The 55,481-nt window shown below is 37.1% G+C and overlaps 7 protein-coding genes across 10 annotated transcripts; 4 read left to right on the top strand and 3 right to left on the bottom strand.

Moving 5' to 3' along the window:
* Positions 1 to 1,155: 1,155 nt before the first annotated feature.
* LOC110673962 (stigma-specific STIG1-like protein 4) lies at positions 1,156 to 2,335 on the top strand. The gene is made up of 2 exons (XM_021837215.2): positions 1,156 to 2,018; positions 2,126 to 2,335. The coding sequence occupies exons 1-2, from the start codon at positions 1,628 to 1,630 to the stop codon at positions 2,215 to 2,217; spliced, it is 483 nt and encodes a 160-aa protein (XP_021692907.2). The 5' UTR covers positions 1,156 to 1,627; the 3' UTR covers positions 2,218 to 2,335.
* Positions 2,336 to 4,594: 2,259 nt separating this feature from the next.
* Positions 4,595 to 5,091, top strand: LOC110673930 (uncharacterized). The gene has a single exon (XM_021837179.2). The coding sequence runs from the start codon at positions 4,608 to 4,610 to the stop codon at positions 5,028 to 5,030; it is 423 nt and encodes a 140-aa protein (XP_021692871.1). The 5' UTR covers positions 4,595 to 4,607; the 3' UTR covers positions 5,031 to 5,091.
* Positions 5,092 to 6,689: 1,598 nt separating this feature from the next.
* LOC110631457 (chaperone protein dnaJ 49) lies at positions 6,690 to 9,662 on the bottom strand. The gene is made up of 2 exons (XM_021779295.2): positions 8,184 to 9,662; positions 6,690 to 7,016 (listed from the first exon to the last, which is right to left on the bottom strand). The coding sequence occupies exon 1, from the start codon at positions 9,248 to 9,250 to the stop codon at positions 8,186 to 8,188; it is 1,065 nt and encodes a 354-aa protein (XP_021634987.2). The 5' UTR covers positions 9,251 to 9,662; the 3' UTR covers positions 6,690 to 7,016; positions 8,184 to 8,185.
* A 2,228-nt stretch (positions 9,663 to 11,890) lies between these two features.
* LOC110631458 (translationally-controlled tumor protein homolog) lies at positions 11,891 to 14,142 on the top strand. Its single transcript, XM_021779296.2, has 5 exons — positions 11,891 to 12,194; positions 13,032 to 13,105; positions 13,211 to 13,339; positions 13,425 to 13,582; positions 13,721 to 14,142. Exons 1-5 carry the CDS (start codon positions 12,167 to 12,169, stop codon positions 13,836 to 13,838), a joined length of 507 nt encoding a protein of 168 aa, XP_021634988.2. The 5' UTR covers positions 11,891 to 12,166; the 3' UTR covers positions 13,839 to 14,142.
* A 21,697-nt stretch (positions 14,143 to 35,839) lies between these two features.
* LOC110631465 (kinesin-like protein KIN-13A) lies at positions 35,840 to 43,784 on the top strand. 3 transcript variants are annotated; one of them, XM_021779301.2, is made up of 15 exons: positions 35,840 to 36,083; positions 36,188 to 36,265; positions 36,374 to 36,639; positions 37,218 to 37,439; positions 38,013 to 38,198; positions 38,933 to 39,034; positions 39,175 to 39,252; positions 39,692 to 39,773; positions 40,113 to 40,275; positions 40,541 to 40,870; positions 41,800 to 42,018; positions 42,111 to 42,711; positions 42,792 to 42,857; positions 43,101 to 43,326; positions 43,462 to 43,784. In XM_021779301.2, exons 3-14 carry the CDS (start codon positions 36,427 to 36,429, stop codon positions 43,281 to 43,283), a joined length of 2,445 nt encoding a protein of 814 aa, XP_021634993.2. In that variant the 5' UTR covers positions 35,840 to 36,083; positions 36,188 to 36,265; positions 36,374 to 36,426; the 3' UTR covers positions 43,284 to 43,326; positions 43,462 to 43,784. The 3 variants fall into 3 exon arrangements, with proteins under 3 accessions (XP_021634993.2, XP_021634994.2, XP_057992232.1); XM_058136249.1 differs by having other exon boundaries at positions 35,841 to 36,083; positions 36,153 to 36,265; XM_021779302.2 differs by lacking the exon at positions 36,188 to 36,265.
* Positions 43,785 to 43,958: 174 nt separating this feature from the next.
* On the bottom strand, positions 43,959 to 48,649 carry LOC110631466 (ubiquitin-like-specific protease ESD4). Of its 2 annotated transcripts, XM_021779303.2 has the most exons (9): positions 47,391 to 48,648; positions 47,056 to 47,135; positions 46,885 to 46,978; positions 46,649 to 46,747; positions 46,042 to 46,134; positions 45,827 to 45,946; positions 45,377 to 45,480; positions 44,803 to 44,875; positions 43,959 to 44,379 (listed from the first exon to the last, which is right to left on the bottom strand). In XM_021779303.2, the coding sequence occupies exons 1-9, from the start codon at positions 48,165 to 48,167 to the stop codon at positions 44,317 to 44,319; spliced, it is 1,503 nt and encodes a 500-aa protein (XP_021634995.2). In that variant the 5' UTR covers positions 48,168 to 48,648; the 3' UTR covers positions 43,959 to 44,316. The 2 variants fall into 2 exon arrangements, with proteins under 2 accessions (XP_021634995.2, XP_021634996.2); XM_021779304.2 differs by lacking the exon at positions 44,803 to 44,875 and having other exon boundaries at positions 47,391 to 48,649.
* A 523-nt stretch (positions 48,650 to 49,172) lies between these two features.
* On the bottom strand, positions 49,173 to 54,943 carry LOC110673968 (uncharacterized). Its single transcript, XM_058136248.1, has 12 exons — positions 54,474 to 54,943; positions 54,174 to 54,357; positions 53,995 to 54,063; positions 53,811 to 53,909; positions 52,954 to 53,033; positions 52,050 to 52,851; positions 50,985 to 51,676; positions 50,450 to 50,534; positions 50,279 to 50,330; positions 50,111 to 50,160; positions 49,850 to 49,897; positions 49,173 to 49,744 (listed from the first exon to the last, which is right to left on the bottom strand). The coding sequence occupies exons 1-12, from the start codon at positions 54,728 to 54,730 to the stop codon at positions 49,568 to 49,570; spliced, it is 2,595 nt and encodes an 864-aa protein (XP_057992231.1). The 5' UTR covers positions 54,731 to 54,943; the 3' UTR covers positions 49,173 to 49,567.
* Between the last annotated feature and the right edge of the window lie 538 nt (positions 54,944 to 55,481).

Genomic DNA, 55,481 nt, shown 5'->3' with positions numbered 1-55,481 from the left:
AGAAAAAGCTTCATCATATGAGTAGAGTCAGGAATAAGGACCATGCTCTGAGTGGCAATATCTTTATCTCTAATAATTCAACCATTCAATACTTCACTAGTAAAAAGAAAAAATATATCAACAACAATGCCGTTGAACTGAGTGTTATCTGGAAGAAATGTAATGCAAAATTTATTACTAATTTCAGGCCCTGATTATGTTTTAATTTTGTTTAGAACCCATGCAGGTCTGACAAGGGTCAAGATTTCTATTCTTGAGGCCCTGAAGAAATGCTAGCATTCTCGCGTTTGTCACTGTCATGAAAAGGACACCACCCAAAGTAGCAGCAGAACACAAAATACTTGTAAGCTCTCTAGCAAGGCAATGTAACCCAAAGAAGAGATGCCCATCACAAGACTAACAGTAGTAGACACTTTCAAATCAGCCTGTAGCTATCGGAATATTAATTATAGATATTGCTGTGGAGATTATTATAAGAAATCAAAGGTTTTAAGAAGATATAAGGGTAATATTGATGAGGGGTCAAGATTGGCATCTGTGTTGGGACCCTAGTACAGATGGATGGATTACAACCTTGTCTGTCACGAGCTAGCTAGGGCTCGGATCAAATTCACATGCAGCCATGTATGAGTTCCTCCCCACGGGTGTTGGATAACTGAGAATCATATTCATGTCAAAAATTTAATGAACATGGCCTATGTCCCTAGCCTTCCCTGGAAATTTTGTCTCCAGATGAGAGGATGGTTTGAATTATTATTTAATTATTGAGCAATCATTTCAATGGGCCAAAGTCTTGATCCACTAGGAAGACTCTAAAATAATATGAGCTACCGTTTAATTATCCACTGTTGTTGGATAACATCCTCACGAGCTATCATTTCAATAAAATCCTATCAGCAATTCATTTCCATGCTCACGTTTAAAACGTTAAAAACCTTTTCATTTAAGCCTTACAGGCTCATGGGCCAAGAATTCGGCCAATTAGGCCATCAATCAATTCCACTTCACCAGTCAGTATGGATTGTTCCTTGAAACGACTGCGTTTTTTGTATGGGCTCGTACTCTTCCAGGCAAACTCCCGAGTCCATCCGCTTTCTTTAGTTTATCTGCTTGCTTGATGAAATTTCAACTTTTCAGAATTCAGTGTAAGATGCACTCAGTGAGTTACTGCATACAAACTAGCAATGTTTGTTTGATCTGTATTAATTTCAATTATTTTCCTGAATTTTTTTTGGTTTATCAACAAATTAGACTTATTTTTATAAACAATTTTTCTGTTAGTTAAGGCAGACTAAGCTATTATTACGATAGAAAAATGATTAGCTAGGAGATTCTTATTGACCAGCATATTAGAAAAACAATAAATCAGGGAGCCTCTCAAGGTTTATGTGGGCAACTCATATTCATGTCTCCTTCACTCGTCTATCTACCCATTAATAGTTTGAAACATATTAGGTTGATCCTCTTACGTAACGAGAGCACCTTTGTGCTGCAAATTTGACAAAGTTCACTTGCTCGCATAATTAATTTAATTAAAAAAAATTTCATGTTTGGTCTGATTCCTTCTTATCTCAGAAGGGTCTCTCTGTTTCATATCACCTATGTCAACGATGCAAAGTAAATATCCATGCTATCTGTTACATATCACTTCTGGCCTCTCATCCTCGTTCTGTTGATTGGAACTTCTCATGGGGTTTTTGCTGTTCGTCGATTGGGTATGCAGGAATCCGATGCTCCAACACACCTGAATTTTTTCCTTTATAAATTACAGGGAAGGCAGAGAGTTCTGTCATGTGCCAATGATCCCAGTGTGTGTTTGGATCGCGAGAAGAACCCATGGGGTGGCACCACTTGTTGTTTCCAGCAATTGTGCAAAGATACCTTGAAGGATCCCAACAATTGTGGGTTATGTGGACAAACATGTGCCTATGGATTTGCATGCTGCAATGGAAGATGTGTGGATATTCAAAACGATCCTCACCACTGTGGTTCTTGTTTTGAGGAGTGTCCCGGACAAGGTAGGTGCTCCTTTGCAATGTGTGATTATGGTGGATGATTAATCAATCAATTTCTTTAAATAATTCCCTATTCCTTTACATCTGTTGCAATCTTTTCTCTTGTCCAGCACTTCTCACTGAAATAGTGAAACTGATTTCTGGCTTTGTTCATTACCACTTGTTGACTATTGTGGCTGTGATGCTTCCTTGTTATTTTTAAGCTCTAAACCTAAAAGTTGCAGTCTCATGGTAAGTGTGATAATGACAATTCAACCATCTTCATTTCAGTTTAATAAAGTACCAATTGATGGTGAGGTTGTATCTGTTAACAAGATGTGTCAACTAATTTTATTTTAGAAATCTGCATACATATACTGAGCATATCACTAGACTTGTTCTTGGAAACGTTGCATTTGCATATCGCCATCCCCATTTAAGATTCCCAGAGATTCGACTTGAAGGATCACTGGCTAATGACAAGCTGCCAGAGTTTTTATTTATTTTTCTCTCTCTCCATTTTTTCAGATATCATTGGTTGAAGGTTCAGAATTTAAAATTCAAGTAAATTTTGAAAATTTTTTTGAACTGCTGAAATGGTGAATTAAAGGATTTGCAACCTTTTAAATAGATTAATTTGTCAATTAAAGTAATTTAATTGATCTTTCTCCTCATAATTTATAGGAAAAAATATATTTTAATGTTGGTGATTTGCGCATTTTATTAATAAGAGTCTTGAAATTTTTTCTTATTTAAGAGTTTATATTATTATACTATTATTATTTAATGAAAAAATTACTAAATAGTATCGATATATATCGACTTCTTATACTTTTAAATTGGTGTGATAAGTGAGCTAACTGTATATATTATTACAAGACTAAATGTAAGCATATTTTATTTTCCTCATTTTTCATGATTTGCTATTGAATGAATAATATAATTATATACTCTAAAATATATGAGACTCACCTGCTATATTAGCTTAAAAATAAAGTAAGAGTTACTATGTCAATATATATTAACATTATTTAATAACTTTATCTCTAAATACTAATAATATAATACATAGATCCTTAAATTAAAAAAAAAAAAAATTCAGGCCCTATTAATAAAATATGCAAATTACAAAGTTGTAAAATGTACTTTTCCCTAATTGCTATTATTAATATGGCTTATAACACGTGATTGTGGGATCCAAATCCTAAATAACCATTTAATCAGCGAGTCTGTGTTCATATTCGCTATGTCTCCTCATTTCTTCTAATGTCCAAACATAAATATTAGAATGAAATATATAAATAATTAAAAAAATTAAAAAATAACTTTTAAACTGCTTTTAAAAATTATAGAAATGATTAAAACCACAAATCTAAATGTAAAATGAGTTAGATTAAGAATTAATAGCATAATATAATAATTTTTATTAATTGAATATGATCCAATTCATCACTCATTTCTTTATAAATTCTTTGTTGGCGTTCTCATAGCTTTTGTACGCAACGTATTGAGTTGTTTAATTATTTTTAATTAATTAATGTCGATTTCGTTCACAATTTGGGATTAGTGGTTAGTGTTTGATGGCCTATCCCTCTAACCTCAAGACTAATACTCCTTATATTATAATAATTGGAATCTCTATTTTAATCGTTAGATTTAGCTATCTCTATTTTAATCATTAGATTTTTGCTAAAAATATTTTTTAATATATTAATTATTAGATATTATAAATTAATTTAAATTTAAATTTATTTTATTTTGAATTATAAATCTTCAAAATAATAAATTTAATTTTTTAAAATTTATTTTTGTAATATTTGAAATAATATTTAAAAAAAAAACGTTTTTTTAGCTATAACCTTCTCAAACAGTTACTTGGAAAATATTAATATATAATATTTTTTTAATAATTTTCTTTGTGAGATTGTTTTCTTTCCTTCAAATGTGAACAGCAAGTAAAGACCTAGTTACTGATTGTAATTAAAAGGATCCAAAGAATAATTTTTTTAAACATTATTATAAATTCATTATTTAAAAATTTACAATTAAAATATATTAAATTTAGGTTCAGGAGCATTTCTCCTCAGCTTCCTTTCAAGTCCATTTGATAGGAATGAACAATAGATAAATTTTAATAGTCGAGTATGATAGAATTCAAATATGATTCATTATAATTAATAGTTCTAATATAATTATTGTATATATTATAATAATTATATTTTAAAATTTTACTAAATTTTACCACAAGAAATTATTAGTTAAAAGTATTAAATTTAATTTATTTTATTTATAAAAATTTTTAATTAGTAAAATAAAATTTTAAATTATATTTTTAAGTAAATATAATATAAATTTATTTTTTATAAGAATATATTAATAATTAATAAATTAAATATTTATATTTAAATTTATTAAAAGTAAATAAAAAATTGCTTAAAAAATATAAACTAAAATTAAATTTATATATGTTCTTTAATAACACCTTCTTTCAAGTTCAAACTGTACTCACTGTAAACTTTTTGAATTCTCCAAGGAGTTTAGAAAAAAAAAATAAATAAATAAAAATCCTTTTCATAGACAAACGCGTCCCAGCAGCTACTTTAAGACCAGTTCATGGTCCATTTCCCATTTGCTATTAGAAAACCACAACCACTCCAAGAAACCCACGCCAAAATGATAGAAGACAGACCTCGAGGCGGGGCACCTCATGGAATCATACTAGCAGTAGTAGTATGCACGGTGGTGCTGGCTCCATTCCTGCTCGGTGACCAAGGTGAGGCCATAACTGAGGCCATCACCGAGCTCTTAAGCCCTGTGGGTCTCCTCCTCCTCCCCATTATCCTTCTCTTGATCATCCAGTTCCTCTCCTCCGATCGCGGCTCTTTTGTCTCCACCATCTTCTCTACTGGCGAACCTGACACCATTCACCGAGTCAGTGGCTCACCTGTCGGCGTAGCGCTCTTTCTGGTTCTGATCTTGTTCTTGCTTTACAATCGCATGTCCATCTTCGGTGGCGACGATGATTCCGGCGATTAACTGCTGGCTTGCATGGATCTGGGCGGCTGGGCCTAGTCTTTTTATCTTCTTCCTTTTTTTTTTTTTTAAAAAAAAAAAAGTAAAATTCCCTTATTGTATACGGCATAGTGAGCGGTGTGTACGTAGATTTTCTTGTATGAAAGTGGGATGGTGTTTTTGTATTTAGTATTTTAGTTCGAGGGTATTATGGTAATCGAAATTAGTGGGAAGGAACGGCTGAGAACTGGGAAACTGAAATATCTTTATATTTTATGGAGTAACAAAATTGCACTTGATGTTAATGTTTGCTGATTCTCTCTAGATGTCACAATGTGAGGATATTATTGTCTTTTAATAGATGTGTGCTAACTTCAGATCCGGCGGCCGCGGAGTAGAGTCTATCCCACGGTGGCGAAGTGGCGGCGGAGGAGTAGGAGCGTCTCTTCATTTTGTCATTTGCTGAGGTAAATTTTGTGGATCGCGATTCGTGATATTTTATGACTTTGCACGTGAGCATGTGGGGCGCATGCGGATGCGTATGCATATGCATGTGTGTGTTTTATAGAGATTGGGCCAGCTGTAAGTAGAGAAGTGATCAGAAGCTAACAGGAACATGATAACAGTTTTTTAACACATTGAAGCGTCTCTCTCAACTGGTTGCTCTTGCTGTTGCTGACCCACAACCGCCTCATACTGACATCTAACACATGTGAGTTCTGAATCAAAATTAGATTTAAATTTATTAAAATTGATATTAAATTAAAACTAGTTGATGCGATTAATTCAGTTTCAAAATAAAATTTTATTTTGTAAAAATATAAAAAATGTCAAACGTTAATTCTAATTATAATCAAAATAAATTATAATTATATTTAAAAACGAAGAAAGTCATATAGTTTAATTTTAATCTTCCTGAATCTTGAAACACAATTATTACATATAAGTGTTTGAAATTTTGAGTGAGCATATTTAATTATTATTATTATTATTATTATTATTATTATTATTATTATTATTATTATTATTATTATTATTATTATTATTATTGAGGTTCATCGATTCTAATTACAAATTCTGATTATAAGTGAATTTTCATGAAGTTTATATTATAATATTTTATATTTTGCATTGATGTAGAAATTAAAAATGATTTTCAAACAAGAGGGTCAAAGTATATTTTCCTTATTATTATTTTCTTACTTTTAACGTTGGAAGAAAAGAAAGCATGTGTCAATCCTAAAGAGAAGACAAATAATGCTGTGAAGATAGGGAACCCAAAATCTGAAGGCACCTCTCTACGCAATCAAAATGCTGTATAATTCCCCACCCAAAGAATGATAAATGGATAGTATCTTCTACTTCTTTTTTTCTTTTTGGGGGGGCTGGGGGTGTTGTTGTGGGTGGCGCAGGCGTGTGGGGTGTAGGAGGTCATGAGTCAAATCCTAACAGATACATTCAACGTTGATGCTGAAAAGCAACCACATGAACCAGCAGAATTTCGTATTAAGGCAACAACTCTCAACTAATTAACAGGCCTTTGCAAGTAAAAGCTTTGGTGTTTTCAGATACATAAAATTGAATATAGAGAGCAGATTCTAGGACAGTTAATCCAAGGTTCCAAGACATTGATCTCAATTCAATGTACTCGATATGTGAAGATCTATAGAAAGGAAATAACTCTTTCAAACCAAGAAAAACTTCATTGATCACTTTGTTTCCCTTTAATTCATAAAATTCCCCAAGGCATACATTAAACAAGCCATATACAAATCGCATACCGAACCTATTTATTGGGTATCAAACGAGCTCGTGGCATGACGGGGGTGTTGAACTTGTTGCTGCAATCCTGGACTACCATTGCATATGCCTCTTGATGAAGGCGGCAAATGCACATCACACATATGGGACTTGAATGACACCATCTGGTTCATACACAAACTATGAACTCCTGCCTGGGCTCATCAACATACTTACATGTAGCTTTCCCATCTCCAGCACATTCCCCACCTAATCAAAATCACATTTACAAGCGTCAGCTAAGTGGATAGACCTGTAATGCCAAACATATAGCAAAGAAGTGTAACGGACACAAATGGTTAAAAATCCTATAGACCGCAATGTACTAACACAGAACATTGACCATGACATATCATGCAGCCAGTAAATCCGACCTAGATTCTTCATCAAATGATTGAGCTGAAGCACATGATAATGTATGTGCAAAGGAGAATCAAGGAGTTGATCAGTTGGAAGAATTAGAAAATAAAATTTAAAAGCTAAAATTGCATGGATAGATGCCAAAATTATGAGACTGCCAGACAAGTATGATATTTGAAACCAACAGTCAAAAAACAGATGGAGAAAACATGCCTGCCTGTCCACCTTATTGGCATACTTGCATGGACACATTCATATGCCCACAGAGAAGCTTGGCTTTTAAGAGCATGCACACAGTTGCAAGTAATGAGAGGCAACAAGCTATCATCAACAACTCATTATGGATGAAAGTGAGCAACTCCATGAGAATGTCAAGTTGTATTAATTTAAAGAACAAGATTCAGCATTAATACCAAGTTGAAACATTAGTGAGAAGTATTCAGAATGAAGAGACTTTTTGGAGAGGGGACATCAATTGATTGAAACAAGGGTGAAATTTTGGTGGTCTAGCATTCATATGCCATAATGGTGAGGCCAATGCTACAACTTCACCATGCCATTAAATCTTGACACCATTGTCTTGAAATCCCACAAATCATTTGCAATAACATAGGGCATATTTGAAGCCTTTGATAACTTAGCATAGCACATATCACGTGTAATCAAGTAAAACACCTTGCCAACCAGCACCACATAGAGAGAGAGAGAGAGAGAGAGAGAGATGGTGATGATGATGAAAGAGGCATTAACTTTAATAGCTTCATACAACATCCTACAAGCTGGTTATAAGCAAGCACTTTAAACAGGGAAGCAACTTGATAAAACTTGGTACAGCATAAAAATCTGAACCAGAAACCAACACCCAAAAAAGAGCTATCAAGCACAAAAAGCACATAAAACATTAGCAAGAATCTAAAATAAACAAGAATGGTTCATAATACTATGGATTGATATGGAATAAAACAAACACGGAATAGTATAATTTCAAGTTACAAGTAAATGGTGCAAACAACTCACCTTTATGTTAATCCCAGATTCCGTAGTTTATCACAGTTAGGAGTAGGTATATTCTTGTTCCACTGATGTCTCTGGAGTTCCATGTGACAATGACGCCAAAGCAAGTTTCTATAATCCCTAATTACGTTGTCCTCAATGTTGGCTCTTGCAGGACTTCCAATAGGAAAATTGTCATCAAAAGCTGCTGATTTGACGAAGAACTCCAACCCATGCTTCTCTGTTGCCTTGGTTATTTGATAGTAGTAATTCCTATGCAGTGAATAATCAGGCTCTGCAAACGGAAGGTAAGCAAGCACGAAAATCAACAAGAAAGGCAAAATCTGCAGGAGCAGTAGCTGTAGATTAGTCCCTCCTCCATTGAACTCCTCCCGGTGTCTACCACTATTTCCTCCGCTTCTATAAACATGATGAGCCCTAAACATGTCAGTCTGACCAAAAAATGACCTGAATATCTCATCTGGATCAAAATCATCATCATAAAACTCATGCACAGTTCTCCTCCTCCTCGTCCGCCTAAGGTTGCTCTGCTGGCTATACTCAAAGTCATCAACTAAACCAGTCTGATCATACTGCCTCCTTGAACTATCATCGCTCAAGCACTTGAACGCCTTGCACACTTTTTTGAATGCTTCCTCAGATCCTGGCGCCTTGTTCTTATCTGGGTGTACTTTCAATGACAATTTCCTGTAAGCCTTCCTAATTTCCTCAACAGAACAAGTCTTTTCCACCCCAAGAATTGCATAGTAATCCTTATTCCTCTTGATCTGGCTGATCAATTCCACATGTTCTTCAGTATAACTCCGCTCTCTATTTAAACCCTTATCAATTTTAACGGGAGTAGGCCTGTTCTTATCATAATCAACAACACGATTTTCATCAAGAGAAGATGGACTGGACCCAGAAGAATCAAGCTTCTCACAAGCAGCTAAAAGCTCATCAATAGACAAATTATGATTCAGACGTTGGGCGATTCTAATAAATTTCAATGCTCGGTCTTTGTTTCCTGAGGCAATTGCTTCTTCAGCAATTCGAACACATCTCAAAGCTTCATCTTTGTTACCATCCATAGTTTTTCTACCCCAACTTTTTTTCTGGGTAATACTCACTTTAAAATTAAAACCAATGAGCTCCAATGGAAAAATTAGCTCTAATTCAATACCTAAACTCGCCCAATACAATTCATAATCCGAGAGAAATTAAAGTTTGAATATCAGAAAGGAAGACTGAACAGATCACAGAAGAATTTCGATGAAAAGTGAAATGGATGGAAGTTGAGACTACCTGACAGAGAGATTCAAACGTTCTGGATACTGAAACATCTAAAAAGAGACGGAAATCAAATGAGATGAGTTAGGAACAGGAGAAGATGACCCGAAGCACACGCTTGTGTCTGGATTTGCTATTTATGAAAGGGTAGGCGAGCAGTCGTAGGCCTGGCCGCTCAGGCTACGGCTATCAAGTTTCGTCAGGTTATGAAATGGAAACTTGCCACGTCTTTGCCAAAAACTATATAAAAAAAAAGTAAAAACAAAATTTTCTTTTTTTTTTATTTATATAAATTTAACAAATTAAATAAATATTAATAAAAAGACACATAAAAAAATCCTTTTTTTTGTTATAAAATAAATTAATTTCAAATGGATCTCTTCCCACCAGGTACTGCCAAAATCCAAACCCAAATCAAGCCCAACGTTTACACAAGAATTTCATCAACATGACCACAGTTCTTGTTTTTGGAACAAAATTTCTGTCAATCAGCCTGTGATAGAACTGATCACAAGCACCCTCACTGTCATTTTACCTCAACAAGCTTAAGAAAATTGTATGATAGGTCACATTGTCATGACCAATAAGCTTCTCTTCAGTCTCATCCATCAAACTCATGGCAGACTTCAATTTTCTACATTTTTTGAATGAGCTGATCAAAGCATTATAAGCCCCAGTATCAGGCTGCAAGTTTCTCTTGCAAATTTCATCAAATAACTGGGGCCTTGATTGCATTTCAAGCAACCCCTGCTCCATGAATCAAGGTAGTGATCGTTTCCAATGTAGACAGAAAATTAACCCATTCCTTTTTCTTCAAAAATTCTCAAACCATCACCAAAATATCCTCTCTTATAGTAGGCAACAATCCGGCTTGAAGCCTCCCCGAACTATTTCATTCATGGTAAAACAGCTCCATTGCAGTAACATCCTCTGACTCCTTAAATCCCAAGAGCAAGTTATTCGTGATCTTGGTATTTGGATTAAACCGATCATGCATCCCTTTGAATGCAAAATGCTCGAAGGATACATTGAACTCTTCGATACATGTCTTCGCAACAACAACCTTCTTCTCCATCCTTCCAAATGCTTCGTTGGGAGATGCTTCAAGAGGATGGTGTGTAACGGTTAATCAGGGAAGCGATTATCATTGATGATTTTGGCAATCGTTTCGACTTCGGAAGTTGGGTAATTTACATATATGCTCTTGCGAGTGATTTGAAAAAAGCTGATTACATCTGCTCAACGTATACAAAGAAAGCATTATTCTCTTCCCCTTGTGAAATTTAATCAAATTAGAAATTTAAAATGGAAAAGGAAAAGGAGGGATGAGGAAAAGGAGGGATGAGAGCTTCACAGCGGGAGAAGAAGTCACCACTGGCACAGCGCTATCACTAACCATAGCCACACCGTAGTTGGTCGTCGAAGGAATATATTTTTTTTATAATTTTTAAAATTTATATTATTTAAAAGAAAATAAAAATTTTAAAAGTGTTTGTAGATTTCGAAATGACTTTTTATTTTTTTTATTTTTTTTAAATTCAATTTTTCATTTTTCATTAAAAATAAATAACACATAAAAAATGTGTCTATCTATAAATAATTAGAAAATAAACTTTTAATTCAAAAAAAAAATTATTCATATCTTTTATATTAAAAAATAAATTACTTTAAAATATATTTTAAATTTTATTTTACTTTTAAAATTTTAATATGCGTTTCATTTATTTTATAATAATATAATTATTTTTTTATCATTATAAATAAATATTTTTTAAATATAAATTCACAATTAAATAAAAATCTATTACTCCATATGGGCTTCGTCTTTGAATTCATTACATGTTTGAAAATCGCTTAAAGAGTAAATAATATTTATTGATTGGATCATATATTATTTAAATTTATTATATTAAAATTGAATTGAATAGCACAAAAAAGAATTATTTTATTTACTTTTTTTCATAATTAAATCTGTTTATTTGTCATTATCATTATTATGGTTGTCATAAATGGTAAAATATTAATAAAAATAATTATAATTAAATTTAATTATATTCTCAAAATCTAAATTTATTGTTAATTGACTAAAATATATTTTTAATTATTCAAATTTATTTAAATTTATATATTTTATTTAATAAATTATATAAAAATATTTTTATTCATAATTTATACATTAAAATTTTAATAATTTATATTTCAAATAATATATAAAATTTATAAATATTATTATAAAAATTTATTTTCTATTTAATTAATTATCTATATAAATAAATAACAAATACTCTATACATAAATTCAAACTTATCACCCAAAACTCAATTTTATCACCCGTCAAAAAATTATTTTTTAAATTTAAACTTATCCTAAATTTAATAACACACTAATCGTAAAGGTGTTATGACCATCCCCTCATAAAGAAAAGCAGAATATGTTATGACCATGAGAATTTATTCCTTGTCCGACAAATTCTCGTCCGGCTCAAACTAGGATGGCAGAATCCCACTAGAAGAGGGCTTCTTGGGTATAGTGGAAAACAGAAGTGCTTTTTCGTAATTAAGGAGTCTCGTGCAATTACCGGGATCTCTGCAAACCCTTGCTTATAAATATGCTTGGTCCGCATCTCCACGAGCTCTCTCTAGCTCTCGCCCTTGTTTGTTTCTGCTGCTTCTTCTTCTCTCCTCTGTGTGGCTCGATCCGAGAGAAACTCAGCTATCATGTTGGTCTACCAGGATTTGCTTACCGGTAATATATAAAATTATTGTTTTTATTTCGATTTATTCTTTGGGTTTTGTGATTTGATTCTCTTAGATCGTGATTTTATATTTATTGGGTTCTACATCGTGGAATTTTGTATTATATTTTCCTTGTATTAATCGTGTATATGGAGATCTGGAGCTTTCTGGGCTTCTTGCTTATTTGGTTGTGTTTAGTGTTTTCTCGTTTTATTGAGTGTTTCTGATCAACTGAGGTTTCCAATGAATTTGCTTTATTCAACCATTTATTTTTGGTAGTTGGGGATGGTAAAAGTGTGGAATACCTTGTTTTAGAGATGTAAAAAGTAGTAAATTTCGTGTTATATTTTTAAGATTCTGTCACCATATTGATGGGATTTACCATCTTTTGAGGATTTGTTACTAGCTGATGGGATTTATTATCTACTGAAGCTGTTGTTCATACTGGTGGAATTTGCCTATTATTATTTTATCTGGTTTTATCTATGCATCATGCACCCATCTAGTCTGCCCTCGTGTGCACTGTTCGTAGTCTTGCTTTGCATGCCCTAGTATTCTAGTTATTCCTTTTTACGTTCAAGCGTAGGTCTTCTTACACTGGATTGGATTTTGCCTTCTCTAAACTAACATGGCAATTAAAATGGACATTCAATTTTAAAATAAGTAAACCAATAATTGACAAGATACCACTAAGCCCGTGTCTGTGTTGAATTTCTTCTCTGTGGTCCCTGGATTGATAGGTTACCCAACATGCTTGAAAGATTATGTAGTTTACTTTGAAAGGAAAATGCTACTATATGACTGTCTTCGTATATTGACCGACATAAATTTTATTAATGGATTTCAGGTGATGAGCTTCTCTCGGACTCATTCCCATACAAGGAAATTCAGAATGGCATGCTGTGGGAAGTTGAGGGAAAGGTAAATATTGGTCGATTTTAAGTTTGCAGGTCATAATTGTTTGGTGAATGTTAGATGATTTTGTAATTGTTATTGATTCTGTGGCTTATGTGTTTTTGTTTGTAGTGGGTTGTTCAAGGAGCCATTGATGTAGACATTGGTGCAAATCCTTCTGCTGAGGGTGGAGAAGAAGATGAGGGTGTTGATGACCAAGCTGTTAAAGTGGTTGACATAGTTGACACATTTAGGCTCCAGGTGAGTCCTGTATGCCGCTGTTAAATGTTTTTTAGTGCCTAAACAAAATTTGAAATTTGACATGTATACATTTTATGCTTTGTAGGAGCAACCTGCTTTTGACAAGAAACAGTTTGTCACCTACATGAAGAGATATATCAAGTTGTTGACACCTAAGCTGGATGAGGAGAAGCAAGAGACTTTCAAGAAAAACATTGAGGGAGCAACTAAGTTCCTGCTCTCGAAGCTCAGTGACCTCCAATTGTAAGTTTCTTTCAATGGATGGGTTCATTTATTGACTCCATCTCTTTATGTGTTCAGCATGGTCTCATTTGGATTTATGGGTGTGCATATATATAGTTCACACATCAGTGATATTTACAATCCTTGCTTGTGTTGCAGTTTTGTGGGGGAGAGCATGCATGATGATGGCAGTCTTGTTTTTGCTTACTACAAGGAAGGTGCCACTGAACCAACATTTTTGTACTTTGCCTATGGTTTGAAGGAGATCAAGTGCTAAGGCTAGATAGCTTCTCGAAGTGGAAGTTCTTGCTGTAGTTCAATTTTTTATCTTTGTACCCTTTTTCATTTGGTGCTTCATGCCTCCTATTTTGGTTTGATTGCAGTTGATGATTAAACTATAAGATGTTTTTCTATCTCATTGGGTACTAATATTGTGGTTGACAAATAATTTGATCCTTTATTGAGGGTGTATTATAAATTTATCAGCAAGTTGGTAATTAGTTTGTATCGATGCCATTTTGGTCTCTTCCCTTCTGTGGAAGATATGTGAATTTATATCTATTTCACTGCTTCACTGACAACATGATCTATCCTGTGGAGCTTGATAGGTTGGTTATGACCATGGCCATGCGATTTTTACCTTTGATAGTTGCAAAATTCTTGTGTCAGAGTAGCAGCTGAAAGTATGTGATTAGGAGGGTGTCTTGTATCTTACATCTGTTAGTTTAGTAGATAAAATTTTCCTAGTCTACCGCTTGCTCTAATAGGCCTTGATTTATACGTTATAGCATTTGTTTGTGTTTAGCGTTAGAGCTTACTAGATTGAAAATTCCATTTGATGATGCCTTAAAAAGTGCAAGGCTTGTAATTGGGCCACGCAATCATCAGGAGGGAGGTGAAATAGCTTTATTAATGTTTGGGCTTCTTCACGATCAGCAGGTTATATAGTGAGCGTTGTTGTAGGCATGGTGGTCGCTGACGCTGCCCCAAAGCACCCTGCATTCAGATTTTTGTTTTTATTAGAAATTCAATTTCATTCAAAAGAATTATATATATATATATATATTCAAAGCGCTGAACAGATTCGTTCAGTGTTTACACAGCTTCGAGGAGAAAAGTAAATTCAGACTTGTGATCAGGGTATCACCTAAAAAATAGATTGAAGAAAGACGATAGAACCAAAATTTTCTTTTTAGTTGAAGAAAAAGTGGGTCCAATGGGCGTTAGAGTAAACAAAAACTTTGTTTCTAGAAATGTCGGATCAAAGTTTTGAGACCATATAGCTTAAAACACTTCAAAATATGCACAAGAGCGCCCCTAGAAGGATAAAGAGAGGACTTGTAGAGGAGGGCAAAAAATCCTCACTGAAATTGGGAAGAAAAACACAGATGAAACCTGAAGAGCTAAAGAAGGAAAGAAGGAAAGAAAAAGAGAGAGGTAGAGGAGAAGGAATGATGCCAGATGTAGAGATGAAAAAAAAATGAGATGAAAGGAGAGGATGGAGCGAGCGGTTATTGCGGGAATGGAAAGGAGAGGAGAGAGGGAGGGTTATTAGTGTAATTCTCACCTAAAATCATGGAGATCTCATATAGTAATACATGTAATTTACGTATTGTAGTGTAGATAATCAACTAATAACTCATTTTTAAACCTTAAAAAAGTTATGATTATGGGAATTTACCAAAAAAAAAAAACTATGATTATGTAAAATGTCAAGCTGTACTTTGTTTAGGAATTTAGGATGGTTTCAAGTAAAAGAAATCATGTACAAGTTACTCGTAAATTTTCCCTTTAGCTTTAAGAAATTAACAACAAATATCCAATGGTTTTTAGTTGTTATGGATAACCTACGTTAATTTTTAATTACGTATTATATTGATTATTTATCTTAATTTATCATTAAGGCCTAATACAAAGTTGTTTTAAAAATAAAACCGGATTATGAATAATCACATGATTATGAATTGGATAATTTCATATTTTCTGGTTATAATAAAAAATCATTAATGGGTTGCTTCCATTAAATTCACATGATATTTGTAATTGAACGCATCGCATAGTGATAAGGCAACCTACGGTTAGGTGGTGGATGCACCACTTGCCAGAGCTCATTTGGCTAACTGAGTCAAAGGAATTGTCATGACCCAACCTATGGGCCGGATCGGCACTAGGATATGGGCCAGCCTAAAGCCCCCGAGACCCGTAGTAAGCATAACTATTCACTAACCCAACTCTAAGGCCCATTTGGGCTCAATTTCAAGAAATAAACTAGACAGAGTCTGGCCATAAAATGGACCTTTCAACGGGGAGTTTTTGACTCACCCGACCTATAAACACAATAAATACTCAATTGGGGAGCTCAGCTCACCCTCCACATACTCATATCAACATAAAAATAAATGGGAGCTCAGCTCCCTCATCCAGTCCATCAAACATGCATGTGATAATAATTTTACAAGTCCAAAATAACAATTTATATTACAGACCCAAATCAATTAAATATTTCTAACACATGCGAAAATTCTAAAAGTTTATAGAATTACACAAACATGAATAGACGACCTGTGAGGAAGAAAAGCAGGTTAACCTCAAAAATATCCTCCTGTGGCCTGGAAAAATATTGAACAGGAGTGAGCGTTCGACTCAGAGAGTAAAATATCTGTAACACCCCTGATTTTTTATATATTATTATTGGGTTTCGTGTAGGTATCCTCAATTCGCGGAAATTCGACAGTTGTCCGGATCTGTGAATTTCTGGCCAGACAGACCAGCTACCGGAAAAGTCTCCGAATTGGATCGAGGTTTTGGCTACCCCACCATTGTCATGCATCCCGAGCGCGTTCCCGAAGTCGGAATCGGCAAAGATAAACCCGAACCTTGCTTTTTCGTAATTTTCTAGTGCTTAAATCCATAAAATATTCGTGGTAGCTTAGAAAATTACGATTCTTTTTGCAATAGCTTAGTAATATTTCTAAGGACCGCGGGGCAGAGTTTTATAATTTTTAGAGCTTATTTGAGCAGTTTTTGCAAAAATGATCAATTGTAAGGACTAAATTGAAATTTTACATATTGTGATGGATGATTGATTTAATGGGCCCAGGAGGGGCTGTGTGATGTGATTGAGTTGTGGATATATAGATTGTGGATATAGAAGTGTGTTTTGAACCCTTTTGCAGGTTGGGTAGGTCCTAGGTATAGGGGAGACTCTGCCGGATTTTCGGCACGACTTAGGATGTATTGGGTCTTTTCTTGATTTGTATTGAGTCATTTGTATTAAATAATTGTAATATAATTGTCGGTGGCAGGACATGACCTTCTTCCTCCGCCCAGCCGCCACAGTGATTGCCGTCAAGTCTGTGAGTAAAATATTAATTTTAATTGTAATTTCGATATTATTATATTTTCAAGCATGCCCATGCATCACTTATATGTAAATATTTATGTAGTTAAACTCTAGGCACGATTTATGTTGCATTCATAACTGTTAGCGTGCCATGGATGTTGTTGTGGTAATTTGGAGCAGTGTGCGTGCGTTGGCGTGCGTGTGACGTGGTGTGGACTATGGATAGGACGGGTAGACACAGCTTGAGATCTTCATTTGGGACCGGTCCTTGGGGTAGACACGGCTTGAGTTCTTCATTTGGGACCCGATTTGGTTATTAAGTGGAAGTCCGAAGTGAGTTCTTGGCGGCACGAGTTGGATTTAAGAGAGCTGTATAGGGGATCAGCTCCCATATATAATTATTGATGTTACAGGGTGCGTGAGTGCTCCAAATTACCTTTTTGTTGTTATGATGTGAAAATATGGTTGCTGTTGCATTTAACTCCTGAGTTGCATTAGTTCTAGATAGTTATAGAGATTATGGTTAAAATTGATATTTTACTCTCGAGTCGACGCTCACTCTGTTCAATATTTTTTTAGACTACAGGAGGATTTTATTGTGGTTAACCTGCTTTTCTCCTTCGCAGGTTGTTTATCAATAGTTTTGTAATTTTGTTTACTCCTAGAATTTCCGCATGTGTTAGAAATATTTAAATGATTCGGGTCTGTAATATAAATTGTCATGTGGACCTGTAAAATTATATGCATGTTTGATGGATTGGATGAGGGAGCTGAGCTCCCATTTATTTTATCTTTGATATGAGTATGTGGAGGGTGAGCTGAGCTCCCCAATTGATGATATATTTTGTTTACAGGTCGGGTGAGTCAAAAACTCCCCGTTGAAAGGTCTACTTTATGGTCGGGCTCTGTCCGGTTGGTTTCTTGAAATTGGGCCCAAATGGGCCTTAGAGTTGGGTTAATGAACAGTTAGGCTTACTACGGGCCTCGGGGGCTTTAAGGGTGGCCTGTGTCCTAGTGCCGGTCCGGCCCATAGGTTGGGTCGTGACAAATATGGTATCAGAGCTTAGGCTCCAGATTCATAGGGAAAAATTATCTAAGTGTTGGGAAGAGTCTACTAGGAGTCACATGCGGAGTATAGGATTCTGTTTCGTCTTTTCCTGTAATTCTTTGTTTCTAGATTCTACGTTATACCTCGGGAAATATAAGATTACCTCAGTTAGTGTCTTAATTTTTGTGGAGTACATAGAAACATGAAATAGATTTAGAAAACTTATTGAGGTCTACGTTGGAAACACGTACTCCAATAGATACTATATTTTCGTCAGTATGGGTTTAAATGGTGTGCCCATTTCGTGCAAGGCACGAGTACATAAAAGTGAGTCTTGAAAGTACAGTTGCCCTAGATAAGGATGAGGATACCATTGCTGGCAGTCATCAGTGGATGACCCAGACAGAATAAGTTTATGATAATAGAAGATTCAAGAGAGATAAGAGATTAAGAGACCTAGTCTGCCAGGACGTATCGTAGTAACTATACAATATTCTCGATATCTGTTCTGTAAGCTGCAGATTACAGTACCGACATGAGATTATTGTGTAGAGCTGCATACTTCCCTGTAGTGCTTATGATGAGGATCTTGCAGGCAGTCTCTGTTTTGGTACAGTAATGCCAGAACAGAGTTCTATATCTGCAAAGGAGTTGGGAACTCCTGGTTAGGGATCTAGAGCTAGAATATCGAAGGTCACAGTTGGGTGGTAACTAGAGTCAGTGACCCAGTTACCCTAGCATGAGCTAGAGTTACAGTAAGAGTTGCAAAGTAAAGGTGACACCTATAGAGTGAGACCATCTAGTCTTCGGTATGGAATTTTGGATGGTTTTGCGAAGATGACAAACATTTTGATTAGATCTTAGTGAAAATAGTATACCTTGTGTGTATCAGTATGGAATAAAGTACAACCCTACTACCTAGAGAAGGTCGAAACTATGAATATATGATTTACAGAGCTATGATATGATAAGAGAGACATTAGTTTGACATGGTTTTGGGCAAGGTGGTAAATGTAGTACCTTTGTTGCGACAAGTTAGGATATAGTCCTATCTTTTGAAGGGATCGAAAGTTATTACTAATAATGGTGACCCACAAAATAGTACCCCGGATGGGGTGTAGAGTGTGGTAGAGAGTAGTTGGCTCGGGTATCTGGAGAGGATACAAGTTCCATTATAGGAATCATATATAATCGAATCACGATGGATGTAAATCCTTTGAATTGGATGACGGGTTTGGGTGCGAAATCTTAAGTTTTGGAATTGAGTAAACATGGAAAATAATAATAATAATAATAAAAATAATAATAAATAAAATTACTGAGAATCGGTTCTCGAGGTAGTAAGGGTATTATGTAAGCTAAAGGATAAGAATAGAAATCATACGATAAAGGTATGATGCAATTTCTGAGTTCCTTTACGACTTCATATTGTTCAAACAGTAGTATAATCTAATTATAATAGTGTTAAGAGTAATAAATTAGCGAAGATAAATCACAGAAGGCCAGTAGATAGAGAAAGTGTATAATGAAAATTGGGATAATTGATTACAGATGCAATATAATCTAAGTGACATTGGGAGTACTAGCTAGAGTGGTCAAAGGACCAAATCTGAGTATACAGACATATGATAACGCGATAGAGACTCGAAAGATATAGTTAGCAAGTAAATGCAATTTGTTATGTTAGGAAGAAGAATGGAACCAAGGATAGAATAGTCAAGTTCTATTTTGGGTAAGACAAAGGAAATAAATGAAAGGACAACCTAAAGAGCGCATAATAAAAGGAACAAAGTTAAGATATAGGATAGGCTAAGTGTTATTCTTGGCAAGGAGAATGACAAGGATGGAAAATCCAAAATGGGACCACATTAGTGAGAAAAGTGATGGAGGTATGGAATACAATAATAATGAGTAAATGTTAGAAGGTGTGCGATGGTATTGCGGACTACCTAAATAGGTAGAGAAAGAGAAGTTAGTAAGCAGTAAGTTGAATAAAAGTCGGTCTAAGGGATCAAATAGGTATGATGAGAGGAAAAGAATGATAGATAATGACACATAGGTTTTAGGTTAGACTTTTGAGATAGTGAGAAGGTAGTTAGAGGTTCGTTATGAATGTCAGGCAAACATTTTTAGTGTGATCAACAGAATCACTTTGCAGTGAAGCAATAACGACAGAGCAACAGTAGGGGTAAAATAAAAAGTGACAAGTATGGATGGTAATAAATCACTAGAAAGTTTAAGGATCAAATTAATGACCATAGATAAGGGTGGAATTAGTGTTGGAAGAATCTATTAGCGAGAGAAATCTTTTAGGATTCAACAAGGGTTAAGGGCACAATATAAACGATGATAGATATGAATCATAGGTCGAGTATAAGTAAAGTTAATAAATTATAAAATATTATGTCAGGAAGGACGATGGTACAGTAAAGGGTTCATGCAGATGATACCTTATAGGTAGAGCACAATTGTGCTAGGAGATGATGAAATTTGAAGAGAAAGACTAAGAAACATAGGTTAAGCGTTATTATATGGACAATCGGGCGTAGTTGAATATAAAGGATATTTTTCTTTCTTTTCAAGTTTAGCTCGTGTTTTTGATTCAGGCGTTATATAAGGAGCAGAGGCGAGGCAAGGAGACCTAGTTATTTGAGATTTTGATAGGCACCAATTCATATACAATTTCCTGATATGAGAATGACAGTAAGTGCATACCTAGTGTTAAGTATGAAAGGACGATCAGAGTAATGACAGGAGTTAAATTGAGTTAGCTACTAAGGCTTGCGACTGTTTTAAACTATGAGCTAGATGAAGTACTATTTATGGATGAGTGTCAATAGATGAAATTGTTGCTGATGGGTAATTTGAGGTTGAAGTTTAGAAAGCTATGGGCAGTATATATGATTATATTAAGGAGAATGAACACGTGAAGTATCTTGTTTGGAATTAAGGCATGACATATATTTCCTACAGCCGTGTTAGTTCAGATGGAACTTATAGTTTATGGGGCTCATATTCATCCAGGATAAGCAATTTCCTACTAAGGCTGGTAGGAAATGATAATGTTCTGATAGTTAAGTTGGAAAAAAGGGGATACAAGAAAAATTTTCTATGGGTAATTATAAGTGTTACATAAGGTGAAGAATGTCTTTGGTAGGAGTAAATCATAGGGTTAGAATTCTCGAAGTAATGAAACTAGTAATCAAGATAAGACTAAGAAATAAAAAGAAAGTTAAAGTTGATGATGGGATAGACATCTTTGAAGGAAAAGGTGTAAGGATGAGATAGGACTAAAATTAAGGAATAAGTACAGCAGGTTGAAAAGATACCAACAATACCAAAAATAGGAAAAGGGAAGTGGATAAGATGCAAAGGACAGGAAGAGAGCTAGATAGAGTCAGTTATAATGATGAGGATAAGGAGTGTCTAACCACTTTGTGTTAACACTACCTATGAGCGGTGAAGGATACACGTGTCTTGTGGCACGCCGGAGTTGGCCTAAGGTGTGTTTTGATGCAGAATGGAAAAGTAGTGGCTTATGCTTCAAGGTAGTGAAGAGGCATGAGCGAACTATCCCACCCATGATTTGGAAATGGCGGTGTAGTCTTTGCACTAAAAATGGAGACACTACTTGTATGGTGAAGTGTGCGAGATATACACCGACCATAAGAGTTTGAAGTACATCTTCCAACAGAGGATTTAAACTTGAGGCAGAGGAGATGGATGGAGCTTACGGAAAACTATGATTGCACCATCCGGTACCACCACAGGAAGGCCAATGTAGTAGCAGATGCTTTAAGCGAGAAAATCTTACGCGGTTTGGCGCACATTTCAGCAGAGAAGAGACCGTTGATTCAGGAAGTACATGAGTTAACGGATCAAGGTTTAATCCTAGATCTTTCAGATGAGGGGGTCTTGTTGGCTCATTTTTCAGTGAGGCCGGACTTGCGAGATAGAGTTAGAGTTTCCCAATCTGAGACCAACAATTAATGAAGATCATAGAAAGAGTACAGCAAGGTGAAGGTGGTGAGTTTGGATTTGCCAATGATGGTGCCCTAGTGCAAGGTTCTAGGATGTATGTGCCCGATGTGGACAATCTCAGAGATGAAATCATGCGAGAGGCACACTATACACTGTACAATGTCCACCCAGGTTCCACCAAGATGTACCATGATGTGAAAGATAGCTATTGGTGGAATGGCATGAAGAGAGACATAGCAGACTTTGTGTCCAAGTGCTTGACTTGTCAGAAGGTGAAGTTTGAACACCAGAGACCGTCAGAGAAGTTGCAAGAGCTCCCTATCCCAGAATGAAAGTGGGAAATTATTTCTATGGATTTTGTGACTGGGTTGCCTCATACCACGCGAGGATATGATTCGATATGGGTAATTGTAGACCGCCTAACCAAATCAGCTCACTTCTTGCCTGTGAAGACTACATATTCTGTGGCACAGTACGCCCGGCTCTACATTCGAGAAATAGTCAGATTGCATGGAGTTAAGCTTCCATAATATCGGCGAGAGGGCCCGATTCACTTCTCGGTTTTGGAGAAAGTTGCAGGAGGCACTTGGCACCTGATTGAACTTGATGCGGCTTTCCACCCTCAGACAGACGGACAGTCCGAAAGGACAATCCAAACACTGGAAGACATGCTTCGCATGAGTGTTTTGGATTTTGGAGGTCAATGGGATGAGCAGCTAGCTTTGGTGGAGTTTGCCTACAACAACAGTTATCACTCCAGCATAGGGATGCCAACCTATGAGGCACTATATGGAAGAAAGTGTAGGTCTCCTCTGTGTTGGATGAAAATGGGGGAAGCGAAGGTGCATGATGTAGACCTAGTGCAGTACACTTCAGAGATAGTTCCTTTAATCGAGGAACGAGCTTGACTTTCGATGGCGTAAGAGTTATGCAGATCCCAGACGGAGGGATGTGGAGTTTGCAGTGGGCGACTATGTATTCCTGAAGGTTTCTCCAATGAAGGGAGTCATGAGATTTGGAAAGAAGGGCAAGTTCGCACCTCGGTATATTGGACCTTTTGAGGTTACTGATAGAGTTGGAGCAGTTGCCTAGCGGTTGGAGCTACCACCCAACCTTTCTCACGTTCATCCCGTGCTTCACATCTCCATGCTCAGGAAATACATTCTCGATCCTTCTCATGTACTACAGTCGGATGTAATAGAACTAAAGGAGAACTTGACATTTGAGGAGCAACCTGTAGCCATAGTGGACTACCAAGTGAGACAGCTAACATCAAAACAGATCCCTATAGTTAAGGTTTTGTGGAGGAGCCAGTCAGTGGAAGAGTGCACCTGGGAGTCAGAACGGGACATGCATAGCAAGTACCCTTATCTGTTCAATGTGTAATAATGTACTTTATTCTGCATTGTGTAAAATTTGAGGACAAATTTTCTGTAAGGGGGGAAGAATGTAACACCCCTGATTTTTTATATATTATTATTGGGCTTCGTGTAGGTATCCTCAATTCGGAAATTCGGCGGTTGTCGGATCTGTGAATTTCGGCGAACAGACCGACTATCGGAAAAGTCTCCGTATTGGATCGAGGTTTTGGCTACCCCACCATTGTCATGCATCCCGAGCGCGTTCCCGAAGTCGGAATCAGCAAAGATAAACCCGAACCTTGCTTTTTCGTAATTTTCTAGTGCTTAAATCCATAAAATATTCGTGGTAGCTTAGAAAATTACGATTCTTTTTGCAATAGCTTAGTAATATTTCTAAGGACCGCGGGCGAGTTTTATAATTTTTAGAGCTTATTTGAGCGGTTTTACAAAAATGATCAATTATAAGGACTAAATTGAAATTTTACATATTGTGATGGATGATTGATTTGATGGGCGGGAGGAGGCTGTGTGATGTGATTGAGTTGTGGATATATGGATTGTGGATATAGAAGTGTGTTTTGAACCCTTTTGCGAGTTGGGTAGGTCCTAGGTATAGGGAGACTCTGCGGATTTTCTACACGACTTAGGGCGTATTGGGTCTTTTTTTGATTTGTATTGAGTCATTTGTATTAAATAATTGTAATATAATTGTCAGGTGAGCCGGGACAGCCTTCTTCCTCCGCCCAGCCGCCACAGTGATTGCCGTCAAGTCTGTGAGTAAAATATTAATTTTAATTATAATTTCGATATTATTATATTTTCAAGCATGCCCATGCATCACTTATATGTAAATATTTATGTAGTTAAACTCTAGGCACGATTTATGTTGCATTCATAACTGTTAGCGTGCCATGGATGTTGTTGTGGTAATTTGGAGCAGTGTGCGTGCGTTGGCGTGCGTGTGACGTGGTGTGGACTATGGATAGGACGGGTAGACACGGCTTGAGATCTTCGCTGGGACCCGGTCCTTCGGGGTATACACGGCTTGAGTTCTTTGCTGGGACCCCGATTTGGTTATTAAGTGGAAGTCCGAGCTGAGTTCTTCGCTGGCACCAGGTTGGATTTAAGAGAGCTGTATAGGGGATCAGCTCCCATATATTATGATTGATGTTACAGGGTGCGTGAGTGCTCCAAATTACCTTTTTGTTGTTATGATGTGAAAATATGATTGATGTTGCATTTCACTCCACAGGTTGCATTAGTTCTAGATAGTTATAGAGATTATGGTTAAAATTGATATTTTACTCTCTGAGTCGAACGCTCACTCCTGTTCAATATTTTTTTCAGGCTACAGGAGGATTTTATTGTGGTTAACCTGCTTTTCTCCTTCGCAGGTTGTTTATCAATAGTTTTGTAATTTTGTTTACTCCTAGAATTTCCGCATGTGTTAGAAATATTTAAATGATTCGGGTCTATAATATAAATTGTCATGTGGACCTGTAAAATTATATGCATGTTTGATGGATTGGATGAGGGAGCTGAGCTCCCATTTATTTTTATGCTGATATGAGTATGTGGAGGGTGAGCTGAGCTCCCCAATTGATGATATATTTTGTTTACAGGTCGGGTGAGTCAAAAACTCCCCATTGAAAGGTCCACTTTATGGTCGGGCTCTGTCTGGTTGGTTTCTTGAAATTGGGCCCAAATGGGCGTTAGAGTTGGGTTAATGAACAGTTAGGCTAACTACGGGCCTCGGGGGCTTTAGGCTGGCCCAGGTCCTAGTGCCGGTCCGGCCCATAGGTTGGGTCGTGACAATATCAATTTCAACCATAATCTCTATAACTATCTAAAGCTAATGCATCCTGTAAAGTGAAATGCAACATCAGCAATAAATTCACATCATAACAGCAAAAAAGTAATTTGGAGCACTCACGCACCCAGTAATATCAATCATAATATATGGGAGCTGATCCTCTATACAGCTCTCTTAAATCCAACCTGTGCCAGCAAAGAACTCAGCTCGGACTTCCACTTAATAACCAAATCGGAGTCCTAGCGAAGAACTCAAGCCGTGTCTACCCCAATGGACTGGGTCCCAGCGAAGATCTCAAGCCGTGTCTACCCGTCCTATCCATAGTCCACACCACATCACACACACGCAAACGCACGCACATTGCTCTAAATTACCACAACAACATCCATGGCACTTTAATAGTTGTGAATGTAATATAAAACGTGCTTAGAGTTTAACTATATAATTATATATATATATATATATATATATAAGTGATGCATGGGCATGCTTGAACATATAATAATATCGAAATTATAATTAAAATTAATATTTTACTCACAAACTTGACAGCGATCACTGTGGCGGCTGGGCGGAGGAAGAAGGCTGTCCCGGCTCACCTGACAATTACATTACAATTATTTAACACAATTGACTCAATACAAATCATGAAAAGACCAAATACGTCCTAACTCGTGCCTAAAATCCAGCAGAGTCTCCATAGACCTAGGACCTACCCAACCTGCAAAAGGGCTCAAAACACACTTCTATTTTCACAATCCATATATCCACAACTCAATCACATCACACAGCCCCTCCTGGGCCCATCAAATCAGTCATCCATCATAATATATAAAATTTCAATTTAGTCCTTATAATTGATCATTTTTGCAAAAATTACCCAAATAAGTTCTAAAAATTCTAAACTTTGCCCCGCGGTCCTTAGCAATATTACTAGGCTATTGCAAAAAGAATTATAATTTTATGAGTTACCACGAATATTTTATGGATTTTAATCCTATTTAAGCACTAGAAAATTACGAAAAAGCAAGGTTCGGGTTTACCTTTGCCGATTCCGACTTCGGGAACGCGCTCGGGATGTCTGACAATGGTGGGGTATCCAAAACCTCGATCCAATTTTGAGACTTTTCTGGTAACGGGTCTATCTGACCGGAAATTCACAGACCCGGACAACTGTCGAATTTCCGCGAATTGAGGATACCTACATGAAGTTCACAACACGGCGGTTAGTATAAAATTTTTATGGAATTTTCTAAGCTCATTTAATGCTCGGAAAAATACTGCGAAGTTCCGTGGGACCCACCGAAAAACGGTGTCGGAAAATTTTGAAATTTATATCCCCGCGAAGCTCTCGACGAGTGGAGCGCTTTGGTACTCTCGATTTTCTCGTGGGGTTTACGGTTTGTGAGAAATCTAGCCCAAAAGTCAAAATGGGCTAAAACTTTCCGGGCAAAAATTGGATAAACCGCTCTATGGATTTTGGTGTTCTTGGTGTCTATGGAAAGCTATCGACGAATAGATGAGTTTAGACATAAGATCCGGTCCGATTGGTGGCCGGATCGGCCGGATTTCAATCGGGAAGACGAAGCGGCGCGCTTGCGCGTCGCGTCTCTTCGGGAGCCTTTTTTCAGCGTTCTAGGCGACGGCCGGTGGGCTGGGACGGCTGGGGTGGCAGGGGAGATGGAGGTGCAGTAAGGAGAGGAGGGAGGAGAGAGAAAATGGGAGAGAAAGAGAGGGAGAAGGAAACGCGCGCGGGAGAAAAAGAGAAGAAGAAGAAAGGGCCGGTCCAATTCGGCCGGTTCGATTCAGGATACAAAATTTTGAATTTTTACTCTGCCTTGGGACCGAAAATGAGGCCCAAAAATTCCGAAAAAATTCTAGAAAACTCAAAAAAATTCGTAGACTCCAAATATATTTTTAGTTTTGCCACGTGGTCTTTAAATTAATTTTTAAAATCATCAAAGTTTATATTTTCGAAAAATCGAACCCGATTTTTAAAATCCGAAAAATCTCAAATAATTTCTTTAAAATTTAAATAATTAAAATATCAATATTACTCATAAAATAATAAATTTAAAATTTTTGGGGTGTTACATTCTTCCCCCCTTACAGAAAATTCATCCTCGAATTTTACACAAGGCAGAATAAAGTACATGATTACACATTGAACAGATAAGGGTACTTGCTATGCATGTCCCGTTCTAACTCCCAGGTGCATTCTTCCACTGACTGGCTCCTCCACAGAACCTTAACCATAGGGATCTGTTTTGATCTTAGCTGTCTCACTTGGTAGTCCACTATGACTACAGGTTGCTCCTCAAACGTCAAGTTTTCTTTTAGCTCTATTACATCCGGCTGCAGTACATGAGAAGGATCAGGAATGTATTTCCTGAGCATGGAGATGTGAAACACAGGATGAACATGGGAAAGGTTGGGTGGTAGCTCCAACCGGTAGGCAACTGCTCCAACTCTATCAGTAACTTCAAAAGGTCCAATATATCGAGGCATCAACTTGCCCTTCTTTCCAAATCTCATGACTCCCTTCATTGGAGAAACCTTCAGGAATACGTAGTCGCCCACTGCAAACTCCACATCCCTCCGTCTGGGGTCTGCATAGCTCTTCTGTCTACTAAAAGCTGTTTTCAATCATTCCTTGATTAAAGGAACTATCTCTGAAGTGTACTGCACTAGGTCTACATCATGTACCTTTCCTTCTCCCATTTCCGTCCAACATAGAGGAGACCTATACTTTCTTCCATAGAGTGCCTCATAGGGTGCCATCCCTATGCTGGAATGGTAACTGTTGTTGTAGGCAAACTCTACCAAAGCTAGCTGATCATCCCATTGACCTCCAAAATCCAAAACACTCATGCGAAGCATGTCTTCCAGTGTTTGGATTGTCCTTTTGGACTATCCGTCTGTCTGAGGGTGGAAAGCCGTACTAAAGTTCAACTGTGTGCCAAGTGCCTCCTGCAACTTTCTCCAAAACCGAGAAGTGAACTGGGGTCCTTTGTCAGATATTATGGAAGCCGGAACTCCATGCAATCTGACTATTCCTCGAATGTAGAGTTGGGCGTACTGTGCCACAGAATATGTAGTCTTCACAGGCAAGAAGTGAGCTGATTTGGTTAGACGATCTACAATTACCCATATCGAATCATATTCTCGCGTGGTACAAGGCAACCCAGTCACAAAATCCATAGTAATTATTTCCCACTTCCATTCTGGGATAGGGAGCTCTTGCAGCTTCCCTAACGATCTCTGGTGTTCAAATTTCACCTTCTGACAAGTCAAGCACTTGGACACAAAGTCTGCTATGTCTCTCTTCATGCCATTCCACCAATAACTATCTCTCACATCATGGTACATCTTGGTGGAGCCTGGGTGGATATTATACAGTGTATAGTATGCCTCTCGTATGATTTCATTCCTGAGATTGTCCACATCGAGCACACATATCCTAGAACCTTGCACTAAGGCGCCATCATTGGCAAATCCAAACTCACCACCTTCACCTTGCTGTACTCTTTCTATGATCTTCATTAATTGTTGGTCTCTGTGCTGGGAAACTCTGACCCTATCTCGCAAGTCTGGCCTCACTGAAAAATGAGCCAACAATACCCCCTCATCTGAAAGATCTAGGATTAAACCTTGATCCATCAACTCATGTATTTCCTGAATCAACGGTCTTTTCTCTGCTGAAATGTGCGCCAAACTGCCAGAAGATTTTTTGCTCAAAGCATCTGCTACTACATTGGCCTTCCCAGGTTGGTATTGGATAGTGCAATCATAGTCTTTCAAAAGCTCCATCCATCTCCTCTGTCTCAAGTTTAAATCCCTCTGTTGGAAGATGTACTTCAAACTCTTGTGGTCGGTGTATATCTCGCACACTTCACCATACAAGTAGTGTCTCCAGATTTTTAGTACAAAGATTACAACCGCCATTTCCAAATCATGGGTGGGGTAGTTCTGCTCATGCCTCTTTAGCCGTCTTGAAGCATAAGCCACTACTTTTCCATTATGCATCAAAACATGCCCTAGGCCAACTCTGGAGGCGTCACAGTACACGGTGTATCCTTCACCGCTCATAGGTAGTGTCAACACAGGGGCGGTGGTTAGACACTCCTTAAGCTTCTGAAAACTCTTCTCATAGTCATCTGTCCAAATGAATGGAACATTTTTCCGAGTCAACTTAGTTAGAGGAGCTGCTATCCTGGAAAAATCCTGCACAAAATGCCTATAGTAGCCAGCTAGGCCCAGAAAACTTCGCACCTAAGTGACTGTTGTAGGCTAAGCCAATCCGTTACAGCTTTAATTTTCTTGGGATCCACTTGAATACCTTCACTAGAAACCACGTGTCCCAAGAATGAGATGCTTTCTAGCCAAAATTCACACTTTGAAAATTTGGCATATAGCTGGTGCTCCCTTAAAGTCTGCAACACCATTCTCAAGTGCCATACATGTTATTCCTCGGTCCGAGAGTATACCAAAATGTCATATATGAATACGATGACAAAACAGTCCAAAAATGGCTTGAACACCTTGTTCATCAAGACCATGAAGGCTGTTGGTGCATTAGTGAGTCCAAAAGACATCACCAAGAACTCATAATGACCATATCTTGTCCTGAATGCTGTTTTGGACACGTCCTCATTCCTGATTCTCAACTGATGGTAGCCTGATCGCAGGTCTACCTTGGAAAAGAATCTAGCCCCTTGGAGCTGATCAAACAGATTATCGATCCGAGGAAGTGGATACTTGCTCTTCACAGTCACCTTGTTCAGCTGTCTATAGTCAATACACAACCTCAATGACCCATCCTTCTTTCTCACAAATAGAATAGGAGCACCCCAAGGTGAAGTGCTCGGACGTATAAAACCCTTGTCCAAAAGCTCTTGTAGTTGCTCCTTTAACTCTTTCAATTCTGCTGGCGCCATCCTGTAAGGCAGCATTGATATGGGGTTCGTACCCGGCACAACATCAATGCAAAACTCTATTTCCCTTCCTGGTGGTAACCCTGGAAGCTCCTTAGGGAAGAAATCCATGAATTCTCTGATAACAAAAACATTTTCCATGCTGACACCTTCTACAGATGTATCTCTCACCAATGTCAAATACCCTTGACATCCACGCCTCAACATTTTTCTAGCACTAATTGCTGACACCAAATTATATGGAGCCACGCTCCTGTCACCATCAAAGCTAAACTCTTCCACACCAGGTATGTGGAAATACACCTTTTTGTTCCTGCAGTCTAAAGTTGCATAATGAGTTGCCAACCAATCCATCCCCAAGATTACATCAAAATCTATCACTGGTAGAGGAACCAAGTCTGCTGGGAGGATCTTTCCATCCACTACTACTGGGCTACCCGAAAAAACCGTATCTACATCTATGTTGTCACTAAGTGGGGTAGCTACCGACAAAGGGCATTCTAAAGTTGTAGGGTTTCTACCCAATCTCATGGCAAACACAGGGGAGACAAATGAGTGCGTAGCACCCGGATCTATCAAAACATGAGCCTCATAGGAACATACTAGAAGAATACCTGCCACAACTGCATTGGAAGCCTGAGCATCCTGGTGGGTCAAGGTGAAAACCCGAGCTTGACCCCTATCCTGAGTGGCAGAACCCTGATACTGACTTCTACCTCCTGATCTGCCTCCAAATCCACGTCCCCCTTATCCTCGGCCCTGTTGGCCACTGAACTGACTGCCTGCCATGCTGGAAGCACCAGGATACAATTGTCGAGGAACATTTGCAACAGAACCCTGTGACCCCATCTGTGACTCACTGAACACTGGGCATTCCCTAGCAAAGTGACCTAGTTGGCCACACCTGAAGCATACTCCTGAACCCATCATACAAGGTCCTGAATGTCCTCTTCCACACTGTGCACAAGGTGCCATGGAGGATCCGCACTGCACCTAGAAGCTGCATTACCGAATCGTGACCACCGCCGATCCGCACTCAGTCTGAACCCTCGGGATTTATGTCTAAAACCACTCCTCTTATTTCTGCTTCTTCCTCTGTAATTAGTTTGGCCACCACTATCTATAGCAGCCATGTGGGGAACACCTGAAGAACCCTCTGCTCTGTTTTTCTTTGCCCTTCCGCTGTCATCCACAGCATAGCTAATCTCTATCTGTTTGGCTCGATCAACTGCCACGTCAAAAGACTGATCAGACATCATGGCCAGGTTTGCATACCTCCTGTCAAGCCCCTTTAGGAATCTCTTCACCTTCATAGTTTCTGTAGCTACTGCTGTAGGGGCATACCTACTCAGTTCCAGAAATTCTGTAGCATATTCATCTACAGACCTGCCATTATGTCTTAAGGCCTCAAAGGCCCATTGCTTTTGATCTCTGAAACTTTTTAGTACAAACCGGTTGTGAACAGTTCCACAAACTGAGTCCACGACAAACCCTCCATCCGAGGTAATATGTAGTCATTCATCCATTGTCTAGGCATAGGCCCCATGACATGCTGTATACACTCTATAAGTCTTCTATCAGTCAACTGCAATTCTGTTCCTACCTGTCTGTAGGAATCAAAAAACCGATATGCATCGTCTGACACATCATAAGTACTAGGCACCAACTTCTTGAAATTGATTATCTGTTTGTAAGGTTCCCCTCTTGGTGCGGTGGACTGCTGCTGCTGTGGAGGGTGGACCATATACTGCGCCATCATGTCGATGGTTCTCTGCAACCCAGCTAGAGTAGCTGCCATGGGGTCTATGGGACCCTGTGCCATAAAAGATTGATCCTGAACTGTTGGCAGCTGCTCTTCTACTTGAGCAGCTCTAGGCCTCCTACCCTGCCTCCTTGGGGCAGGCGCCTCATCTTGTGCTGACACCTCGTCAGGCACATCTGGTTCTGGTGCAGTGGCAGCTCTCTTGCTTCTACGCATTTTCCTAAAATTCAGCAGCATTAGCCCACAAAATTCAAAACAGCATGTTACACAGCTCTATAGACTTATATTTACACACAATATATGAAGCAGAAACTAGAAGCAAAGATGACAATGCAAGACGAATGTGGACCCTATTTTCCGCATGTGACTCCTAGTAGACTCTTCCCAACACTTAGACAATTTTTCCCTATGAATCTGGAGCCTAAGCTCTGATACCACATTTGTCACGACCCAACCTATTGGCCGGACCGGCACTAGGACCTGGGCCAGCCTAAAGCCCCCGAGGCCCGTAGTAAGCCTAACTATTCACTAACCCAACTCTAAGGCCCATTTGGGCCCAATTTCAAGAAATCAACCGGACAGAGTCCGGCCATAAAATGGACCTTTCAACGGGGAGTTTTTGACTCACCCGACCTGTAAACACAATAAATACTCAATTGGGGAGCTCAGCTCACCCTCCACATACTCATATCAACATAAAAATAAATGGGAGCTCAGCTCCCTCATCCAGTCCATCAAACATGCATGTGATAATAATTTTACAGGTCCAAATTAACAATTTATATTACAGACCCAAATCAATTAAATATTTCTAATACATGCGGAAATTCTAGAAGTTTATAGAATTACACAAACATGAATAGACGACCTGCGAGGAAGAAAAGCAGGTTAACCTCATAAATATCCTCCTGTGGCCTGGAAAAATATTGAACAGGAGTGAGCGTTCGACTCAGAGAGTAAAATATCAATTTCAACCATAATCTCTATAACTATCTAAAGCTAATGCATCCTGTAAAGTGAAATGTAACATCAGCAATAAATTCACATCATAACAGCAAAAAGGTAATTTGGAGCACTCACGCACCCAGTAATATCAATCATAATATATGGGAGCTGATCCCCTATCTGACTCTCTTAAATCCAACTCGTGCGATGAAGAACTCAGCTCGGACTTCCACTTAATAACCAAATCAGGGTCCCAGCGAAGAACTCAAGCCGTGTCTACCCCGAAGGACCGGGTCCCAGCGAAGATCTCAAGCCGTGTCTACCCGTCCTATCCATAGTCCACACCACATCACACGCACGCCAACGCACGCACACTGCTCCAAATTACCACAACAACATCCATGGCACTTTAACAGTTGTGAATGCAACATAAAACGTGCCTAGAGTTTAACTACATAATTATATACATATAAGTGATGCATGGGCATGCTTGAACATATAATAATATCGAAATTACAATTAAAATTAATATTTTACTCACTAACTTGACAGCGATCACTGTGGCGGCTGGGCGGAGGAAGAAGGCTGTCCCGACTCATCTGACAATTACATTATAATTATTTAACACAATTGACTCAATACAAATCATGAAAAGACCAAATACGTCCTAAGTCGTGCCGAAAATCTGGTAGAGTCTCCCCTATACCTAGGACCTACCCAACCTGCAAAAGGGCTCAAAACACACTTCTATTTTCACAATCCATATATCCACAACTCAATCACATCACACAGCCCCTCCTGGGCCCATCAAATTAGTCATCCATCACAATATGTAAAATTTCAATTTAGTCCTTATAATTGATCATTTTTGCAAAAATTGCCCAAATAAGCTCTAAAAATTCTAAAACTTTGCCCCGCGGTCCTTAGCAATATTACTAGGCTATTGCAAAAAGAATCATAATTTTCTGAGCTACCACGAATATTTTATGAATTTTTAATCCTATTTAAGCACTAGAAAATTATGAAAAAGTAAGGTTCGGGTTTACCTTTGCCGATTCCGACTTCGGAACACGCTCGGGATGTCTGACAATGGTGGGGTAGCCAAAACCTCGATCCAATTCGGAGACTTTTCCGGTAGCGGGTCTGTCTGGCCGGAAATTCACAGACCCGGACAATTGTCGAATTTCCGTGAATTGAGGATACCTACACGAAGCCCACAATACGGGAGTTAGTATAAAATTTTTACGGAATTTTCTAAGCTCATTTAATGCTCGAAGAAACACTGCGAAGTTCCGTGGGACCCACTGAAAAACGATGTCGGAAAATTTTGAAATTTATATCCCCGCGAAGCTCTCGACGAGTGGAGCGCTCTGGTACTCTCGGTTTTCTCGTGGGGTTTACGGTTTGTGAGAAATCTAGCCCAAAAATCAAAATGGGCTAAAACTTCCCGGGCAAAAATTGGACAAACCGCTCGATGGATTTCGGTATTCTTGGTGTCTATGGAAAGCTCTCGACGAATAGATGAGTTTAGACACAAGACCTGGTCCGATTGGTGGCCGGTTCGGCTGGGAAGACGAAGCGGCGAGCTTGCGCGTCGCGTCTCTTCGGGAGCCTTTTTCCAGCGTTCTAGGAGGCGGCCGATGGGCTGGGACGGCTGGGGATGGGCGCCTGCGGGCTGGGGTGGCAAGGGAGGTGGCGGCGCGGCAAGGGGAGGAGGGAGGAGAGAGAAAACGGGAGAGAAAGAGAGGGAAGAGGAAACGCGCGCGGGAGAAAAAGAGAAGAAGAAGAAGGGGCCGGTCCGATTCGACCGGTCCGATCCGGTCCGGTTCGATTCGGCTGATTCGATTCAGGATACAAAATTTTAAATTTTTACTTTGCATTGGGACCGAAAACGATGCCCAAAAATTTCTAAAAAATTCTAGAAAACTCAGAAAAATTCGTAAACTCCAAATATATTTTTAGTTTTGCCACATGGTCTTTAAATTAATTTTTAAAATCATCAAAGTTTATATTTTCAAAAAATCGAACCCGATTTTTAAAATTCGAAAAATCTTAAATAATTTTCTTAAAATTTAAATAATTAAAATATCAATATTACTCATAAAATAATAAATTTAAAATTTTTGGGGTGTTACAGGAATCACGAGCCATTTAACTCAACTTTGCACTTGTAATTAAATTGCTACATCTAAGCCTCACATACTTTAAGTTAAAGGAAGGCTTTATTAATTAATCAATAAATAAAAGGAGTGAACTGCAAGGTATGACAGTTTATAGACCATATGGAATGGAGGGTTAGAGATCCACCAGCCATCATTCTCCCCTTCATTTGGTCCCACTATGACCACTACAACACACCCTTAAACACCATGTTTCAAGCCATAACTATACAACATGTCATGCAAATCCGAGCCTACATGCATCTATGTCAAGGGTATGGGGCGGAGAGGAAACTGATAAATGTCCAAAGTCAGTACAGGAGTTAGCCCACACCACGAATCCATCTAACAAACCTATCACACGGAATTTGGTCCTCTCCACTGAAACATTTTCTTCAACTTATATATATATGAAAAAAGATAGAACAAACTGATACTGCTTTTGAATTATAATCATAATCGAGCTGCAATCATAAGAAGACTACAATTTTAGGAAACTGAAATCGTGGATTCCAATCCAAAACCATAGTCGACTTGGTTGGTGGGTACCTCTATCTCCAAGGGCTCTAACTCAGATATTTTATTTTTTTCCATCTTATTGAATCGAATTTAATTGTTAGGTAATTTGGGACTTGGCGTAGAAAAGAGACATTTGTCTCCACCTAAACGCATAATTAGCTCCACTGCTCCAGCCAATATATTTCCAATTGATAAGTTTTTAATCTTTTTCTAAAATAAAATAAATGTACGCGCACGAATCAATGACAATAATAAATTAATATAATATCAAATTTAACTAATAATATATTTTTATTTAACTAATAATATATTTTTATTTTTTTTAAATATAATTTGAAATTAATATTAAAGAAAAATAACTGAATTAAGCATGACGCAATTTATGAACGAACGGACGGTCTCCTTCGCAAAGTACGTTGCGGTCTCTCTCTCTCTCTCTCTCTCTCTCGCTGTCTGCTATTAACATTTTCTCATTTGTGGAGGACGCAGAAAAATTCAAACACAGACTTCCTCCCCTCTTCCTCCCTTCTCATTTACAGCCAAAAAATTTTAGGGTTTTTGTGTTATTTCTACAGTTTCAGATCTGCTCGTCAATTTTTAGTTTCATTCCTTTTTACACCCCACGGATCTCTTTATTTCTCTTCGATAACATCTCTGGTAACTCTCTCTATTTCTTCTTGTGTTATTGCGCAAAATGTGGTTGCTGATTTTTGGGAATGAATTTAGGGTTTGAATTGAGATTGGATTTGTTCGGATTGCAGAATTTTGGTGGATTGGAGTCGATATTTACAGGATTCATTTTTCATGTTCTGCTTTGGGTTCGACTTTTCTCCATACTTGTGGGTTCTGCATTTTTGAATCGCTTCATTTATTTGCATTTATGTTTATTTTGTTTATGGATTTGTATTAAAAAAATAATAAATTTGTTTCTATTTTTGTGTGTGAAGCCGTGTTAAATAGATCTTGAAAATTGGCTCCGCAAAAGCGCTCGCAGCGCCACATGGGTGGCCAGATGCAGCAGAGCAATGCTGCTGCGGCGACCGCTCTATATGATCATGCCGGCGGTGGGCCTATGCACAATGCAGGCCCCGTAAGCGATGCCGGCGATGCGGTCATGGCACGGTGGCTCCAGTCTGCGGGCTTACAGCATCTGGCCTCTCCCTTGGCTTCAACAGGCATCGATCAGCGCCTCCTCCCTAATCTCCTAATGCAGGTAAAGTTTTGGTTGTTTTATAATGATTTTTGTTATCATTGTCTTCTCTTATGTTTCTGGTTATAGAGTGATCCGTGATACCGGGTATCTTGTATGGTTTGGACGCTGGTTATGATTTGGAGTACTCCCACATTTGATTTGATGATTTTGCTCTGGGAAAGCAGTTTGGAGAATTGTACTGGTTCATTTCCGAGTTTTCTTTGTGGACTCATTTGTTTCGTACCAGCTGTTTATCTTTGGGCTGACTAGTTGATACACGATTAATCTTTTAGTGCTTTAGTGAAAAACAAATGCTCCTTTGTTTTGGTTGGCATGTATCCAAGTTTTGCAATTAGCATTTTCAAATTAAGTTTCTGTAAAATGGATTGCTAGCGTGGATAATCAATTTTGATCCCATTTCGATGACCCATAGAGCAAGGCTTGTCTCTTTGATAATTTTATGGTTGGTTATCTATAGTGTCATTATATTTTCTAATACTATCAATGATTTCCCTACTGTATAATATGGATTTTGCTATTTTCATGAGTTTATATTTTTAGTAATCTCTGAGTAGCATATTTTTATGTCTTTGTTATAGGGTTACGGAGCACAATCTGCTGAAGAGAAGCAGAGGCTTTTCAAGCTAATGAGAAACCTCAACTTCAATGGAGAATCAGGTTCTGAGTCTTATACACCAACTGCCCAAACTTCAGCTGGTATGGCTGTATCAGATGGTTTTTATTCTCCTGACTTTAGGGGTGATTTTGGAGCTGGCCTTTTAGATCTTCATGCTATGGATGATACAGAGCTTCTATCTGAGGTATGGCTCTTTATGAAGTACTTAGTCTAAGGGGTACTTCTACCTTTTTCTTTTGATAAGTAAAGACATGATTATAGGACTTCTAGGGCCTTGTACCGAAGGAGTGGTATGTACAGGAACAATTATAAAACCACTTATCCGTAAAGTATTGCCCGCTAAAGCATACAGGATAATTCAACAATTGTTGATTCTGTGACCTTAAAATGGTGCAGCTGATAAAAGCAGTTTCTTCTTTCTTCCTTACATCTGTTTTATGCAGCTCTTATTATTTGCCTCCTCCTCTGCTCCATGTTAGGTAGTAATAGTGTGTTAATTTTTACTAACTACAAAATGAATTCAGGAGTTTACAATGGGCCCCAACGAGCTTAAGTAGTTCTGTTCTTGTCTTTCTTTCTTGTTCATGCTATTGCCCCTTTTGCTTTTCTTAATGAATTCGCCAATGAGGTCTTTTGAATGTTTAGTAATAATCAGCTTTATACATATAACTTTTCTTTTATTTCTTTCTTAATATTGTGAAGGCCTTTAATGATTTTCCCCCCTATGTTAGTTATTGTTGTTTTGATATCTTGGCAGCATGTCATCTCAGAAACATTCGAGCCATCACCATTTATGCATGGTGGCTCAAAAGGATTTGACGACGATGCAACTAGTGTTAAACAGCAAAGAGAGCAAAATGATCCAGATCAATCTGTTCCATCTGCTATTATTGAAAAAGAGAACAGTAATAGGGAAAATAATGTGGCAAAAATTAAAGTTGTGGTAAGTTGGTTATATACGTAGCATATCTTCTCTTCTTCCTCTCCTGTCTGTTGCATGTGCCTGTGTGGTGCATAGGTGGTGGTTAAGTTGTGAATGCTCCATTGTGCATGTGAATGCTATTTTTTTCATAGAGGAAGAACAATTTATTTACTCAGGTTTCAGTTATAATTTGCTTGCTGTACTTATTTTTACTGCTAGAGCCTAGAGGTACCTACTGCAACTATCAGATTATCTCATTCATTTAATTCCAACTTATTGATTGTTTCTTTGGCTAGCTCTACTCATTAAAAAAAGGTACAATCAGTATGTTGTTTTCTATGGGATCTTTTGCCGGAATACCCAAAAAAACCCAGATTTTTCAAAAGACACTCAATGTGAAGAAATGAATTTATACTTATTATTAGCAGAAATGCTATGTGTGGATGAGGGGATTTGGACATGATTTTAGTTTGAGTTGTTTGAATGAAAGTCAGCGTATTCTTTAGTTTAATATAGATTCTTGAAAGCGGATGAGAGCTGATTTCAGGTGGATAGTTTATAGGTATTACAAATCTACCCTCATAAATTTTTTCTCACATTTTGATGTACTTTCTTTACATACATACGACTTATTCATCCTTGTATGTATATGACAACATTGCTCCTGTCTTTTTTCTGTTCCCTATTTGATGCTTATTTCCTGATTCACAACATATGGTGAAAAGTTTTTATTTTATTTTTTTATTTTGTTGCAGGTACGCAAAAGACCACTTAACAAGAAGGAAATTGCTCGGAAGGAAGATGATATTGTAACTGTATCCGACAATGCTTTAACTGTTCATGAACCTAAGCTAAAGGTTTGTTCCCTTGCATCACATATAGCATTATTTTGGATTTTATGCTGAAGATAGGAAATGTTGATTAATTCTATCCTTGTAGTCTGTTATCTTCCTTTTTTTCCTTTGAAAGTACTAACATTTCATGCTGTTATGGAAAGGTGGACTTGACTGCATATGTTGAGAAGCATGAGTTTTGTTTTGATGCTGTTCTGGATCAGCATGTCACCAATGATGAGGTAACATTTACTATGTTATAGTCTCATAGACGGATGCCAATATTGTTGGTGCATTAGTGTGCATATTAAATGTGAGAATGTATGAAAAGTTTAATGCCTAATTGGAAAAAAAATCATACTTTTTTGTGTTTTTCCAATTAGTACTTTTAATTTTGGCAATTTTATCCCAATCTGAAAACTTAGTTTCGGTTGTATCCAACCAGTTAAAATTAGAATAAAAAATAATATTTCTTATTAAATGAAATAGAGAAACATTTTCATTATCTCTCTCTCTCTCTCTCTCTCTCTCTCTCTCCATTGATTGCCCCTTCCCCTCTTTTTTACTCTCATTTGCGCTCATCAATTTGATTGAGTAGTTTAAGTAGTTCCTCTTTGATTTATTGGTTGTTATTTTTTTGATCCAAGAAGGAAAAAATGATTGCTTCACATGCTCAATCAGGTGTATCGTGTCACTGTGGAGCCAATTATTCCCACCATTTTCCAGCGAACAAAAGCTACATGTTTTGCATATGGTCAGACAGGTAAAAATTTAGTTCATCTTTCCTGTGTCGTATATTAAGCTTGCATGATTAGGAGTGAAGAAAATTTATAGTAGAACTTAGTATATATACAGACTTTGGAAGTTGATAAATGTTTCAAAAACCCAGAAATAGTCATCGGTATTTTCAAAAAAGATGGAAGAATCAAGTTTGCAGTGAAGGAGCTTTTACTTAGTCGTCTCAGCTGCTTTTTCTGTTAGGACTTGAGCAGGGAAAGAGATGGAAAAAGTGGTTGTCTGTGTGTGTGGGCGCACAGATTTTCCTATGTGTGATCTAAACTGTGTTGTGGATAACTAAAACACTTCAAGCTTTTAATTTCAGGTAGTGGTAAGACATTCACCATGCAACCATTGCCTCTAAGAGCTGCTGACGACCTTGTTAGGTTGTTGCACCAGCCAGTTTATCGAAATCAGAGGTTCAGACTGTGGCTCAGCTTTTTTGAAATATATGGTGGAAAACTCTTTGATCTTCTCAGTGAAAGAAAGTAAGTATTTCTCATTAGTGTTATTCACCTTTCTTTCTAATTAATATATTTGTCTTGGAATGAATTGATTTATTAATCAAGAAAATTATTTAGAAACGTTCCCCCTTGGCCATCCTGTGTTCCTTGTAAAACATGCATTATCATTTTAGAAATGTCTTATATCATGTAGTCATGCATGTCTATCTTTGCCGCTACATTCATGAATGGTTAATGACTTATCAATTGTACATATAGGTTGCTGAATGACTTTGTTGTTCTCTTGTAGGAAACTTTGCATGCGAGAAGATGGACGACAACAAGTTTGTATTGTTGGACTGCAAGAATTTGAAGTTTCTGATGTACAGATTGTTAAGGAATATATTGAGAAGGGAAATGCAGCAAGAAGTACGGGATCTACTGGTGCCAATGAGGAATCTTCAAGGTCACATGCTATCTTACAGCTTGCTGTTAAGAAGCACAGCGAGGCAAAAGACTCCCGGAGGAATAATGATGGGAATGAGTCTAAAAGTGGAAAAGTGATTGGGAAAATTTCTTTTATTGATCTTGCTGGTAGTGAACGAGGTGCTGACACCACAGATAATGACCGACAAACAAGGTACCTCCTTTGTACTAAAATATTCTATTTTGATTTTGGACTAACTGTAACTTTTTCTGTGGGATTTGTATTTCTTCTACTGTTTAGGTGTTTGAATCTTAATAATCTGTCTACAAAAGTTTTTCTTGAGCAAATCTGATCTAGTTTTTCATTTACAAATTTGGGACCTGTGTTTTACATATGTAGTGTGTGAATAGTGTAAGATTCCTTATACAGGCATTATTCACTTGTTTAGCATGAAGCTTTTGTGAGCAGTGTGCATACAAGGTTTTATGATAGTGGTGTTTATTAACTTGTTCATTATGTCATATGCAGTATGCGTGTCGCATCTTCAAAATTTATAATTAAAAGTATGTAAAATGGAAACTATGTTAATGAAAATCTAGAAGTGTTAACATTGATCGGAAAATTGTGGATGCACCATGCAAACAAGGATAGAATTGTCTTTAATGTTAGAATATTGTGAAAAAGGTTGGGTGAAATCACTATCTGTGCAACTTTCTTTTGATGTTGCTGTTTTAAGTGCAATGACTACATTGAGTGCATATCCATACTATCTCAGTGCTCAGAACTAATTTAGCTGGTGGTGACGAGGCTAATTTTTGCTATTTGGTGCGCCAGATTTTGGTTTGGTTCTGACAGAGCCTTTTTTTTTTTTTTTTTCTCTTTACCTGTTTATCAATTTTAGCGTTGATGGTAAACTGCTATATATTATAGGGCAATTTTCTAAACTAGATCAACTTAAAAATTTTAACATCTTAAAATTTATGGTAGATTTATTTCTTGTTTTGTGCATTTGAAACTAGCCTTCAAGGCTCTAGCACTTCATTTGAGCACCTATGAGTTATTATGATTTGGCTTTCTATTGCCAGTGTTTTCTGGCTGTCCATATACTTGTGAAGGTAATGCTACTCTTTGGTTCATTGCAGGATTGAAGGTGCTGAAATTAATAAGAGCCTTTTGGCCCTTAAGGAATGCATTCGTGCTCTGGACAATGACCAAATTCATATACCGTTTCGTGGGAGCAAACTGACAGAAGTACTCCGTGACTCTTTTGTTGGAAACTCTAGAACGGTTATGATCTCTTGTATTTCTCCAAATGCAGGCTCATGTGAACATACACTAAATACTTTGAGATATGCAGATCGGTATGTATGTTGCTGTTCTGAGTATCAGCTACCTTTGGTTATAGCAGTTCGTTGTTTTTACGCTTCATTGACACATTTATTTGAATGGACAGAGTTAAAAGTCTTTCAAAAAGTGGAAATCCAAGAAAGGATCAGAATGCAAATTCATTACCTCCAACTAACAAGGATGTATCATCAGCATCATCTTTGCCCATTTTTTCTGATGTAGATGATGTTTATGAACAACAACAAGAGGTGAAGGCAGTGGACACAGGTAGAAGAGTGGTAGAAAAAGAAACATTTTCTTACAACCCTACTACTGATTTTGACAAACATTCCCCAAGTTTTACTTCAAGTTATCCCTTGAATGGACTAGATGAAAGTGGATCTTCTGGCTTAGTGGATAAGGAGTGGATTGAAATTAATAATTCTTATGGTGGTTCTACAAGCCAAAAAGTCCATTCGTCATATTTTCAAAACTCAGTGGATACAGAAGAGAAAATGCAAAAGGTGTCACCGCCCCCTAGAAAAGGATCTAGGGAGGAAAAGTTGGAAAATTTGGGTAACTGGTTGAAAAAAGACAACGGTGGTTCTGATCTCCCCTCCACAAACAGCAGGCATCAGAGCACTGGAAACTATACTGCTAATAATACTGGATCGCGACATTATGATCCTGATCCTCCTTCAGATGGGAATATCAATGCAATACTTGAGGTTTGCTATCTTATGCTTGTTTAGTCTATTTAGAAGTGTGTTATGGCTTCTATTAATCTTTTTTATTGGGTTGTTTCTAGGAGGAAGAGGCCTTAATCAAGGCTCATAGAAAAGAAATAGAGGATACAATGGAGATTGTTCGTGAGGCAAGTGAAGATGCATCTCATTTTTGTTTAAGGGTTAAATTTTTTTATTTATTTTTTAACGATCACTTGGGGGTTTTGAATCATGGACTGCATGTAGAAATTCTTGAATTGTGTGGGCTATGAAGATTAAGTATGCCTTTGGGCAACTCAAATGCAATCTTTATTTTTTTGATTGCGATTGAAAAGCACATGGTCTTTCTGGTTTGAATTATTGACTGATCATTTATTGTTTTTGGGCTCCAGGAAATGAAACTGCTGGCAGAAGTTGAACAACCAGGCAGTCTCATAGATAGCTATGTGACCCAGTTAAGCTTTGTGCTCTCACGCAAGGCAGCAGGTCTGGTTAGTCTTCAAGCTCGGCTGGCTAGGTTCCAGCATCGACTTAAAGAACAAGAGATACTTAGTCGGAAGAGAGTTCCTCGTTAATGCAGGCACTGTCTTCTTCAGCAATGGGATCTTATCCTGTCTTGTAATTTCTCCGCTCATGCATATGTAGTTGCAATATGATTTTGTCATGGTTGAACAGTTATGTTGATTTGATGTAATTGATTCCTCTAATGGGGATTTACTTTCAATACTTGATTTTCTTTTTCATTTCTCGCAGTTGCAAGGTAGGGAACCGTTTTTAGGTTTAACAAGGATCCGATGCACTACATATCAATAGTATCAAGGGCAAATGTTGCTGTTCACATCCAGGCTTTCTTGCTTTTAGAGCGGTGGTGGGGCGCATTACTGGTGGTTGGTTTGTTAAATGTATCATTCAGATGCATCTGATGCGTTGTAACTGATTCGTTGGTTTGTGGCCTCGGAAAGTTGTCAAAGATGATTGGGAAACAATTCTCTTTTAGGAAAGAAAGGGAAAAATAAAAATGTGAAATATATATATATATATGGCGTTGTGAAATCATTTTTCTTGTTACTTGTCAAGTTTGATTCACCTGTGCATACGATACAGTTTTGCGCTTGTCAGAAAATGCTTGGCATAAAAAAATTTCCCCATTTTATAGTCAATCTTTGATTGCGGTCCAAAATAAACAGAACAACTGTGTTCTAGTTAGTGTTAAACAATTAATTTATTAGTTTTTATGAGAAAAAAAGATCTCTCCTAAAAAGCTTGAAATCTAATGAATACATTCGTAAAAGCACACTGAAACATGATAGAAGAAAGAACATGTTTTATATGTGAGTTGCAAACAAAGCAATGCCTCCACTATCAAAAAATTAAAAAAAAAAAAAAAAAAAAGAACTCAGCTTGCTCTGAATTCTGCATCAGTCATCAATCGCTAGAACAATCTTTGATCAATTAATCCAACTAGACAACCAAAACTGCTTTGCTACCATGCAGATTTGGAAAAAGGTCGAAAGATCCTCTATTCAAAGGATCCAGATCTGCTATTTGCAGAATCACCGGCAAAAAAATGCGTACTAATCCACATTAGTGGCCTGTTCACTTCTCCAATCAGTTAGCCCTCAATTTTAGAATCTCCTTGGCTGTCCTCACCCGAAAGTAGGGCATGTGATCCTTGAAAGGGGGAAAAAAGGAAGAGAGATTGAGATCAAAATAGGTATAATCAGAAACATAGATTTGGTTGCAATTAGTGATTATTCTAGAATCATCAGGAATGAGGTTTATTGTCCAAAACAAAAAAAAATCCTCAGCTTTCTGGACAGAACCATGACACAGATGCATTAGAACCAAGAGCATAAAATATGGTTATTAGAACGTGACATCAAATTTAAAATTCAAGGGAATATGAAATCTATTCATTGCATGCCCATTGACATGAATAAAAAGACAAGAAAAATTCAGAGAATGGTCTAATAAAAGAAATGGCAGCCAATACTACTTATAAATCAAGACTCCCTGTTTCAGCATAAAAGAAAAAGAACCACAGCATTTTCACCATAATCATTATGCATGAGCACCCCTTCATATATTGCTTACCTGGCCAAAACAGAGCCCTATACCTCTGCTATAAAAATCAGCATATTTGATCATGAACACACCACAATCATACCTGTTAATGAAACAAAGTTGATACAGAATTCAAAGCAGAGTTGAATTAGAGTGAGCAAAGAAAATCAGACAGAATGGAGTTTAGAAACATTAAATGCAAATTCCTCGAGGAAACTCTTTAGAAACAGAATAGATAGACAACAGAATAAGATGGAAAGGACAATATAAGGGAATTTGGGCACCTTTGCAGAGGAGGCAGTGCATTCTGAACTTTAAAATTAGAACTACATTCGATATGGCCACATGTAATGGACAGAGAAAGAGAGAAACACACTCTAGTGACACACATGGATGTTATAATGGCTTTTTCAGGCAGACAACTACAGTTAAGAAACCATAAACCTAAAAGCCAAGGAATAAAAATCCCACAATTCTAATTATCCGTATACATATTTCTTTTATGCTTTTTGTTGAAAAAATATGCATCAACCAATGGAATCCTCAAAGACCTCTTATGAAATAAAGTGCCTTATTACTTGCAGAAATATAAGAAGATACACACCCATTCTGCTGTTCAGGAAGGTCTTCAAGAAATTCCCGTTCCCAATTACTAACATCAATGTCTTTTTTACTCTTGTCCTTCACTTCTTCAACATAGTATTTAGCCTGACACATGACAATTATCAATATTAGCCAAGTTTTGAAGCAGCAGACTAGCAAATCTTTTCACAGAATTTTTATTTGTGTTTTTGACCTTTTATAAGTAAGACAATAAGACATCTTGCATATTAACTAATATCTTTACATTAAAACCCCCACTCCGACAACAAGACAATTCTGCATATAATTGGATCAGGCTAGTAAAGTCATGCCAGCATTTCAATAAAAGTAGTCTCCCTTAACCTAACACAAATGAACTAGATCAGAACTGCAGTCCACACAGTGTTATTTGAACTGGTTAGTTGCAAGCCTCTCAACATACAGCATTTGAAGGCAATAACAGAAAGCATACCAGATTTTCCAGCACCCTCAAGTCCCTTCCTTTGAGTGAATCAAGATATTGGAACTTCTGATCCTTTTTATTAATAATTGCCAAACACCAATGTATCTCTCTATGAACAGGAACAAATATCTGAGCACAATATCAAAATTAATTCAAGTAAGAAATCCACCCAAGGAAAATATGTGATGAGACAGAAAAAAAAAAAAGCATGTGATTCACTTTACTTTATCACATTCAAGCAGGAAGTATCCCAACTTCCTTTCTGTAGTCCATCTTCTGACAGCTCTATAATCATAGATGTTCTCCGCGCTTGTTAACTAAGCATTAAAATAAATTCAAGTTATATACCAAAATAAATAAATACATGAGTACCAAAACTGAATTTTGAAGAAGGAACACAACCAACAAAAAGAGCATGGCTATATAGGAAAATCAAAATATAAAGGTAGGGAAAAATGTATAAAACAAACAAAACAAAGTTCCAGAATTCCAATGACGTATATCTATCTATCTATCTTTCTATATCAGCAAGATTCCACACATATTGCCAGTAGGCCCAGTACATAAACTAGGAACTGAGAATGGTGTGCCATAAATAATAAGGAACTTAGTTATTTGCTTTATGTGAGTGATAACAACCAAAAAGGACAATATAAATGGAAAACAAAGTAAGAGGAAATTTGATGACACCTCAAACTCTTGTGATAATTATGAATAGAGGAATGTACAGAGACAAAAGTTGCCAAAGGACATTTTTAACATTACAGGAAATAACCATCAATGCTTTGCATAAGTACAAGAATGGTTAAAGAAGAAAAGCAACCAAACCACCTTTTTGTAGAAAAAAGTGTTGAAGAAATGGCATGTCAAAAACTTATGTGGCTCTCTCTTTTCTCTTTCTTTTAGCAACTCAAGGTACACATTTATGACCTGCAAAACAGAGCAAAAAAGAGCAAACATATTATGAGCCCGCCAAAATCAATTAACTTCTGAACACCACAATTTGAATAAATAAATAAAACTCTATACCACACAAAAATGGGAATAGCTATAACTCAAAAATATACCTCATCATTCAACCATGCACCTGGTCTAAGGCACAGCAAAATTTCTCCAGTGATATCAATATTTGAATTCTTGTGAGTAACCAGGACCTTCCTCCTTTAGAAAAATAAACACCGACAGCATTATAACACCCAACCACTAAACTATCAAAAATCATATTGATCAAGCCATACCTGCTGTTGGGTGAAAAAGCATGTTTGACCAAAGCCTCCTCCTCCTCCGTAAGAGCAATAAAGGGTTCACGAGGTATCTCCTGTAAATCAATTAAAACCCATTTAAACAAATATTGAAAAAACCAAATCCTTTTCCTTCCTAGTACAACAACAATCACCATGCTCTTAACAACTTTGTTAGCATTTGGCACTACTTCTCGAACTATTAGAACAATAAAACTTCTAGAAGGGAGTGTAAGGAATATATATTCAGTAAAAAAAAAAAAAAAAAAAAAAACAATGCCGAACTACCTCAATTTTTGTTCATCAGAACATAAGGGGGAAAAAACCCTTACCTCCACAGCTTTCTTAACAGGCCGGATTGACTGGTAAAAGCTCAGCTTCTTTTGATTAAATTCAATATCAGAATCCAGTGCTTTTAATCGCCCGTTCCTCCTCTCCGCTCTCTCCAACAACTTCTTGTACACTTCAACACTGGATACATTCACTTCGCCATTCAATACCAATGAATTCAACATTTTTTCCGCATTTTGTACCCCTAAATTCCCGTCCACAGTAACCACGGATCTCTCCTCCACAATCTTAACATCATTATCATCCTTATTACCCACAAGGTCATCTCGTGACCTCTGGCCCAAAACCATAGACCTCCCTTCTCTTCCATCTTCTTCAATAGCCTCAACTTCTTCAATACTGGAATCGTCAGATACTGCCTGCTTTTCAGGATTCTCAAGTTCGTTATCAGCATCAATTATTTGCTTATCTTTAAGCAAATACCTAAAAGTACCAATTGCGTTTCTCTTGGCAAAGTCCAGTTGTTTACTCAAGCAATTCCCCATATCATCAGCACTACATTTATTTTTGTCACCGTAATCAGCGTCTTTGGACCTGGATAAGCCAAATTTGAGTATTCGGCAAGGTGCATGAACTTCCCGGCGAATCTTTGAGGTCGTTTCTGGGTACCGGGATATTCTAGATGCCGTACTATTGGAGGATCCTAGGGTTTGGTTCGGAGTTTGATGCATGAACGACAATCTTGGCTTTTTTGAAATGTGAAAATCGGGAGAATTTAAATATGGGTTTCGCTTGCTGTTGCTGGTTAAGCCAACCATTGTTGGAATCTCGAGCTTAACAGCCGTAAAAATTTAAAAACCATATAAAGGAAAGCATTGCTAGTATGATCTGATAACTAATTTTGATAATAAGGGAATTTTTCTGGTGAGAGATAAAACCCTAGTAGAGCAATTTAGCTGCAAAATTAGGGTTTTTGCGTGGTAAATAAAGGAAGAATTTGAATGTGAATAGTGTAGCAAACGCTGAGAAAGTGGCGTGATCTCGATTTAGAGACGGTAAAGAATCGGAAATTAAAGAAGCAGAATTGAAACGACAGCGAAAATGTGAAGAAGAAAATGGAGAAATTAACGACGAAAAGACAACGAAAGGAAAGGTTTTGTTTGTAAGATCTAAAAGGAAGTAAGGGGAGCAGGGATGGGAGAGCTATCACCGAGATGCTGACCTGAGAGCTAGGAGGGTTTTTTTATTTTTCTTTGGTTTTCTGCTTTGGCGGCACAAAAATTATTCAACAGTGGTCTGATTATAGAGTAATTCAGGTTCACTAAAATTTTATTTGGCACTGAATTTGGGAGCTAGAAACCTTTTTTTTTTTTAATAAAAATATTATTTTAAATATTATTAAAAATTTTAATTTAAAAAAAATTATTTTAATATTTTTATAATTAAAATTAATTTAATTTAATTTTTAATTATTTTTATATACTCTTTAATTAATATATTTAAAAAAATTATTCTATCAACAATAATTTTAACAAGACAGATTCTAATTATAGAATACTTCTTAAAATTTTAATTACTTTTTAAAATATGAAGTTATATGAGTGTATAAATAAATCTTTCCTTTAGCTTTTAGTATAAGATTAATAAGGTAAATTCTCCTTAAATTCTCATTGATATTATTTAAATATTTATATTTCATTCATATTTAAATTTTTTATAAAAATTAAATATTAATATTTAATTTTAAATTAATAATTAATCTCTTTAAAAATTAAAATTTATAAAAATAAATTTTTTAATTTCCATTCAAACACATCAAAGAATATTTTAAGAAGAGAGTGGGCTGCGCCCAACAATATACTTCTTGTTTTGAAGGAATTAAAGTAATATAAGATCCAAGTAAGCATCTATTGCACTCCACTCGATTATTCACATCTACTTTACTATTGTTTTAATATACATAAACAGAAACTAAAAATGTGAATAAGTTTTTTTTTTTTTTTATAAAAAAAGAGATTCTTCAAGAAATTTAACAGGCAAGTTTCTCAATAAGCATTGGCTCAGATCAGCTTCAGCATAGCAGCTTCTATGGCCTCCAGATATCATGCCTGCACGACAAAGCAACCAGAATGGGGCAAAGGTAGAGTACTCTGCTTTACACTTGAAACAGTAGAATGCCAGGTCAACAATTTGATCTTTGCTTAGACAATCTTTTGAATTACACAAGCTGCACGACAGCAGCCACTCGCAAGGTCCCATTTTGGAGTAGTTCTGCAAGTTCATCAAAAAGTAAAGCAGTACGCCAGCCCCATCCCTTGGGAGCTTTTGGTAAAAGAGTACCACGTTGTTTAAAGCTTCCGAATACCATAACTTCTCTCTTTGAAGGACAAATCAGCTGAAAAATTATTTGATGACAGATCTCAAGTTATTAAAATATATCATTAGATTAAGTATGTGCATATAGTTGTGTTGACAGCAGTTTTTTCAGCTGCAACTTCACCTGATAGCGGGCAGTAACCTTCTCACGAGAGTCCACATAGATATGAACCTGAAAAAAGGTAGGCTTGATCTTGAGTGCTTATTGAAAACTTCAATTATAGCAAGTAGCAATGATCACTATAGTCAGCTGTTCCTTTAAGTGGCATTTGGTGAACAAAAGTACCGAGCATCAAAGGTGTTAACAGAAAATGCAAGGAAAATCCTCTGATGTTGGATACAAATAGAACATGTCACACTTTAATTTGTCATTGGTAATGCTAACCTTTCTAAGGGAGTCGGTAATCTCTGCCTTGCGTCGGTGAAGAAATAATCCTGAAATGTTACAAAGCATTTAATACAATTGAATTACAGCAAAATAATTTCTTTTCATCCTGATTAACATAGAATATCATGTTTTCAAAATGTGAGTCTATAGCCAATAGAATATTACCAAGAGTTCGGCGTCCTTGAGGATCTTCATCATTAAAGGCCTGAACGCTAACCTATAAAATCAAATGGATCATATTCAATTCAACCTATATAGAATATCAAACCTTGAAAGACAAAGCCTCATAGCCAATTAGAAACTGATATATGCTGAATTTAGTTGATATTCAGATACCTTCCACAAAGAACCAGCATAAAAATATTCTGGGGAATGCTTGACTTGGCCATCACTGAGCCTATGCACATCCTCGAATTCAACCCTGTGGCACCCATAGCCAATTCAGACAACAAGAAGTAAGCCTCAATCCCATTTCAGACAATAATAAGGCAAAATTAGTTGAATAGCAGTCATTGATTAAGAGTACGAAATTAATAAGGTGTGTGTAGAAGTCGAATTGTCATCCAAATTAAGAGAATAGACCAAGATGAGGTTGAGCATAACATTGGGATTTCCCACATATCAGGTCAAAGGGTACTGTGAAAAAAAGGATGCCAATAACAAATTTTGTGTACAACCAATAGAATTAAATGAACTGGCAATTGAAAGAAATAAATGAGTGATAGAGAAAATTTTTCAATACTGGGTGGTGGCTGAAAGGAGTCAATAAATCTCCTTGCGGTCTGAAGCTTCCAAGTTTCGCATCTTTTAAAAGATAAATAACTAGTAGTAAGAAATATGTGTGGCTAGACATGCAAAGAAATCAACTCACCCAAAACGAAATGGAGGGAAATGGCTTAAAGGCGTTTTCATATCTAAAGATATAGAGGAACTGTTTGCATTCTCCCAATCAATTCCAATAGCATGTTCTGGTGAGTCAAGCATCTGGACAGCAACACCACTGGTACTTGCTGAAATAGATGTTCCTGACAACCTACCTTGCAGTTCTGTCTCATACCCTCTCTCCATATGCTCCCCATGACCATTAGTGGTGTTGCTCCCTCCTTGACTTAACCCAACAAGAGCCGTCAACCCATCTCCTGATAGGTCTCCATTGTGATCAGTTCTACTCTCTGAATCTTCATTAGCAATAGATTGCTGGCAATTTCTATTGCCCATGCCAAATGGCACACGGGAGAAGACAAAACGTGTTGGGGGCCATGCTGCTGTTGGCACAAATGTAGTTCCACGCCCAATACCTGCAAGCCCATCAATAGGTCCCCTAACATGCACTCGCACTGGCCTAAAATGGCCATTACCTTCACCTTGAGCAGAATCAGCAACGTATATATTCCCCATGCTACCAGGAGAATTATTATGATCATGGTCTTGCATGTAGTAACCTGTTGTATTAACCCCTTGAGAAAACCCAAATGGTTGCCTGCAAGTGCATGCCATACTTGTGAAGCAGCAAACTTTACATGTGTCAGCACCAATTTCTTGCACCCTTTGGCTTAAAAGCATCTACATAATTGACAACAAATGAAAAACTTAACATCCTTCTAAATGAAATAACATGAGCATCCTTATAAATGCCCTGAGTAAAGACAGTAGCTTGTGAGAAAGTGAATGCTTGTAGAGGAATAGAAAAGATGTAAGAAAATGGACAGCTTTAGCTGCACTATCGCACAGTTCCTAGATTGAACCAAGAATTGTATGCTTCAAAAAGCTGTCAAATTAATGAAATAACTAGGTGACTTCTGAGGTTCAAGCTGAAAATGAAGTCAATGAATCAATTGATATGTACAGACTCTCCTCTCACTTTCTAGCAAGACACAACTTCCATTATTTGGCAAAAAAACTAAATTTTAAAAGCAAAAAGATGTCATTAACAAACCTGCAGCCAAAGACCATCGTTCACAGCTTTGCAAGGAAAACCCAATTCTTCAAGCTGCTTTCTCACATTTAAAAGTGCCTCAAAAGACATGTTAGAATATAAAAGTGAACCCCCTTCAAATATATTGACAAACGTATCATATTCCTCCCCACGAACCCCACAATTCCCTTTTGCGTAACATTTTAACTGTCTTCTGCCCACAACCCTACCACCCCATGAAAGAGAAGGCATGCCACATCTTCCCCAATCATTGAGCATAAGTCCATTACAGGATGGTTCCCTTGATGAGCAATGCCTAGATTGATCACCTGTAATCCAATTGTTGTTATTCAAATGGCAAGGACCTGATTCAGATGGCCCCTCCATAGCCACTCCACTGGTCCCTAATCCACTCGTTCCAACATGGATTGGCATTTCAACGTAAGAACATGAGGTTCTATTTTCATTCATTTCTGAAAATGGGTTACTCAATGAAGATTGTTTTGCATCACATGGCTGCACAGTGTCCAAATTTGACTGTTTGGAATCAGAAACTACCACTTGAAAGTCATCCACAGAATCAATAAGTTCAACCAGAAGACCATGAGCTGCACTTTGGCTTTTCAGTTCATCTTGTAAACAGCGTCCTAGTTCTGATTCCAACCTCTTTCTAGAGCAACTATCAACCAAATTTTTCCCCTTTGCTTTGGAAGAGTCAGAATGAATACCCACGCCAATCTCAGAACTAGAATTGCCTTGCTCAGAATGTTCTGTCTTGCAAAAAGCACCTTTTGCAAGAAGTGTGTATAATGCCAACTCAAACCTTTTAACAGAAAAGAAAAAATGGAGTTATCCAACTTAAAATAAGACTTCAACCAGTTTCTAGTAAACCCAATTCGGTGGCAACCTAAACTACACCCCTTACCGTTTCTCTTCACTAGGTACCCATAATTCATCTGAGGTCAGTAATGCATGCAGAGTTTGGGAAGAAAGTTTTGGAAGCACCTACCACAACAAAAGGATCAATAATTCAGGGAGACATACAATTGACAAATTGTGAGGACATAGACAAATATCTATTAGATAATTAACTTAACTACAGTGCTGCAACCAAATTTGCAATAAAGAATTCTAGTACATTGTAAGTTATAATTTCCACAAAGTGGACAAAGAAGTAAGACCATTATTAGTCAAATGCATTGAGAAGTGAGAACTACACTAGATTGAAATGTGTAGCACATTGTACCAAAAAAAGTACATTTGTTTTACATTTTCAAAAGTTCTAAAATTGTTTGAAGACATATTCAAGCGAGTAAACAAAAAGATGAAATGTGTTTGTCAAAAATTAAAACTACGAATTCCAACACTTCAGAAATATAAATAATCAATTGTTTATTATGAAATCTCTCATATTTGTAGGTCCCCCTATAATTTGAACACTATTTACTTGTGTCTTCACACCAGCAAAAAGTCATAGGACTTGCAGTAGAAGATACACCGACCTAGCATCCACTACATTGATTCTAATAAACAATAGATAGAAATCTTAATGCTGCTGCCTGCTGCCATGAACAATAAAATATTATCCTTGTTATTGTTGATAAGTAAATATGTTATCAACTTTATCCTGCTCCATCTTAATTGTGTTGCCATACATTTTGTCCCCTTTCCCCAGAGAGAAAGAGAAAGAGCAAGAGTATCCTTGTGACTATGAGAAGAGTAGTAACAGCCAAAACCCATAATGTATACGTGCAACTAAATATTAATTACTTTAATTTTTACCTCTTTCAATTCCATGGCACCACTTTGACAAAGGTAGCCCCAGCAAGCATTTCTCACACGCTCTCCGTGTATGCCGTAATCTTGGCTCTCCGCAAATACCTGAGTTACAAAAGTACTCCTCAATACCCAACATCCTGGAAGCATGTAATGGTGCATAGAGAAGTATCAACAGTTCAAACATAACCTGATATGCCAAGAAGTTAGAAGTCCACAGTTCAGATATAATGAAGTCCGTGCATATAGCACATAAATCCTGCACAGAAAATGCCAAGATGTAATACTGCAATCCAAACATAAAGAATGATCTCTAACTAATCACAATTAGAGATTCAAGAAGCTAGCTCCGAGTAATGTGATTGATACCTGAAGGTCAAGAAAGGAAGCAGCAGCCAACACACGAAATGCGTTGTTATCATTAAGCTTAGGGTGATGCCCGTAAAGATAAGCCAAAGCCATTGCAATTGCCTCCGCACTAACATTCTTATCATCCACATGTAGATTCACGATAGGAGAACTGGCTTCTTTCCAAGGACCATGTAGCATGTTCCTGCCCAGAAAAAATTGAAACAATCGTGAATCATTCTAAAATTTCAAGCCATATTCGCGTAATTATGAAATTTATATCTTCAAAGAATCGATCAAATTAAGAACTAAATTTGGGACCTGAAGTAGGAACTGCGAGAGAGGATGAGGCGATGGAGATGGTAGGTGGAGCCCATAGCGTGGACTACAATATCGGAGAAGGAGCCGGAATTGAAGCCCTCCATCTGGATGTGGTCGCAGAGGGAAGTGAGATTACAATCCAGAGCCCGGAGCTCGCTTCTACTCCGGTCATTGTCGGAGTGATGTGAGGGCTGAATCGTCATTTTCATCTGGTGCGGCCCATAAGTTCGAGGCTGCTGTGGATATTGACCTTCCATTGTTAAGTTTTGGAGGTCCTTTTGGAATTCAGAGTGTAGATCAAAGTAGAGGAGGAAGAAAGGAAGCCATGGCAGAACAGAGAAAAGCTTTTTGGGCGGTATGTACTGGGACAAGTTATAGATCGGATAAGTACAGAACACGAGACACAAAAGTCACAGATAAAACGCAGCGTTTCAAACTATGACCCGTTCGACGACAGTGGCCAGCAGATATTAGTGGTTGGGACTTGGGAGGCTTGTGCACTCTCGTCGGAGTCTTGAATCGAATTAAAACATCCTACCAAGAAAGAGTTATTTTGATATTTTAATTTAAATTTAAATTTTTTATTAAAAATTAAATTAAAATCTTATTAAATTAAAATTAATAAAAATTAACTTATATACATATTTTTTTTTATGATTTTTTAGATGTGTTATATATTTTTAATATAGTTATATATGTTTATATATATATTTATAATTATGAGCTAAATATAATATAATATTATATTTTATAATTTTATATATTTTTAAATAATTTTAATTATAAATACATTAAATTACTTTATAATTTTTAATTATATATATATATATTATATTATATATATATTAATTCATAATTATATTTATATTTTATAATTATATTATAATTAATATATAGTTAAAATATATATTATATAATATACTATTATATTATATAATATACTTAATTCTAAATTATATATCTAAGATTATATAATTTATAAATAATTAAAAGATATATTAAATGATA

This window comes from Hevea brasiliensis, chromosome 15 (genome assembly GCF_030052815.1).
Source record: "Hevea brasiliensis isolate MT/VB/25A 57/8 chromosome 15, ASM3005281v1, whole genome shotgun sequence".
Lineage (NCBI taxonomy): Eukaryota > Viridiplantae > Streptophyta > Magnoliopsida > Malpighiales > Euphorbiaceae > Hevea > Hevea brasiliensis.
Note: the sequence above shows the minus strand (reverse complement) of the source record. Positions and strands in the feature narration are given on the sequence as shown.

Bases quoted from the DNA above. Each gene is read 5' to 3' on its own strand.
- LOC110673962 (XM_021837215.2), top strand. From the start codon at position 1,628: ATGCTATCTGTTACATATCACTTCTGGCCTCTCATCCTCGTTCTGTTG. The intron at 2,019-2,125 runs GTAGGTGCTCCT...TCTCTTGTCCAG, and splicing joins TGAGGAGTGTCCCGGACAAG to CACTTCTCACTGAAATAGTG.
- LOC110673930 (XM_021837179.2), top strand. From the start codon at position 4,608: ATGGTCCATTTCCCATTTGCTATTAGAAAACCACAACCACTCCAAGAA.
- LOC110631457 (XM_021779295.2), bottom strand. From the start codon at position 9,250: ATGGATGGTAACAAAGATGAAGCTTTGAGATGTGTTCGAATTGCTGAA.
- LOC110631458 (XM_021779296.2), top strand. From the start codon at position 12,167: ATGTTGGTCTACCAGGATTTGCTTACCG. The intron at 12,195-13,031 runs GTAATATATAAA...AATGGATTTCAG, and splicing joins CTACCAGGATTTGCTTACCG to GTGATGAGCTTCTCTCGGAC. The intron at 13,106-13,210 runs GTAAATATTGGT...TTTTGTTTGTAG, and splicing joins TGTGGGAAGTTGAGGGAAAG to TGGGTTGTTCAAGGAGCCAT.
- LOC110631465 (XM_021779302.2), top strand. From the start codon at position 36,427: ATGGGTGGCCAGATGCAGCAGAGCAATGCTGCTGCGGCGACCGCTCTA. The intron at 36,640-37,217 runs GTAAAGTTTTGG...TCTTTGTTATAG, and splicing joins TCCCTAATCTCCTAATGCAG to GGTTACGGAGCACAATCTGC. The intron at 40,871-41,799 runs GTACCTCCTTTG...GGTTCATTGCAG, and splicing joins GATAATGACCGACAAACAAG to GATTGAAGGTGCTGAAATTA.
- LOC110631466 (XM_021779303.2), bottom strand. From the start codon at position 48,167: ATGGTTGGCTTAACCAGCAACAGCAAGCGAAACCCATATTTAAATTCT. The intron at 46,135-46,648 runs GTGGTTTGGTTG...TTTAATGCTTAG, and splicing joins ACACTTTTTTCTACAAAAAG to TTAACAAGCGCGGAGAACAT. The intron at 45,947-46,041 runs GTAAAGTGAATC...TATTGTGCTCAG, and splicing joins TCCTGCTTGAATGTGATAAA to ATATTTGTTCCTGTTCATAG.
- LOC110673968 (XM_058136248.1), bottom strand. From the start codon at position 54,730: ATGGAAGGTCAATATCCACAGCAGCCTCGAACTTATGGGCCGCACCAG. The intron at 54,358-54,473 runs GTCCCAAATTTA...TTTTCTGGGCAG, and splicing joins TCTCGCAGTTCCTACTTCAG to GAACATGCTACATGGTCCTT. The intron at 49,745-49,849 runs GTGAAGTTGCAG...ATAATTTTTCAG, and splicing joins AGGTTACTGCCCGCTATCAG to CTGATTTGTCCTTCAAAGAG.